The sequence below is a fragment of the Chanodichthys erythropterus genome, chromosome 3, assembly GCF_024489055.1.
Source record: "Chanodichthys erythropterus isolate Z2021 chromosome 3, ASM2448905v1, whole genome shotgun sequence".
NCBI classification, from domain to species: domain Eukaryota; kingdom Metazoa; phylum Chordata; class Actinopteri; order Cypriniformes; family Xenocyprididae; genus Chanodichthys; species Chanodichthys erythropterus.
In genome coordinates this window covers 63792-132682 of record NC_090223.1, presented here as the reverse complement: position 1 = coordinate 132682, position 68891 = coordinate 63792, and the positions used below count along the sequence as shown (strand labels likewise).

General features: G+C 36.6%; 3 protein-coding genes across 6 annotated transcripts; all 3 read left to right on the top strand.

Annotated features, from left to right (window-relative positions):
* The first annotated feature begins 17792 nt into the window (after positions 1-17792).
* LOC137007970 (uncharacterized) lies at positions 17793-23193 on the top strand. Its single transcript, XM_067369711.1, has 10 exons — positions 17793-17805; positions 17967-18185; positions 19215-19354; positions 19432-19698; positions 20588-20906; positions 21519-21729; positions 21827-21895; positions 21998-22063; positions 22193-22306; positions 22656-23193. Exons 3-10 carry the CDS (start codon positions 19305-19307, stop codon positions 23081-23083), a joined length of 1524 nt encoding a protein of 507 aa, XP_067225812.1. The 5' UTR covers positions 17793-17805; positions 17967-18185; positions 19215-19304; the 3' UTR covers positions 23084-23193.
* Positions 23194-29763: 6570 nt separating this feature from the next.
* Positions 29764-36600, top strand: LOC137007966 (GTPase IMAP family member 9-like). Its single transcript, XM_067369696.1, has 3 exons — positions 29764-29852; positions 29945-30001; positions 34569-36600. Exons 1-3 carry the CDS (start codon positions 29840-29842, stop codon positions 35396-35398), a joined length of 900 nt encoding a protein of 299 aa, XP_067225797.1. The 5' UTR covers positions 29764-29839; the 3' UTR covers positions 35399-36600.
* A 4200-nt stretch (positions 36601-40800) lies between these two features.
* LOC137014677 (uncharacterized) lies at positions 40801-62138 on the top strand. Of its 4 annotated transcripts, XM_067379129.1 has the most exons (12): positions 40801-40883; positions 41002-41716; positions 44977-45122; positions 49976-50104; positions 51046-51180; positions 51367-51391; positions 52446-52496; positions 52655-52742; positions 59120-59509; positions 60368-60400; positions 60527-60565; positions 60681-60722. In XM_067379129.1, the coding sequence occupies exons 3-9, from the start codon at positions 44997-44999 to the stop codon at positions 59133-59135; spliced, it is 570 nt and encodes a 189-aa protein (XP_067235230.1). In that variant the 5' UTR covers positions 40801-40883; positions 41002-41716; positions 44977-44996; the 3' UTR covers positions 59136-59509; positions 60368-60400; positions 60527-60565; positions 60681-60722. The 4 variants fall into 4 exon arrangements, with proteins under 4 accessions (XP_067235230.1, XP_067235237.1, XP_067235221.1 ...); XM_067379136.1 differs by lacking the exons at positions 60368-60400; positions 60527-60565; positions 60681-60722 and having other exon boundaries at positions 59120-59254; positions 59479-59509; XM_067379120.1 differs by lacking the exons at positions 59120-59509; positions 60368-60400; positions 60527-60565; positions 60681-60722 and adding an exon at positions 52943-55886.
* The last annotated feature ends 6753 nt before the right edge of the window (positions 62139-68891 follow it).

Below are 68891 nucleotides of genomic sequence, written 5' to 3'. Positions count from 1 at the left end.
CCTAAGAATAGTTGTATCACCAAGTGATCAGTTGACCTTAAATGGTTATGGTCACATAGTACTTTTATAATAAGTTTTTTTTTTTTTTTGTTATATTTTACAATGACCATTAATTTTCATGTATTGTAACTTTTTCTTGTACTGTATGTGAAGGTACACCTCCCTAAATGATAGTGAGAGACTCACCTGTGATATTACACAAATAGACCAAGTACACTGTAAGTAATGTCATGATAAACACTGCACTTGCAAAATCTCACTTCACTTAATAAATGCAGTTGGGTCATAATAGTTTGTCTCTTTTCAGACCCCAGGCGGGGTTCAGTGATGGACATGACAGCCCTACCGAATGTGCAGCCAAACAGGGCATGCTGGATGCATCCACAAAGTGACCAAATGAAGATGGTATGTTGAATTATTTTGCATTTTTATGCAAAGTGTATATATGTATATGTAACATACATACAATTGTTTGTGTTTTTCTAGATTAAAAAAAATGCTTTAAATGAAAAGGAATCGCAACAACCATTTTTGGCTCAAGTAGGAGCAACAATTCTGGACAGATCAGATTTTATTACCTTGGGACATCCAAATGATGTTGAAGGGACTGTGAGTATTATCACATGCACAATCATGCTTTTGTTTTGTGATGAGCGAATATTAAATTTGGTTTCTCTCAAATTATTACAGATTTTAAATACCTGCCTTTCAATTGTCACAGATATTGCTGACTTAAAGGTAATATTTTTCCTGTCTTCTGTGCAGAAACTTTTTTTTTTTTTGAGTGAGAAAGTGTGCATAAGTGATCCTTTATTAACTGTAATTTTAAATGGTATCTAACAGAACATAAAGGTCCATTGGTTTAGCTCATATGTGACAGTGACATCCGTTGCCACCACTGTGTGCAGACCTTTCAGCTAACTTACCTGTAAGTACGACTGTGACATTTTTAATAGAAGTTAACTAGGGTCATTTTGGGTGGCATTTAAAAATGTTTGTTGTTTGTATAAGGACCATATAGCAGAATGTGAATTCATCTTACTGCCTTCCTGGGCATCAAACCATTGGATGATATGTGTAAGTCTATTGTGTTTAAATTATCAGTTCTCCTTAACGCAAGTAACACTGAGATATTTTGACATAACTAACAGTTGTATCTTCCAAGAATCATTTAATAGAACCAGTTTTACAAATCATGAAAACAAAAAGCAGAGAGATGTGTTTGCTTGATTCACTGCACGGCACTGACTTCAGCGATTGTCGTTACATTGATCCCTACAGGTTTTTTCAGAAAAAAATATTAAGAGTTCAAAAGAAGTTCAGAATTATGGTAGTTCTGTTTTGTGCCATACATCCTTTTGCATGCATTTTGTTTTATGGCTAATTTTTCATTGATGCTTAAACTATTTAAATCTACCTAATCACTGGAATTATCTTTTATAGTTCAAAGATACAATTTTTAAACATTGATGAATGAGCCAAGAATTTGTTTGGGGTTGTTCCACCCCAGTTTGATTGCTTATTATTATTTATTATTTTTAGTCCATTTTTGTTTTAATTGTTGTTGTTGTTGTTGTTTAAATGTCAAGTCAAGTCAAGTCAAATTTATTTATATAGCGCTTTTACAATTGGTAATTGTTTCAAAGCAGCTTTACATATTAGAAGCACAGAAAAAAAGGGAAGTGGTTAAAAATAAGCTGTACAAACAAGCGTGGTAATATGTAACATATACAAGATGGTGCTACATTAAGCCAATGTCGGCTGACTTCCAGGGGTGGAAAAAACCCCCTAGGAGAAAAACCCAGCGTGCTAACACTGGGAAAAAAGTCCTAGGAGGGAAAAAACCCCTTGGAAGATATATATAATATATGTAAATGGATATGGAGATCAAAAATCTAAATTATACATTTTATTATAGAGATTAAAAATAGATTATATATAAATATATGTAAGCGGATACGGGGATTAAAAATCAGAATTATAGATGCAGCCAGAACTGGATCTTTAGGCCCATTGTCTCCTGGGCTACATTGTAGGCAGGTCCAGACACAGGTTCTCCATCTGATCTGGATACGGCCTGGATCCAGCACCCGGCAAACCTCAGGATAAGCAGAGAGACAGATATTAGCGGAGATGCCATTCTTGTTCTGATGTACAGGTATATCTAGTGTTATAGGAAATGTTCTCAGTTCCGGCCGACCTAATTATTGCAGCGTAACAATCCTTTAACGGATTTGAAAAAATGTTAATGTATTGATAGTGTGTTATGTGTATGCCAGAGCAAAGAGATGTGTTTTTAGTCTAGATTTAAACTGACAGAGTGTGTCTGCTTCCCGAACAATGCTAGGAAGATTGTTCCAGAGTTTAGGTGCTAAATAGGAAAAGGATCTGCCGCCTTCAGTTGATTTTGATATTCTGGGTATTATCAACTGGCCTGAATTCTGAGATCGCAATAGACGTGAAGGACTATAATGCATTAAGAGCTCACTTAGGTACTGGGGAGCTAAACCATTTAGAGCTTTATAAGTAAGTAGCAAGATTTTAAAATCTATACGATGTTTAATAGGGAGCCAATGTAATGTTGACAGAACTGGGCTAATATGGTCATACTTTCTGGTTCTAGTAAGAACTCTAGCTGCCGCATTTTGGACCAACTGTAGTCTGTTTAAAAGCCGAGCAGAACAACCACCCAGTAGAGCGTTACAGTAATCTAGTCTTGAGGTCATGAATGCATGAACCAACTGTTCCGCATTTGTCATTGAGAGCATATGTCGTAATTTAGATATATTTTTTAGATGGAAGAATGCTTTGTAGAATACTTGCACAGCAACTACATCCTGGGCCGTGGAAGGAGTATGGACGTGATGATCTCAATGTAAGCAGTTTTCTTGTTGCCATCACTAAATTCCATTTTAGATATTCAACCCCATTGTTTTTGATTGTATTTTTGAATAATTGTAATATGTTTATTTCAGTTTAACTCAACAGGGTGCTCCAAGGCAGGATTGTTCAAATAACTGTGGAGTGTTTGTGTTGACGGTAGGAAGAATTATTTGTTAACAATAAGAAAAGTTTATTTTCCTTGATAGCTTTGTCAGTGTCACAGTCACATGGACTTTCAGTTTGTTTGTTGTCATCTGTCACATGTTCCTTTGTTCTAGTTTCCCGCTACAATCAGTATAGAGGGTATGCACGTGACGTCACCATCGACCGTTACGACTGCGGTCACGCCCACTGAGTGGCAAAAGACTGAGCGGCAGCATTGGTTTTCAGAGTGAATGTCACGAAAAACACACAAAACCAAAGACTACAGAATTACACAAGACGTGTCACTCGTATTGTTTTGAATGGGAGAAAGTGAAACGCACAATATGGCGGAATAAGTCCCGCCTTCTAGAGCCAATCGCATCACTGCAGCGGCTGTTAGAAGCACCAGTTTCTATAGAAACAGCCAGACGCGCGCCTCAGAAATGAGGCACAGGAGACGCACATTTACGTCTGCGCATACAGTTTTTTGTCATTATTCAAGCGTTTGGAAAAAAAAAATTATGAGACAGTTGTTGTTAGATTTGATTTGTGATTACAAATATGAAATTTAATCGAAAGCTTGGCAAACAGCTTTGGAGAATTTCATGTTTCCCCATTCAAAGAGCTTCATGATGCCCAGGATGCCCGAGAGGCATTTCAAAGATGGCCGCCGAGTGAAATGACTTGTCTTAAAGGGACTTTGACCAACCCCTTACAAAACGGGAATAAGCTTTGTGATTGACTGTACAAATAGCTTTGACAAAAAACCTGAGGAATATATTTAAAAACTGCCGAAAGCTACAGAAAAAAGAAGCAAATTGATCACTGCAATTCAACTGGACTCCAGCAGAGAAACATGGATTTGCATAGGGTGACCAAACATCCTTTTTTCCCAGGACATGTCCTGTTTTCACGTCCTGTCCTGGCCGTCCTGGTTGTTTTTTATAAAGTGATGAAAATGTCCTGGTTTTCATTATTTTTCATTGGGCCATTAAATTGACCGGTGTTACGAGATTTTCGGTTTCTGAGATTTTTGGTTTCTGAAGGCGAAGCATACATTAATCGCAGACATTAGCGATTACACTTGCAACTGAGAATATTAGTTCACATTGTATCTCAGTCAGGATTATTCCATAAAGGTAACTATATTCTCAGCATCGCGGCTGACTTATGCCTAAACTACAGCTGTTTACTTCTAGGTAACAGTTTATAATGTTTTTATTAGTATGCATTATTTGTGCAGTCGTCTGTAACTCTACAATGAGTTCAGCTCGTTGTGCTCTTCCTTTGTTGCAATGTAACAGCTGATAGGCCTATATAAATTTCTTTTTAACTTTTTAACATGCCTATTTGATAAGAAACAAAAAAAATGCTGGGAAAGATCAGCTCTACAGCAAAATATAGATGGGCAAACAAGAAATATGAGGAAGAAATACAGGATGAAGAGGAAAACGAGGATGAAGAAAATCAAAGATATAGACACTTTTTGTTAGTTTTTGTAAGTTTTTGAGAGCTATTTTTGTTAAATTTGGATTGCTAATATAGCAGAGGTATTTTTTATTTATTTATTTATTTTTCTAATACAGAAGAGACATTAACTTGTCATAATAAAACATGTTGAGTAATCTCTGAGAACCCTATCTGAATTTGTGTCTTTGGTTATAGATAGTGTTTTGTAATATAACAATTTTATATCCATACAGAGGAGGCATATTTTAAATGTATTGAAATTATAAGGCATCTTTGAGTAAACTTCGAGGTATCATTTGAGTATTGCCGGGCCGAGTGTCCTGGTTTTTGGTAATTAAAATATGGTCACCCTAGATTTGCAGTTATCATTTTGTGTCAAATTGTTGGAATTTGAGGTAAAATCATAATTGTATTGTTATATATTATGTTGACAACTCATCAATTAAATATTTTCCATCTTATATTCTGCATAATTGGGTGTTAACTCGTAATCGAGAAACTCGTAATCTAGAACGCAAATGGAGACAAACTCGTTTAGAGTCTTCAGAATCGCGTTGAAAGAAAGTTTGTCTCGTTATAGAAAGACTTTAAAAGCAGCCAGAGCCGAGCATCTCCGCAAACTCATAGAAAATAACCAAAACAATCCACGGTTCTTATTTAGTACAGTAGCTAGATTAACAAATAAACAGACATCACCAGAACAAAACATTTCATTACAATTGAGTAGTGATAACTTTGTGAATTTCTTCACTGAGAAAATTGAAAGTATCAGAAATACAATTGTAAATGTACAACCTTTAACAGATTTTTATGATTCAGCCTCAATTATCGCCCCTCAAGAACAGTTGCAGTGCTTTACAACTATAGGACAGGAAGAGCTAAATAAACTTATCGCTGCGTCTAAACCAACAACATGTTTATTAGATCCAATACCCACTAAACTACTGAAAGAACTGTTACCTGTAGCAGAAGAGCCTCTTCTCAATATTATCAACTCGTCTTTATCTCTAGGTCACGTCCCACGATCGTTCAAGCTAGCAGTTATTAAGCCTCTCATTAAGAAACCACAATTAGATCCAAACGTATTAGCAAATTACAGACCCATTTCAAATCTTCCATTTATGTCTAAAATACTAGAAAAAGTGGTGTCGGCCCAACTGTGCTCCTTCTTGCAAAAAAACGCTACCTATGAAAAATTTCAGTCAGGATTCAGGACTCATCATAGCACAGAAACTGCGCTCGTTAAAATTACAAACGACTTACTTCTAGCTTCTGACCAGGGCTGTGTCTCAATACTAGTGTTACTTGATCTCAGTGCTGCGTTTGACACTATAGATCATAAAATACTCCTAGATTGACTACAAAATTACACTGGTATTCAGGGACAGGCATTACGGTGGTTTAAGTCGTACCTATCAGACCGTCACAATTTTGTTTATTTAAATGGGGAAAAATCTAAGATAATGATAGTAAATTATGGAGTGCCGCAAGGATCAGTGTTAGGCCCTCTGCTATTTTCAATCTACATGCTACCACTCGGCAATATTATAAGAAAACATGGAATTAGTTTCCACTGCTATGCCGATGATACTCAGTTATATATTTCAACACAACCAGATGAAATCTCTAAATTATCCAATCTGACAGAGTGTGTTAAAGAAGTAAAACATTGGATGACTAGTAATTTTCTTCTATTAAATTCAGATAAGACTGAAATATTACTTATTGGGCCAAAAACCTGTACACAGAATCTCTCAGACTACAATCTGCATTTGTTACTCCATCCTCAACAGTTAAAGACCTGGGTGTTATATTAAACGGCAACTTGTCCTTTGAAAATCATATTTCATATGTTACAAAAACAGCCTTCTTCCACCTCAGAAACATTGCTAAGATACGGAATATGTTATCTATTTCTGATGCGGAAAAGTTAGTTCATGCTTTCATGATGTCTCGACTAGATTACTGTAATGCATTATTAGCTGGTTGTCCTGCTTCCTCAATAAACAAGCTACAATTAGTACAAAATGCAGCTGCTAGAGTTCTTACCAGGTCAAGAAAATATGATCATATAACACCAATCTTATCATCTCTACACTGGTTACCTATTAAGTTCCGTATCGATTATAAAGTATTGCTAATGACCTATAAGGCTCTAAATGGTTTAGCTCCTGTGTACTTAACCAATCTTCTATCGCCCTACAATCCTACATGCTCTTTAAGATCACAAAACTCTGGACTTCTGGTTGTACCTAGGATATCTAAGTCCACTAAAGGAGGGAGAGTGTTTTCACATTTGGCTCCGAAACTCTGGAATAGCCTTTCTGATAATGTTAGGGGCTCAGACTCACTCACCCAGTTTAAATCTAGATTAAAGACGCATCTCTTTAGCCAAGCATTCACATAATGCATCTCATACCAGATCAACTGCACATGACTATCTTTGCTTAAAGTTATGAACAGCAGCTACGCTAATTATTCTTCATGTGATTTTCTGTTTTACCTCGGGACACCCGTCCCAAGGTGACTAGAGAGGACTTCAGTTTGGATCCAGCCTCTTAAGAAGAGCTCAGATGACCAACACCTGTGAAGAGACAACGCCAACTCCTGCAAGGACTTCAGAAGACGCAATCTGACGTTGTTTGCAGACATTGATCTGGATCAACATGCACATTACACAATTTCTATATCCTAATTATTGTTAATGTAATTCATTTTTCAGGAGCTCATTGCTTCTACGTTCAGTTAAACTGCTAACAGTGATTGTAAATTAATTGCCTAAATTATTACATTATTTGCTAACTGCATTCTTTAAATTGTAATGCTGACATGCATTCTCTGTAAAGCTGCTTTGAAATGATATGTATCATGAAAAGCGCTATACAAATAAATGTGAATTGAATTGAATTGAATTCAAATGACACAATATCTGGATCAACATGCTCCATTCAAATATGCTATACAGTCAAACCAAAATTTATTCAGACACCTTGAACATTTCATTCGTTATTACAGTTTATTCACTATAGTTAAAAAAAATTATAATAAAATATAAGATCTCCAGAAAATTTGTATTTATTTGAATAGAAATTATTTAAATAGAAAAACCATTTGTGTGAACATGTTATATGCTCTTATAATCATATGAAAACAAAACTAAACAAATTTTTAAAGTGTAAAATGTAAACTTGCCATATAGCCTTCTAGCTGCATGTAAAGGTGCTGTTGTGTTGATTAGGGAGGTAATAAACTAATTTATTAGTACCTTTTCCGTCAAGTTTACAAAAATGTCCTTCAGCCCTAAAAAACAATGCAAAGAGTAGTTCAAAATATATGGGTAAAACACCTGTGAAAATCAAAACAGAACATTTTATTAATTATGGTAATGTTTTATATTAATTTATATTAACATGTTCATATTTTATGCTCATATTTTATTCTAAAAACAAACAAAAAAATCATAATCAAAAACAACCATCCTCTACAGTCGTTGGCAAAGTAATTCTGTGTTTGGTGATGTTTTGTGTGTTCTTCTACTTCTTCTGCTGTTGTGTGTTCTTCTCTTACAAACACAATCACCTCACTTCAGAAGGCATTTATTATCTGGTTGTGTTCATCTGAAAGAAGATTTATACACCTAGAATGGCTTGAGAGAGAGTGAATCACGGGATCATTTTAATTTTCAGGTGAACTATCCCTTTAAGCAGTTGACTTGTTGCTGTCACAACCAGAAGAGGACAGACAAGGTAAGTGGTGTAAAACAGTTCTTTATTGTAGGATATGAGCAGAATGCGTGCGTGCGGAGTAACATGAATCAAGTCGGATTCATATGCCATGCTTAGTTGGCACGGACACAGGCTCGTGGAATAGATGCAGAACTGAAAGAGCAATGTGAAGACGAGCAGAAATGTTGGCAAGAAGTTCTAAAACGGGTGGTTGCGGTCATACAGTTCCTTTCAGAACACGGCCATTCCGGGGAGACGTTGAGACGATCGGGTCTCCAAACAATGGCAATTATTTAGGGATGTAATTCATATGGAAATAAGGGCAGGGGAACTGCATCTTATCTAACACAGTATGCGAGGAATTTATTGCACTGATGGGACAGAGAGTTCAAGCTGAAATAATTCTTCAAATACAGAGCTCTAAATATTTTTCCCTAATAGTTGATTCCACCCCCGACTTGGCACATGTGGACCAGCTCACCTTTGTGGTACGTTATGTTTCTACAGAATATGTCTGGTCTTTATGGGGGTTTGAGGGCTCACATTCAGGAGATGAACCCATTAGCAGACTGGATACCCTCATTCACTGAACCTTGTTGGAATGAACAGTGTTGCTTGCTGCAGTGAGACAGTTTCGTTTTTTGGATTTATACAGTCATGTTTTAATTTTTTTTCGGCATCCCCTAGGCGATGGAAAGTTTTTATGGATGGACTTGAATTAAACGAAAACCGTCGCCTGGAGACATTAAAAGGACTGTCCGACACCCGATGGGCCGCTCACGCGCAGGCCACCAAGGCCCTTTTACTGCATTATAAAAAGATAACGGATGTCTTGCTTAACTTGTCAGCAGACGACAGTCAAAACCCTGCTACTCGAAATGAAGCTCAATCTCTTGTGAAAAAAATGGGCCGTTTTGAGACTGTATTTTTATGCATATTATGGAACAAGATCCTGCAAAACTTTCAGAAAACTAGCTCAATTCTTCAAAAAGTAGACCTGGATCTAGTGACAGCTGTAGAAACGCTTCAGTCACTTGCAACTTTCGCTGAAAATTTACGCGAGCAGTTTGAGATAATGGCTAAACAAATGTCTGTCAGAACCGCAACCAGTCGCAAAATAAAAAGGAAAACAAGAGCAGATGAATCCACAACTCCCGATCATATTCTCACGGACAGTGAAAAGCTCCGTGTTTCTTGTCATTATTGACAACACAGTAAAAGGCATGCCAACTGAAGAGTTGGCATGCCTTTTACTGTGAAGATCTACAGGAGCGTTTAGATGATGAACTTGTGCAGTTTATTGCGTTTTGCTGCTCCTTGACCAATGACCTCTCGCTTATCCTCAAGCAGCTCCAGTGTGCGTTTCTGAATGCTGAAATTGCCTCAGAGCTGCGTTAGCCCAGGGCCCCGCGAAGGCTTAACGCGGCACTGTCTCCACCTGCATTCGCTGTTGTGACAAAACAATCTGCTTGGTTCCTGTTGGTCTCAGCAGGTCCAGTCCGCTGCGCAGTTGTCATTTCAGCAGTGCTGTAGCTGTAGCTGTATTTTACAGACATTTTTAAAACGTTCTTTATGATTGAACGTTCTTTTACTGACTGCTTTCACTAAGTTCATTACTTGTTTATAACTGTTTTCAAATATTTTCATTGTTATAGCAAATACATGGTTGTGCAACTGAATTATCATCATTCAATCACACTTTTACCTAACCTGATTGAAATTTAAAAAAAGACATTATCTCTTTATTTTTTTGCATTATCATTATTATTCTGTAACTCTGACTGCATGTGCTGAAAAAAATTGAGAAGTAATATTTCATAAAAACGTTTAAAAATGCCAGAGAAGTAAGGTAACACCAGTGACAAAAAAAAAAAAAAAAGCACATGCGGTCTTTGAATAAATGCACAAAAAAAAACATTAATGTATAATTTATGTGTTTCATAGGGCCTGTTTACACCTGGTCACTTCATGCGTTTTCCATTTTTGGTCTGATTTTATTTCTCCATTAGTACTGTTGGTAAATTAATGAACATTTGTATTGGATAAGAAGTGAGTAACACATCATCAACATGTGAATGTAGATTTGAGCACATAAATCTCAGAGGAAACTTGAGTCTTGTCTGATGTTACAGGGACAGATGATCACGTGAGTAATGAAGCTATCAAAGACTTTGAGTGACGATACTACAGAAATGAATACAACGTCTATTTAAACCAAATAGATTGATCAAATTGATTTTTGATGTCTGTATGTTTGCAGATCTTTTGTGGTGGAGCAGGACCTGTGAGGAAAGGTTGTAATGTATTTTGTATGATTGCACTACCCGTACCTGTGTGACGTCATCAGCAGTCGTTTTTCAGTAAAGAGACCCCGTTGCTGTAGTCATCTCGTGTCTGTGTCGTCTTATTCTAAAATATATAAAAAACATAACATGGTGTCAGAAGACGGATAAAAAAAAATAAATAATAATAAAGAAAAGAAAAGAAAAGCACAACTGAAAAGATGTCGCTACTGCAGCCACCATCAGCTTTGTCTCTTCAAGGCAACTTGGCGGAAAATTGGAAGGTATGGCTTCAGAAATTCGAGTTGTACCTCATTGCTAGTGGCGTGGCAGAGAAATCAGAGACAGTACAGTGTGCTACGTTTCTTCATATTGCGGGTGAAGAAGCCATTAAAGTGTACAACACATTCCAGTTCACGGAGCGAGAAGTTAATAAAATTGAGGAACTGAAAAAGAAATTCAAAGAATATTGTGAGCCCAGAAAGAATCTTCCATACATTCGCCACATGTTTTTTACGAGAGCGCAAGGCTCAGAAGAAACAATTGATGCATACGTCACAGATCTCAAACACAAGGCGAAAGACTGTGAATTTGGCAAGTTGACTGATTCGCTTATCAGGGACAGAATTGTATGCGGGATAAAAGACAACAGTGTTCGTGCAAGATTGTTGCGTGAGGCAGACCTCACATTGGAAAAAGCAATCGACATCTGTCGGGCCAACGAGTTGACGTCAAGTCAGATGAAAATGCTAGCTGAAGAAATAGAAGTGAACAAAATAAGTAGTGTCAAAAACAAAAAGACAAGAAAGGGCACAATAATGCAACGTGACCAAAAAAGTAAACAGCATGCAATGGAGAGTCACCACAAATCAAACGTGAAATGTTCAAGGTGTGGTTATCAGCATGAATACAAAAAGTGCCCAGCTTATGGACAAACTTGCAAAGCATGCAACAAAAGAAACCACTTTGCGAAAATGTGCAGAACGCAAGCCTCCACCAAGAAAATACAGGCAATAGAACAAGATGAACAAAGTGATGAACAAGATGATTTCTTTGTTGGAACCATGGATGTGCAGATAACACAAACAATGGAAAATATGCACACAGTCATCACTGAAACAAAAAATGAAAATGACAAATGGACTGAAAGCCTGAAAATGAACAACAAGAACATTACATTTAAATTAGACACAGGGGCTGCATGTAATGTAATACCAAACAATTTGTTTAAATCGTTGGAAACCCAAAGAAAACTCAAAAAATCTACCTGTCACTTAATTACAAATTCTGGCCACAAGATGTCGCCTGTGGGACAAGTTCAGCTCACCTTCACCTACAAAAACCAAAACCACAATATTCAATTCTAAGTGGTTGACGGCAACGTACCTGCAATTCTTGGCCGCACAACTTGTGAAAAATTAGGGATGGTGAGAAGAATATATGAAATAAAGACTAAAGATGACATCTTCAAAGACTTTGATGACCTCTTGTCTGGCCTTGGTTGCTTGCCAATTGAGCATCACATCAAAACAGACCCCGATGTATCACCAGTGATCCATTCACCAAGAAAGGTTCCTGTAGCACTCAAGGACAAAATAGTTGAAGAGCTACGCAAGATGGAAAGCATGGGTGTAATCATAAAGCAACAAACAAACAAACAAGCACTTATGAGATTCATGGGTATGGTGCAATACCTATCCAAATTCATTCCAAACTTATCGGATGTCAGTGCTCCTCTCCGAAAGCTGCTAGAAGATGATATTCAGTGGCACTGGGAGGAAGAGCAACAAGAAAGCTTCACAAAAATGAAGACTTTGCTGACGAATGCTCCAACATTGAAGTTATTTGATGTACAGAAACCACTAACACTCTCAGTTGATGCCAGCTCAGAAGGCATCGGGGCAGTCATTCTGCAAGATAAAAAACCATTTGCTTATGGATCACGTGCCTTAACTGATGCTCAAAAAAGATATGCACAGATTGAAAAAGAATTACTTGCAATAGTCTATGGATGCGAGAAATTTCATCAATACATCTATGGCAAGGAAGTGGAAGTTGAAAGTGATCACAAACCACTGGAAAGTATTTTCAAGAAATCACTGCACCAAGCTCCACCCAGATTACAGCGCATGCTTCTCAGACTTCAAAGATACAACCTAAAGGTAACCTACAAACCAGGTAAAGAGATGCATATTGCTGATGCACTAAGTCGTGCATATCTGAATGAGCATACAGAAGACTTACTTGGTCAAGAGTTAGAGCTGTGCTGGATAACGACATATTTGCCTGTGTCTAAAGAAAAGCTGTGTGTTTTCCGCAGTGCAACAGCTGCTGATCAAGAACTGCAACTACTGTGCAAAATGACTATGGATGGATGGCCTAAAGAGAGAGGTGAAGTTCCAGAACTGATTCAAGCATACTGGACATTCAAGGAAGAAATAAGCTTCACATCAGGACTTCTTTTCAAATCTGCAAAGCTCATTGTTCCAAGCAAGTTGAGACAAGAGATGCTGAAGAAAATTCATGAATCACATCTTGGAGTTGTAAAATGCAAAGAAAGAGCCAGGGATGTTCTATATTGGCCGAACATGTCAACTCAAATTGAAGAGTTTGTCTCCCAATGTTCAGTTTGCAACGCACACAAGAACAGTAATCCAAGAGAACCATTGATATCACATCAAATACCAGGAAGACCTTGGTCAAAAATTGGCACAGATCTATTCCGCAATGGTTCTGATTACTTACTGTCTGTTGATTACTACTCTAAATTCCCAGAAATCAGCAAACTGTCTGACACAACTGCTCAGAGTGTAATCGTGGCAATGAAATCTATGTTCGCGAGGCATGGCATACCAGATACTGTTGTCTCGGACAATGGTCCACAGTATGCCAGCGCAGAGTTCAGTAACTTTGCAAAAGTGTGGGAATTTGAACATGTGACATCCAGCCCAGGACACGCACAGTCGAATGGACAAGCTGAACGGGCAGTTCAAACCATAAAAAGCTTGTTAAAGAAAGCTCACAGTGCCAAGAGTGACCCCTACATTGCTTTGTTGGAATACCGAAATACGCCATTGGATGGTATTGGGTACTCACCAGTACAGTTACTAATGGGACGTCGGTTGAAATCCAAAATACCTACCTCAGTCACCTTATTGTCACCCGAGAGCAAGATACAAATCCAAGACAGCCTGAAACAAAGACAAGACAAGCAAAAGTCCTACTTTGACAGACAAACAAGGTTGCTTCCAGATGTTCACATTGGAGAAAGAGTGAGAGTGCGACGAGGAGATGTCTGGCAACCTGCAGTGATCATAAAAAAACATGAGCAACCAAGATCCTTCATCATACAAACTTCAGATGGAAAAACATACAGGAGGAACAGAAAACATCTTCTCAAGACTGGAGAAAAAAGTCTCACAACAACAGCAGACAACACAGTAAATGACACCAATAGTGAGATGGACTCGCATGTCACTGACACCCAATCATCTACAACTAACAAGGACACACAAAACACTGAATTACCTGAGTCTCAAACACAGGGATACATTACCAGGTCAGGTAGAGAAGTGAAAATGCCTTCAAGGTACAAGGACTGAACAGTGGTATACACTAAATGTGTATTCAGTGGTAACCTAAGTTTGTTTTGCATAATTTGTGCAGTTAAAAAAAAAAAAAAAAAAAAAAAAAAAAGTTCAATGTTCAATGTTCATAAGATTGCTCATAAATTTATAACTGTTTAATCAAAATATGTTATAAAGAGTTTATATTTACAAGTGTTTACTAAATCACCTTTTGAGACTGACTTTAAATAGATAAGACTGTTTTGCAGATTGGTGTCAAGATACATTAGTTAAGCAATAATGATTAAAAGTTGGACAGTTGAACTTAAGAAGGGGGATGTAATGTATTTTGTATGATTGCACCAGAGCCATAGAGAGACAGAGTTGCGACAACGGAAGTTCAAAACGCTTGATCGTCACGTGATTCGTGTAGCTTTCAGATAGTTCCAGGAAGTGCTTCGGCGGCAATTCAAAATGATAGGGTTTGAGAGACATAAAAACCTGCTAATATTTGAGGATTAGTGTTGTCAACCAGCGTTGCCTGCCTTGTTAACATATTTCTGGCTAACATTACCTTGTTTAAAGATTGCGTTGCAGTTGTTTTGAATTATTTTAATGTTTTTAAACTTGTATGTTAGTTAAGGGCAATCATGTCATGTTCACTATGGTTTTAGAGGGACAGGAGACCTGCAGGTGACAGGTGATTGCCTTAAAAAAAACCATTGCAAATAAGTGAAATGTAAAATTGAATTAAGTGAAATTTAATTAATCTTAATGTTAACAATTCTAACGCCTGTTTCACACTGCAAGCGTGAGCGTCGCGTGAGCAGCGCGTGAACGTAACTACACCGTCACTGCAGCTGCAGAGACGCGCGAGTATTCACACTGGAAGCGTTTGTACAGCGTCACAGCAGCGGCTCGAAGATGCATATAAAGTGAGCATTTCTTTATCAAGACAGCTATAAATTTGTTTTTATAAGTTGTTCATTTATGAACTTGAGAGTCTTGAAAGTTTAACATGGGGAGGTGTACAACATTCTCATATAAACGTAATGAATAAATAAAAAAAATAAATACAAATAAAAGCCTCGTGTTATCCATTGCTGCACACGAATGAGGTAAGCTTTGTGTTTAACATCATCTGCCGCGTGCACATATTTACAATACAGCAAACTCGGCGAAAAAAGCCAGCAGTCTGTGTAATAACTAAAATAATGTTTATATATCATATTTTCTGGCTAGTTTACTTTAGTTTTTCATAATACACCATACTTTAACCCAAACTGAACAATTAAAAACAAGTTTAAATAGGTAAATCTTGTATAATTATTTTTGATTCTTAATTTTTTTTTTCCTGTCATACTCAAATTCTTGTTAAAACACATTAGACATGCTTATTCTGTGCATTTTGAACACTTTTTGTGTGAAATCATATTTATTTTGTCCATCAAAAGTGTGCTTTCACTTTAATTGAGCGTCAGCAGCGCAGCAAAAATAGACTCTGTGTCGAAACGATCGCAGCACTGCTGCTTACGCGATGCTCCTGCTGCATGTGTGAATGCATCCGTTGGTTAACATGGGCGCCGAAAAAAATACGCGCTGCTCACGCGCTGCTTACGCTTGCAGTGTGAAACAGGCGTAATGCACCCCATTCACTTATTACTATATACATTCATACACAATATATTCAACTCTAAAATAAAACATGATTATACACATTGACTTTTGCACTGATTTAGTGCAATGGATTTATACATTTATAATAAACTGCATGTCAAGTATTTCGTCTGTCCTTTCCTACATGTTCTTGTAGTCTCCGCTATGGTTTGCAGTGCTGCATGAGGATGATCCAGTCACTTAGAGAAAGCAGTATGAATGCATGGTTTCCCCACTGACACGGAAAGGAGAAAGTTATGTTCTAGTGAGCAGGAGCAATCTAAATAGAACTAAAGATTGTGCGCCAAGTTGTGTGTTAATCATATAAAGGTGTATCTGCCTTTTTTCACAAAAACTAACACTGGGAACTTTTATGTTTATTAAAGGTTTATTAAAAATAAGGAGCAAGGAAAAGCTTGCAAAATCCAAGGAGCAGAGACTGGTGGTGACAGCATCATTGCATGGAGTCTTCAGGATCTGAATCCCCTTTGTGCTTGTATTGAAAGCAAGATAAAAGGAAACAAAATGGGAGAAATTAAATACAGTAGTGTATAATATACAGTTTTGGTATTTAGTATGGTTTCCCATTTAGCCTAGTGTGTGTATATATATGTGTGTGTGTGTGTGTGTATATATATATACATATATATATATATATATATATATATATATATATATATATATATATATATATTTATTTATATATAATTTTTTTTTGCTGCTGCTTTTAAGCAGTTTTTTTTAATCTCACTTATAAACTTCCCTCTCCCCATCAATCCAAAAATCAGCTGAGCTGACACATAATAGACAGTCAACAGAATCACAATACATTCTCTAATATAACTTCTAAAATAAGGATTTTTTTTCTTTATTCCCAGGTGAAAAAAAATACTATAGTAATTTATAGTAAATACCATAGTGTTTTTGAACCATACTATAGTAAAGTACTTGAATTAATTTGTTGTGGTAATTCTATAGTTGCTGTGATAATAAAACAACTATAGTAATATAAACAAATTACGTTACCCAATACTGTACTAAGTTTTCTACAACTTTAGGGTATATTATACTACAATATACAGTATACTGTAGTAAAAAACTAAAGTATACTACAGTATTTATTACAACGTGTTGTAAATACTATAATATAGTGTACTACAATTTACTATAATATGGTTCAAAAACACAATACTATTTACTATAGTATTTTTTCACCTGGGTTGTACATTTAATAAGGAATAAGGATATTCTCATTTTACCACTTTCACCAACCACAAGCCCCAAAGTTATATTTAACCCCGTTTAGAATCCCTTTTCTCTAATTACACAACGATGAATAAATTGTTTTAATCTATTATCTAATCTACTATCCCCTGGAACTATTTATTTAGTGAACAATATCCACTAGCATGCTTTAATACACAAGTTAATTTGATTCAGATGTACTGATACTATAAAATATTATAATTTAAACCGCTTACCTTCTAAAAGTGCATCACAAACGGTCTGTTCTGCTGTAACTCTACGGCGCAGCTGCTACTTCCGGGAACTATTGAGAGGCTCCACGAGCCGCCATTGCTGTAAAAAACCATTCCATTGGAGTCTATGGAGTTGTCGCAACTCTCTCTCTATATGGCTCTGGATTGCGCACTACCCGTACCTGTGTGACGTCATCAGCAGTCGTTTTTCAGTAAAGAGACCCCGTTGCTGTAGTCAGCGTGATTTTTTTCCCCAAACCAGTTAAGCGCAAACCACGCCCCTTTACGTTAAAACCCCACCCCGCAGCCTTGACTCACGTCTCTAGCTCGATTTCATTGGTCAACACTGTTACATTGTCACCTGAGGCGATAATGAGGCCGTTGATGGATCCGTCGCTGACAAACGGTAAGATAAGCCTGCCAATTGTTTTTAATTGCATTTTATTATCATAAGTAACGTTATTTGTAGGTTTCAATGTGAGTTTTTTGTATTATTATTATAATTTTCATTTTTACTCTTATCTTTATTTCGATCAATCTGACGCCCTCAGGGGAGTACGCCTGTTCTGGCTGTGATGAAGAGCAAGCCGTACATCTTAAGGTTAAAAATTTAAATTAAATTAATTTGATGCATCACTTTTCTGATAATGATTTATGTTAAAACTTCGTGTGTCTAAACGCTAGGCCATCTCAGTTAAAATGCTTATGGGCAAACTCTCAGCGTTAAGTAGCAGGGTGACTAATTTCTTTTTACTTTTACAGAGCTGGTTACCTCCTGGGTATAACTATCACTTCTGCGCCTATCGTTCATGCACTACACAATCAAAGTTGGACCACACAAGCTTTGATGCGTCGCTCAGAATTGCACTAACAGAAAGTTGTGAAGTAAAGGAATGGGTGAAAAAGCTTAGTGAGTCATCAGGAGTGAGTTGGAGAGTGGCAGTGACGAAACCAAGAAAGGGACAACGTGTGCTTTATAAGGTAATGTAAAATCAGTTCATTCATCTTTACACTTAATTAGTGTAGGACAATTTGTTACACTGAAAATGTCTTTACAGTAGTCTAAATGGTGTTAACACACAGTACTGTATTGTGCAAAAGGCACATTAGATTCTTCACCTAAATCTTAAGACAATTATATATTTCACTAGTGTGCCAGTAAGAAATATCAGTTAACATTTTCAAACTTTCCTTTTACCATTAATTGTACTAGTTCAGTGAGATTTTTATCCCTGTGATGGACTGGACATCTGTAGGCTCCAGTATTTACACAACCCTAGGACAAGTGGATTTTCGTATGCACAGCGAGTCCAGAATGGTATGGTTCGGACATAGATAATGTAGTCCATAATGTAGTCCATCTGGGATTGCATAAAGAGAAAAAAAAAAACTGTGGCAACATCTCTAATACACTTGGAGAAATCTACCTGCAAATCTAAAAACAATAAAATCTAAAACGATAATAAAACATTTATTTATGAATTTTTTTTAAAACATCCTCAATTTACAGCATTTTTATCAAATGCATACACATTTTTACATTTTTCGGCTTTGCAGGTAGATGAGTATTAGAGATGTTGCCACAGGATTTAATCAGTCTCAGTTTTTTGTCTCTTCATGTAATCCCAGTCGGACTTGATGATGATGGTGAGATCAGAACTCTGTGTGGGACATGCTGTTTGTTGTTGGACTCCTTGTGAATACAAAAATCTCATTGGCTTATTTGTTGTTGCTGTCATTGTCAGCCAGGACTGTCTGGAAGAAGAGATGCATCACAATTTTATGTTTTCCTAGATAAATAAATTGGTGGTAGTAGTAGTAATAATAATAATAATAATAATAATAACAATTAATGGCAAAATGAAAGTTTAGAAATGTAAACATTTTTTTTTCTTTTACTGGCACACTAATACAACAGATATAAATGACTAAATAAAATCTAACATGCCAAAGATTTGTGCACAGTTCTGTATATTTAAACATTCATATTTGATCTATATCTATCTGTAGGCTCATTATAGGTGCCAGCACAATGTTTGTGTTCGATCAGGCACGGCTAATCAAAGACGGTTGTCAAAAAATACATGCTGTGAGGCAAAAATGGTTTGCACTCTGGTGAAGGCTGTAGACAAAAGGGGAGGATCTAGTAGGTGAGTTAGAAATATGAAGATGAGATAAAATAAGTGTTTTTGCAAGCTGCTTTGTGAGATTTGTTTTTATTTTTCAGGAGCAATGATCCCCATATACCCACCTACCCAACTTCTGTGCATTTGTATAATGTACATAATCATAACATCTTTGTTGCGGAGGCACTGAGACACAGGGATGTAGGGGCCAAGGCAATAGAGTCCCTGACGCAGTTGTTTGAGATCGGGCACAGCCCAACATCAGCTCTGGCTGTACTTAAAAGTGACCTGCTGGCTGAGCATGGCAACAACTATGTATATGCCTCAGCCAACCGTGCCCTTTGCCCAGACCTTCAGTTTTGCTACAGGTATGTGAAATTGTACTAGGTCTACAAAGTAAAATCAGTAGCTTTGACAGACCTATGTAGTTCAAAAAAATAATTTCATTTGCAGACTGTATCAGAAGGTTAATAAGCAGGAGTTTGGAGAGCAGAGTGGGGAGGGAATGCTAGCAGCTTTGGAAAGGCAGGTAGAATCCTACAATGCAGCATGTGATGACAGCTGTGCAAAGCTTGGAATGTCTTCAGCAGGAACACCACTTGTAGCCATTTGTTCACCTTTGATGAAACGAACACACAGTCTTTCCAATAGTGGAGAGATGTGTTTTATGGATTCTTCTGGTAACATGGACCGGGAGAACTGCAGGGTGTTTCTCCTTCTCACACACACCTGTGCAGGTGGTCTTCCTCTTGGGATAGTAATAACCCAGTCGGAAGATGAGAGGACAATTAGTGAGGGATTGACGCTATTTAAGTCCTTATTGACAAAAGATGCCTTTGGAGGGAGAGGTGAGGCAGGCCCTTGTGTGTTTCTTACGGATGACTCAAAGGCAGAAAAGGGAGCTATAGCCCAGGTCTTTCCTGAAGCCACACAGCTGCTCTGCATATTTCATCTTTTGCAAGCTGTGTGGAGGTGGTTGTGGAACAAAGAACACAAAGTTGAGATGAAGGAAAGACAGACACTGTTCAGCATAGTAAAAGACATGCTTTATGCCAGGGAGATGAGTAAAGTTGAATTACTCTACCAGCAAGCCCTGAACAACCCTTTGACCACCAGGTAGAGAAAATAGTAGACGGGTAGAGGTAGCTTGAATATTTTCTTATTATTTCTGGTGTGTTTACCCTGAGAGGCCTATTTAGAGGCTTTTATTGTACTGTATTTATTCTTTACAGTTTTTTTTTTTGTAACTAATTACAGATACAAGAAGTTCCTAACCTACCTACAGAGTCTTTACAGTCGACGTGAGAGTTGGGCTCTCAGCTATAGAAGGGACTTGCCAACACGTGGCAACCAAACAAATAACTATGTGGAAGCTGCTATGCGTGTCTTGAAAGACAAAATACTTCAGAGGACAAAAGCATTCAACCTCCCTCAATTATTCAACCTTTTCGTCACCCGACTAGAGATGTACTACGAAGCACGTGTGACAGACGTTGCACTTGGCCACTGGGAGGCATTCCACCGATCAAGATTCCTTGCTACAGAAAGTAATATTAAAACATCTGATATTTCTCAGGTGAGATGATTTTTAAATATAAATCGTTATAAAATTGACGATTCTTTTCTCATTATATGTTTTTAAGCCATCTTGCAGCCTTGTGTTTTCGTCCTGTCATCATCAACTGTCAATGTTCAATTCCAATAAGAACGCAAGTACAAAGGAGGCATGAAAGTACCCCTATGTAAAAAGTAAACATTTGTCATTTTGTTTTACAGAAATTACACAGAAATTAAGTGATAGAGACTTGGAGAGAGCCTGCAGTATGTTTTATTGGCATATTAAAAAGAATCTTAACATTGACAAAGCGCTAGTAACATTAAATATGCATATTTGTTTTTGTGAAAACATGCAGTAAAATAAAAAATATATAAATAATATAACCTATTGAAACATTATTTATAACATCTGTAAAATGTAAATTTAAAATGTAAAGGTAAAATGTTATTTATTGTGCATTGGGTGTGAACTAACCCTTTAAGTACCACGGTGGTACTTAAAGGGTTAGTTCACCCAAAAATGAAAATTCTGTCATTTATTACTCACTCTCATGTCGTTCTACACCCATAAGACCTTTGCTCATCTCCAGAAAACAAAACAACAAAATAACGACTATTCAACAATATCTAGGTTGGAGAGAAGAAGTTTCAGGTGAAATCCTCCACATCAGGGCACACCTATACAGTGGACATGGAGTTGGAGCTCTGCACATGTCCTGTTGGTCATAGTGGAGCACCATGCAAACACCAGGCAGCAATAGTGCAAAATTACAACATCACCTCCATCAACTTTCTTCCCACAACAGCTGAAATGAGGGCTGATCTGCTGAAAATAACAAAAGGTAATTTTCTTTCTTTGCAGCATAGGTTCTCACACATAGACTGACACTACCTTCTTTAGATATTTTAACAAATATGTCCTGTTTATCATCTTCACAGCCTCAGTTTCTCTTGACTTCCTGAAACCTTTACGGCAAAATATGCCTAAGCCAAGCACGTTAGCTGTAGGTAAGAAAGTTCAAGTGGGACATAAAACCTTCATTATATATACTTAATTCTTAATAAAAACAACTTGTACAGCAGTGTGACATTAGTATACAATTGTTATAGACATGCCTCCGAGGCAAGAAACCTGCAATACTGATCATCAGTACCATCTCAGTGCTCAAGATGACGGTCAGTATAAAGGGAGAGATGGTGCTGTTTTTTTTTTTCCAATGTATTCCTTTTTCTTTTTTTTTTTCTAATGGTGGCATATCTCATGCTACATTTCATTTTGTCTCTGTGTTTGTTATGAACCCTTAGACTTGCATCAGCTGGGCCCGTCTTCCCTCAGCTCTGCACAACTGCACCAAACATCACCTACTCTAGAGGACTCATACTCCAAACAACACTGTGTGCCGGGTAACTCGGAGGAAGGTGAGTCCATGAAGCTTAATTACATTAAAAATTCTGTCTAATTGTTATTAGAGCCAAAGAAGTTTGCTACCAAAATCATCATTCTGATTCAGTATCATACCATTCTGAAAAAGTAAACGGATGTAAAAAATTAAAACATACAACTAACAACAAAGATTACTAGGGAGTTAAATGCATGTGCCATGCAGTGCTTGGGCTTGCAGTGTTTGCAGCTATATTCAGATGTTTGTGTGGAAAGACATTACTGTTACATAATTTAGTTTTGACTAAATTGACAACCCTCAGTTTTGTTTACTGGTCAAAGTGTTTGTTGTTGTTTAATTGTTTTTATTGTTTTCTTATTAAACAGCATCTATACCTCACTCTCCTGTGAGACGGATGCTGGGACTGCTCAGTGAACTGGCTGAAAACTCTGACTACAGTGATGCCATTACTACAATGGCCAAGCAGCTTGAAAAGATGCAGCACAACCCGACCCAACTGATCTCTGCATTTTACTGTTTTGGTAAAGGGATGTCGGTGTCAAAACGTGCAGCAGCATTAAGACGAGCTGCTAGAAGACCAGGTCCTATTATTGGCTGTCAGCCAACAGCAGTGGCCCGAAGAACAAATAAGACCGGTTCTAGGCGGCGTTTGACAGCTGGACGGCCCAGAAAAAGTAGTTCCGGTCCAGAGCATGACTACAGCAGATATACAGGAAAAGGGGGGAAAAGGGCTGTCAGGGTTCACCACAAATTGTCAGAATCTGTGGCAATGAACTACTCGCATCAAACTTAAAATGGTACCAATGTTTGTATAGTGTGAGTGGGTTGGGTGTTTTTAATTTGTTTGTCCTGAATGTTTCAAAATATCAATTAGTAGACAAGTTTAAGGGTTAGTTCACCCAAAAATGAAAATTCTGTCATTAATTACTCACCCTCATGTTTTTCCACACCTGTAAGACCTTTGTTCATCTTCAGAACACAAATTAAGATTTTTGATGAAACCCAAGTGGTATGACTTGTCCATAGACGGCAATATAATCAACACTTTCAAGGTCCAGAAAGGTACTAAAGATATAATTAAAACAGTCATGTGACTGCAGTGGTTCAACCTTAATTTTATTAATGATGAGAAATACTTTTTGTGTGCAAAAACAAAACAAAAATTACAACTTTATTCAACAATCTCTTCTCTTCTGTGTCATTCTCATAATTGTTTATGTCCAGCGCTTCCAGGTTCTACATCAGAACGCCGACTCATTATTGGCCGGCTCCTGCGTCAGCATCACACGCATGCATCATGCTGATCACATGATCAGCTTTAGCCAATACTGAGCCGGCATTCTGACGTAGAACCTGGAAGCGCTGAACGTAAACAATTATGAGAATGACACAGAAGAGAAGAGATTGTTGAATAAAGTTGTAATTTTTGTGCGCTAAAAAAAAAGGGTTGAACCACTGCAGTCATATGACTGTTTTAACAATGTCTTTAGTACCTTTCTGGACCTTGAAAGTGTTGATTTATATATCTCTGTCTATGGACGAATCATATACCCCTCAGATTTCATCAAAAATATCTTAATTTGTGTTCTGAAGATGAACGAAGGTCTTACGGGTGTGGAACGACATGAGGGAGAGTAATTAATGACAGAATTTTCATTTTTGGGTGAACTAACCCTATACTGCAAACAAAGTATTATTTATGAATTCTAGGTTAGGACTGCAGGTTATGAAGTTATATTAAAAATCATATTCATAAACTTGTTTACACTAGGACCTGCACAGACAATTTAATTTCATGCATCCTTTTAAAGTTCTTGATAGCATTGTGAATTGTATGTAATATTGTTTTTGTGTACTATGGCATTTTTGCATTTTATCTGTTTAACCACACAGTGCTGTGGTATTTTTTCTTAATCAGCTCTGTGATCATTTGTAATCATTAAATTATTTCAAAGAAAGGTGTGCTTTCAAATCAGTCTCTGGGTACTTTGATGTCATACTCCGATTGGTCTGCGCAGCTTCAGGTAGCCTTAGACTGCAGGGTAATGAGGTCATATTGTTTACTAAAGAATGAAGAATAAGCTAAAGAATAAAAAAAGGTGTTTTTTTTTTTTAAACCCTTTTGTTTGTGGGTGTTTTATAGCCTATATGTGTGTAGTTTTATGCACTTTTTATTCACTTTATGCATCCTTTATTTTTTTAAGTTGTAAATTGTGTGTGCAACGTTTCACTTTGTATACACACTCGTGTATCTCTTTTGTATATTGGGTATTGTATTAAAATTAGTTTCCCACTTGAAAAATATTATAGTAAATAATAGTAATTACTATAGTGTTTTGAACCATACTATAGTAAAGTACTTTAGAATTTACCACCACAAATTTAATTTTAGTTGTAGTGGTAATATAAAAAACTATAGTAATATAAACAAATTACCCAATACTGTAAGTATTCTACAACTATAGGGTGTCTTATACTACAATACACTGTAGTATACTTTAGTTTTTACTAGAGTAAACTATACTGTTCATTACAGTTTATCAGTTCACTATAGTTAATGCTACAGTATTCTGTAGCATTCATAAAGTGTTGTAAATACTAAAATATATACTGTATACTACAATTTACTATAGTGCGGTTTACAAACACTATCGTACTTAATATAAATTACTATAGTATTTTTTCATGTGGGGCGGTGTGGCAAATCAGCGCTGTGATTTAGTTGACCAATGAAATCGAGCTAGAGACGTGAGTCAAGGCTGCGGGGTGGGGTTTTAACGCAAAGGGGCGTGGTTTGCGCTTAACTGGTTTGGGAAAAAAAATCACGCGTGCTCTGTGTGTATTTCTGTTTCCCTCTCTCCGCTTTTCCATGTCACTTTCGCTTTCTTAGACGCCGCTCATTGGTTCAGCCACCTGTCACTCATCATCCGCTGACGTCATCCGCCCATCCTTTCACCAATCGCAAAAGACCACGGCTAATGAAAGTGCATTTTGGTGTGTGGGTCTACAAAGGAAAGAAATAAAGATATTAACAAATGTCTTGAGTATTATTACACAACATTACCTCAATTAACAGTCACAAATCTCTCAAATGAATTAGTTCAAGTTAAATCTAGAATGAAATAAAGAAATCAACATACAAACAATAAATTATTATACAACACTGCCATCCAGTGGTCAAAAACGGCAAAACACTCAAAACGAAACTAATCGTGAAGTTATTTAAACGAGCGGCATGTAATCAGAAACATTGCCTATAAACTAAAAATAGCAGATATATCAGTGACAAATGTGAAAATAATACATCCATAAATAGCCTACATATCAAACAAGACCGCATGCAACCTACTGTATGCATCCATATGCGCGCTGCATGAAATGGACGCTGACAGACTTGGGCTGCGTTCCAGTTCGGTTTTTAAATGCCCTTCCCTCGCTAACTTCACTCGGTCTCGTTGACTCGGATGTACGTCATTGCTTACGTTGCATGAGTGCCCGCTTCTGGCGGAACCTTTGTAATGGGCTGAACTGGAACATCCTAAGCCCTTGATCACTTGGAATCCGCAATGGAGCTGATTTATTATTTATTTTTTCCCCTTACAAAATTGTTTAATACAGCATTCTATATGTATATATGTGTGTTTTAAATGTTTAAAAAATAATTAATATATCATAGAGTTGTTTGTGGTGGGGTAAATTAAGCGCGATATGCGATGACGTCATAATCGTCATGCATTGTGGTTATGGAGCTGCCTGAAGTGTACATATGAAGTAGACTCGCTCCCTCGGTCAAAATCGAGGGAGCGAGGGTCTGTCCATATAAACTTCCCTCGTCCACTTCACGAAGTGGAACGCACTTCAAAATGGCGGCAGGGATTCCCCCGAGGGGAAGTGTTTAGGGAAGTTCGCGAGTGCGTGTCTAAAACCGAACTGGAACGCAGCCTTGGCCGCAAAAGATGTGGTATTTTGATTGGATGTCATGTGGCATTGTGCCTGTTAGAAAATACATGATTGGTTTTAATGTTATTTTAAGGTAGGGAAGAATTAAATGAACGGCAAAATTCGGCATTTTGTTCGCTTACGAGTCAAACGGGTGCATTTGGGTCCGCAATGTTTGATCAGATAGGCTACATCAGAGCCATAGAGAGACAGAGTTGCGACAACGGAAGTTCAAAACGCTTGATCGTCACGTGATTCGTGTAGACTTCAGATAGTTCCAGGAAGTTCTTCGGCGGCAATTCAAAATGATAGGGTTAAAGAGACAGAACCGTGATTTTTGGTAATTTGTAGTCAATAAATGCATCGGTTTACAATATTTATGTAATACACCGACATGTGAATGTAGCATGTGTTTGTAGTTACAGCAATGTTGTTTTTAAAAGATAAAAACCTGCTAATATTTGAGGATTAGTGTTGTCAACCAGCGTTGCCTGCCTTGTTAACATAATTCTGGCTAACATTACCTTGTTTAAAGATCGCGTTGCAGTTCTTTTGAAGTATTTTTATGTTTTTAAACTTGTATGTTAGTTAAGGGCAATCATGTCATGTTCACTATGGTTTTACAGGGACAGGTGACAGATGATTGATTGTCTTAAAAAACCCATTGCAAATAAGTAAAATGTAAAATTTAATTAAGTGAAATTTAATTAATCTTAATGTTAACAATTCTTATGCACCCCATTCACTTATTATATATACATTCATACACAATATATTCAATTCTAAAATAAAACATGATTATACACATTGACTTTTGCACTGATTTAGTGCAATGGATTTATACATTTATAATAAACTGCATGTCAAGCATTTCATCTGTCCTTTCCTACATGTTCTTGTAGTCTCCCCGCTATGGTTTGCAGTGTTGCATGAGGATGATCCAGTCACTCAGAGAAAGCAGTATGAATGCATGGTTTCCCCACTGACACGGAAAGGAGAAAGTTATGTTCTAGTCAGCAGGAGCAATCTAAATAGAACTAAAGATTGTGCGCCAAGTTGTGTGTTAACTTTTATGTTTATTAAAGGTTTATTAAAAATAAGGAGCAAGGAAAAGCTTGCACAATCCAAGGAGCAGAGACTGGCGGTGACAGCATCATTGCATGGAGTCTTCAGGATCTGAATCCCCTTTGTGCTTGTATTGAAAGCAAGATAAAAGGAAACAAAATGGGAGAAATTAAATACAGTAGTAGTATATAATATACAGTTTTGGTATTTAGTATGATTTCCCATTTAGCCTAGTGTGTATATTATATATATATTTATTTATTTATTTTATTTTATTTTTTGCTGCTTTTAAGCAATTTTTTTTTTTTTTTTTTTTTTTTTTATCTCACTTATAAACTTCCCTCTCCCCATCAATCCAAAAATCAGCTGAGCTGACACATAATAGACAGACAACAGAATCACAATACATTCTCAAATATAAATTCTAAAATAAGGATTTTTTTCTTTATTCCCAGGTGAAAAAAATACTATAGTAATTTATAGTAAATACCATAGTGTTTTTGAACCATACTATAGTAAAGTACTTGAATTAATTTGTTGTGGTAATTATATAGTTGCTGTGATAATATAACAACTATAGTAATATAAACAAATTACGTTACCCAATACTGTACTAAGTTTTCTACAACTTTAGGGTATATTATAGGCCTACTACAATATACACTACAGTATACTGTAGTAAAAAACTAAAGTATACTACAGTATTTATTACAGTTTATCAGTTCACTATATTGCAGTATGCTGTAGCATTCATTAACAACGTGTTGTAAATACTATAATATAGTATACTACAATTTACTATAGTATGGTTCAAAAACACTATACTATTTACTATAGTATTTTTCACCTGGGTTATACATTTAATAAGGAATAAGGATATTCTCATTTTACCACTTTCACCCACCACAAGCCCCAAAGTTATATTTAACTACGTTTAGAAGCCTTTTTCTCTAATTACACAACAATGAATAAAGCTGTTTTAAACTATTATCTAATCTACTATCTGATAACATCCCTTGAAACTATTTATTTAGTGACCAATATCAGCTAGCATGTTTTAATACACAAGTTAATTTGATTCAGATGTACTGATAATATAAAATCTTACCATTTAAACGGCTTACCTTTTAAAAGTACATCAGAAGCGGTCTGCTCTGCTGTAACTCTACGGCGCGGCTGCTACTTCCAGGAACTATTGAGAGGCTCCACGAGCCGCCATTGCTGTAAAAAAACGTTCCATTGGAGTCTATGGAGTTGTCGCAACTCTCTCTCTATATGGCTCTGCATACCCCCAACTGCTCAATGGCTGCCCACTGCTCTGGGTGTGTGTTCACTGCTGTGTGTGTGTGTGCTCTTGGATGGGTTAAATGCAGAGCACAAATTCCGAGTATGGGTCACCATACTTGGCCACATGTCACTTCACTTTCACTTTCAACTGTCCCCAATGACGACATTAATGTAAAAGCTTGTCATAACCAGTATTGTGTAAGTTACTCGAAAAAGTAACTTCTAATTACATCTTTTAATAGCCAAGTATCTCCCTTTTTTAAGTAAATACTGTCAGTCTAGGCCACAATGTAGCTTTTGATATGTTCTGTTTTCTGTTCACTCAGACACACACACACACACACACACACACACACACAGTTAATTTAACTTAGTGAAGACTCTCACAAGACTCTCTACAAATACTTTGAAAAAAAAATTGCAAAATGATGTTAAAGAATGATTTTAATAAAATTTTAATGAATGTTGCAACCGTCCCCTCTTATGGGGTCAGGTGAAGAAATCGAAGGAAATGCAAAAAGTGTTGCAACCATCCCCACTCTCCCCTACTTTTAAATTTCCGCTGCTGTTCAATAAATCTTTCTTTTTGCCATTACCACAAACATGCCGCGTAGCTGCTTGAATCTGAGCGTGACACTCGTAGAGTTGCAAACAGCGCTTAACACGCACTATGGCCGGTACAACCTGAAATAGGCTGTCCTATTATTATAAACTTTTCATCAACTTAGGTAAGCCCTACAACAAAGGAAATGCTGATCTCTAGTAATGTTTATTTGATCGTTTGTTGGTAAAGGGTGAGGCCTGGTGAGCCACATGATTTTTGTCAAAGAGCCAGGAGTGGCTCGCGAGCCATAGGTTCCCGACCACTGGCCTAGAGGACGGAACAAAACCTCGCCAGAGACATGACGCGCCGCAGAAAATGGCATTTTCTATATACAAGGACCTATATATATATATATATATATATATATATATAAATTGCCACATGCACTGTATTAGTTTTAGTATACCAGTTGGGTTTGTGTACAAAAGGGAAGTACACATACACAGTTTCAGTTCAATCATGATTGGTTTATTCTTACCATATCTCCTTTTATGGACATTAGGGGAGTTTCTACTAAAGCAAGAAACTCCACCCTCCACTCTGCTCCACCCTGTTGTTATAAAGTTGACTTTCAACAGTAAGATAGGGCAGATCATTTACAGTGAAGCTTATACACAACATTCACAACTAAGAGATATCCAAAATAATTCAGAAATGACTGATACGGGTAAGTAATTTATTGACAGTATTTTTTTTAAGTGCAATTACATGCAATAAGTATTAACTTTAATCAAGATGTTTTGTTTTGTTTTTCCACAGAGCCATTACTGTCAAGTGACAATTCCAATGTGTTCTATAACTCACATATCGCATTGAGTAAGTGACTTAATTTCCCCCTATTTATTGATTTATTTATTTATTCTGAAAGTGATACTAACAAGTGTAATGATTCTAAGAGGTTTCAGAGTTGTCAGGTTTTCATTGTACAATATTATTTACAACAAGAAATATGTAGACTCTGTATAACACTTTATGAATTTCATTGAAAGGTGGTATTTGATTCCTAGGCTGGTTATCAGTCAGAAGTTTACTGACAGTTCAATTTAAAATGGAAATATTTTCAATATTGCGACGTGGCATTTTTTCTTTATCACCAATTGCTCACAAAATGATGGACACTGATTCACATATCATCCGCGTAATCCTGTGATAATAAAATTAAGTCAATTATTAAATAAATGCAAAAATAAACGAGTAACAAGCAAACTTTACCCTCTACTGCACACATGTTGATGGCACATGAAAATATATATATATATATATATAGTCCACATCATTTTTTGGTTCATTTGGGAAATAAAACAATTGCCCCTCCCCCCACATCAAAATATTTTTTCGTTGCCTCAGGGCAATGTTGTGCAACAATGGTACAGAATTATAGTGAAAATTATCACAAGAAAATGCTCAGAGAGCAATGCAAAATCTTTTTGGCTTTTTTTTTTTTTTTTTTTTAAATGTGGAGAAATCATTAAGTAAAAAGGGAAAAACACTTGAAAGACATTGATATATTGAATTTGTTACATGCATAAGTCTGTATCATGTAGTGTGTAATGTCATATAATCGACTTCATATTATAAGATTTCACTCTGTACGAAAGTTCAAAACTTCAAAAAGCAGTTCTTCTCTGCTGTGAAATAGTGGTGTATGTTACTTTTTTTTTTTCACTTTGGGTGTTGCACACCCAGGAAACCTGCAACTTCCCTTCTTAACACATTATTGCCAATGTAAGATATTGTCCAAAACATCATTGAAAAGTACCCCTTATCGCACAAAGTTGCCCTGAGGTGACAAAAAGAAAAACTGAATTTCTTTATAAAACCTGACAAAAGGCTTCTCTACACCTTCATACACACACATATTTTTAATGTACAGTTCATGTCATTTTAAATAAGATTACTAAAGCAAATATTCTTTCCTTCTTCTTACACCATGTGCTCCTGTGACCATGTGTCAGAACAGGATGTCCCACCTTTAAATGGTGCTTGATAGTGAGTCCCACACCTTACTGGACTGTTCTTTGGTACTTTCTCGACCTTTCTAATTGGTTGTAATCATTTAAAAAAAACAAAAAAAACAAACAAACAAACAAAAAAACACAAGGCTTAAGAAACTTTCCGTTAAGTGAAAAGGAAATATATTTAAATTGTGATTTTTTTAGACACACTTAATGTATTAAAATTATACTATACTAAGTGCATATTAAATGTATTATTTAAAAAAAAAAACTTTAAGGTCCAGTTCCACAGACAGGGCTTAGACTAAGCCAGGATTAGGCTTTTAAAACGTGCTTAAGCCTTGTCTGTGACAAAGTGTATTTCAAGATGTACTTAAATTCATTTTTAAGCTATTTGCAATATATTACATGAATTGAAACTGTGTTAAAATTGAACCACTTTAAGTACATTTAGTGTAGTTTAAGTGTATTTCTTTAAATACATTTAAAATTACAGTTAGATTATATTTGAAGCATAATTTTTATGTGATAAAGCAGCATTTAATCTTTTGACCAAAATTCATTAAAAAATAACATTTCAGTTATACCTGTATTACTGAAAAGTACAGAATTCAATGAATAAATAAGAATTACAATGCAATTTTTTGAAAAAAAGTCACTGAAAAACAAAGTTCAGAAGTGAATATTAGCTTACGTTTTTTTTTTTTTTTTTTTTACAAATGTTTAAAAAGAAAAAGAAAAAAAAGAAACAGAAGAGTATAAATGTCACATCTTCATTTTTCGTAGAGTTTAATAGAAATGCTACCTGTCTGATATGCAACGAAAAAGTCGCCGTTCTAAGGGGCAATTCACATTTCACGTCACATAAGCTTTCTCCTTCTTGCCCTCCCGTGGCATCTGTCATTGCTAAGCAACCATGAGCTGCGCTCTAATAACAAGATGTTTTCATCTCGCCGCGGCATAGGCGCGCCTGGAAAAACGAGCTTCTGTTATGAGGGCGCTTGCTTAAATTACAGTAAAGCCTCGATTACAGTAAAGAGCGGGAGTTTACACAGGGTGATTATTTTGACTTTATTTTGTATTTGAGCTGCGCGTCTTGGACGCGGCATATGTCAAAAATAGGCTTGGCGCCTATCTTTAGCGAAGCGGCGCAGGGAGCCGTCGAAGAAGAGTGTGTAAAGAACGATTCAAAAATAAGACGAGTAAACTCAAAAGCATACTTTCTCTATCGTTTTGTTGATACCTGTTCTTGGTGTATCTAATGAACTATGTTGCAATGGTGGATGCACTATTTTTCTTCTCCGATCCTGCCCAGCGAGTGTCCCGTTGATGACACGATGTCTGGTCAAAGTATAGAAAAAATTGTACTGCGCATGTGTCGAACTCGGTCATCTGCGCGCATCCGTGGTTTAGTATACTTTGAAAGATGCGCGTACGCGACTGCACTGGAGGGCACGGAAAGTGAAGTATACCCGGGGCTTAAGCCTCGTTTACACTGCACACTTGTGCGGTGCGGTGCGTTACGGCTCCGGCAAGGTTTTGTTCCGTCCTCTATACACTTCAGACGTGTGCAGTGTAAACAAGGCTTAAAAGCACTCGTGCAACCAATAAACGTTACTGATGCTCAAACGGCATCTTGGGCAAATGTGGCTCAGGTGTGTGAGCAGAAGTGCTGCAGGTGTCTGGAAAGAAAATAGAATACTGTACAAATGTATTCAGGGATTGCATTTGTTCAGTACAGTGTTGTTCAGTGCAAGATTTTGATGTTTAAGCTAAAATAAAGTATGGGAAAATATTTGCACTAACTGTTAAAAACTAATACTGTATGTAACAATGATAGAGACACTGCTGTTTACATTTTTTGTTAAGTATGGCAAAAAAATATTTTAGAAATGAAATTTGAAGTAAATGAGAAATAATGCAAAGGAAAGTAGTTTTTCAGAAATTTTGCGGGTTTTTTTGTGCTTGAATGTTAAAATGGCCCTCCTATGAGGTGTTAATCACAGCAACGGCCCCCAGCCAATTTGAGTTTGAGACCCCTGATTTAAATCATAAAAGAACATTAAACACTAACAGATCTCTCAAGATCTCAGCAGAGGAGGATTAAACAACACAAACAGCATTACAGCTTCAATTATTACTAACCAGATTGATTTTATTTCTGTCAGATATCTACAGAAGTTCTTATTGAGAATTAACAGAAGTTGGGATGTTGATTATTTATTGAAAATAATAATAGCAACCATTATGATGATCAGTGTTTGCTTTAGTTGAGTTCTTAACCCTTGACTTCTTAGCTTTAGATCTCTATTATAGATGCCATCAATGCTTTTACCTTTCTAGATGTAATTACCGAAATCAAAACAGTCTATAAACTATAAATCCTCACGAAAATTTCAGTCAAGCCAGCTCTTGTGTCAACATGAGAAATCAGCCTCCTTACCTAAAAGTGTCAGATTTCTCAGTTTATGAATGGACGGTTTGGCTTGATTGATTTATATACCATCAACCTGTCCCAAAATGTTAGCACGCTTTGATCGATTGTTTGGAGATTGCGTGTTTCTCCATTCGAGAGTGCATTTCCTCTTCTTCACATCTGCGACAAAACAGTTGATTATTTACGAACGAAAGCTCACAGGGACCCCTGCTGACCCCCCTGTCCCCCGTGTGAACGGCGCCTGTCAGTGAGGTAACAACGCTTCATTTCCGCAGGTCATGTGACAGCCTCATTTCAAGCAATGCTCCAGAAGACTGTTTCAGAGCACTAGTGTGTCGAAAACTTGAGATGTGTGTCGACACTGAGTGTCAAACTACCCATCCATAATTACAGGCACTTATAATAAAATATTGAAAATGCATTCAATGAACTAACACACTTTTGATCAGTGAAAAACCTTGAGATGAGAACACTTCAAATGCCATTTTTCCATAACAAATGTATTTTACAAACACAGTAGCATCAGTCAGACATAAACTAAAGCTAAAAGGTCAAGGGTCAAGAGCTCAACTAAAGCAAACATTGATCTCCATAACGGTAACTATTATTTTTAGTAGTTAACATATTAATATATACCATTTAATATATTGATCATAAATATATGGAAATATATTGTTGTTCCTCAAGGGACATAAGTTGATACTCTTCAGAAATAGCTGTTTTTGTTTTTATTATTGTTTTAGTATTATGAGAAATTGCTTTTCTTGTTTGTAAGAAATATATGGTAAACGCAATTATTTAGATCCTACATTCTATTTAAAAACAGTCTACATTTTAAAGCACTGTATTGTTTTTTTTTTTTTTTATGCATATTGGTTATTTACCAAATTATCCAATTAAGACCTAACTTACCCAAACACCATTGTGAACTCTCCACATGCTACTTGGAACAAATCCAATTTGAAATTTAATGATAGTTGTTGATTTGCAGCATCTGAGGTCAGGATGATTCTGGTGGGAAAGATTGGAACAGGAAAGAGTGCGACAGGAAACACCATCCTGGGACAGGAAGTGTTTTATTCAGAAATTTCACCTAAAGAGGTCACAATAGAGTGCAGTAAACAATGTGCACCACAAGGAGGAAGAATCATCTCTGTAATTGACATGCCAGGGTTTTGTGGATCAATGACTAAAGAAGACATGAAGGAAAAGATAAAGCAGTGTGTTGATCTGTCAGTTCCTGGTCCTCATGTGTTTCTGCTGGTGATCAATCTGGGTGTGAGATATACAGCAGAGGAGGTGAACACGGTCAAACTGATTCAGGAGAACTTTGGAGGAGATGCTGTGCGCTACACCATCGTTCTGTTCACTCACGCCGATCAGCTGAAACGTAAAACTTTGCAACAGTATGTAGGAGAATGTCAGCCTCTAAAGAGTCTTACTGACAGGTGCGGGGGCAGATATCACGCATTCAACAATGAAGACATGATGAATCGCACTCAGGTCGCTGAACTGATGGAGAAGATTGACAGAATGATAGAAGAAAATGGAGGAAACCATTACACTAATGAAATGTTTAAAGAAGCTCAGAAAAAGATTAAAAGAAAAGAGATGAAAAAAAAGGCAATTGATGTTGCACTGGGTGTTGGATCAGCTGTAGGAACAGGAGCAGCAATAGCAGGTGGTGTCGTCTTGGGAGTAACAGAGGCTGTGGCTGTACCTGCCGTTTTAATTGCAGCTGGTGCTGCAACTGGAGTGGGAATGGGTGTGAAACTTGTTGTGGACAAGGTCAAGGACCACAGAGAGAAAAAGAACAATTAGGCTAAAAATAGCAACCTCTTTTCAACATGTACCCACTACCCAGCCAACATTTCCATGTAGGCCCCATGTGGATCTTTGATGGGCTGTCACTTGGTCCCTGCATGGCCAACCCAAATGGGGCTCATATAAATTTGTCCATTGGCTCTACATGGGCCCCATGTATGTTAGTCCATAGGTGCACATGATGATCACACTGGACCCACAAATGGCCTCAATATGGTTTTATTGTGGGATCACAAATTGGGCCCCATTTATTAATTTATTCAAGGACCCTTCAGTGGGTCAAGTAAAAAAAAAAAGTTAAAAACCAACTGTCTTAAATTGGCTAAGTGCCATTTAAGCTTATAAACTAATATTGATAATATGAGCATGTTAAATTTGAGCCCACTAGAAATTATTTATTGAAGTAAAATCAACTGAATTAAAATCATTAAAATTAGAAACACCAAGTGAACTTAAATCTCTTGCAGATAGCTGCTAGCTAACAACAGCACACATGCATGTGCGATTGGAATGAGCTAAGAGATTTTCACTGGATCAGCAACTACACAGTTACTGCCATTCAAATGAAGCATTGTGTTGTATAACGTCAGTGTTTTTTTCAATGGTGACCCACAAAACTCAGACAACAGAAACCCTTTAAATCCCAACAGGACATTAAACGCTAACAGATCTCTACTATACCATTATGTGCAAAAACACATAAAATAACACTTCAGTTCAGCATTTACTCTCCTTTTATTAAATTCACAAACCTTTTTTTTGCTACTAAATGAAATGAACTTTAACCCTTTTAACCACACAGGAACATATTGTAGTGTCCACACAACAAAGAGTAAAAATAACATTGACATAGTATTACAAGTGAGATAAATAAGTAAATATGTAAGTGATGATCATTAGTGATGAACACCTGCTGTTAACAAGCAGAATCACTGAAGAAAAGAGGAACATTTTTTTTTTTAGACATTGATGTTTGCTTTAGTTGGGCTCTCGACCCTCAACGTTGTTCTGCTAAAAACCCCTAGACACTCGTAGGACGTGAAAATATACATTGAGCCCATTAAAGTGCCCACTCTGATCCCATGCCCAGATGACGCCCAGATAAAACTCACGTGGGGCCCACATGGACATGCTGGTTGGAGAAATACCCAGATCTACATTACTTCAGCTATTGTTAAAGATTTGTTTTTGTTGCTTAAACGGGGGCTTTGTTTTATGTAAAAAAAAAAAAAAAAAACACTTCTGTAAAAAAGGGAATCATTTATTACAGTTATCCCATTATTATACATTATCTGCAACATAAATGTAGATATATTTCCAGCTATTGTATTATTTAACTTCTTTTCATTTTGAATTGTTATGAGCATTACTTTCCTGTTTGTTTGTTTGGTTTTTTTTTTTTGTAATTGATAAATAGGCATTTAAACTCTGAATTTGTACATGTCTTGTTGATGTGAGCCACACCCTGCTTCATTAGGAAATGCAACTTTTCTATTCTACTTGTATCTCTTCTGCTTATAAAGAATAATAATGACAACACAACTGAGATTTGAAGATAAAGAAAAAAGAGATGTTTGACTGTAGAGAAGAAAAGTGATAGCTTTAGACATATTGAGAGGAAGAGACATGCTTGATAACTTGTTTGTGTGTAAACAGCGAAAAAGAGTTATGAGAGATAACTATTTATGAAAAGCAACTAAAAGAGATACATTGGAGAAAAATTCATGTTTGATAACACTGAAAAATGCATTTGTATATGATAACTATTTATTGAGGAAAACAAGATAAATGGGTTTTTATAAAAGTGTTTAATAAGATAATAGCTTATTAAAGAAGACAAGACAACTGGTATTGTAAAAGTACTTTAATAAGAATGTAGTTTATAAAGAAAAGAGACAAAACACAATTGTTGTAAAGCTTTATTAAGAATATGTTTATAAAGAAAGACACTACAACTGATGTTTTAAGATTTCAATAAAGCATGTTAGTAGAATAGTAAGGAAATAACATGTATTAGAAGGAAAGGCAGTCTTACCGTTGAAGGATGTCTTGATCAGAAGAGCAGGACGCAGCAGAGGAGAAGAGTCCAGAACAAAGAGACGAGCCTCTATATATAGATATATGAGGGAAATTCCCAAGAAGATGACATCAAGTGGTCAGACAGTCTATAAAAGGCTGGAACATGCATTTTCCGTTTGCATTTTCATTCGGCATAGTATTTACACGCCAAAGTCACATTTGGCATTCACATGGTGCGCAAAACCCTCCCGTTAAACTTCCATTGATGGAAAATGTGTATATTGCACACAGAAATGTATTATAGTAAACGTCGTCATCATCGTCCCGCCCCTTCAATCAAACGAAGATGTGCAGAAATATTCATTTAGATTAGGCCTACTTATTTAGATTTCTTTTTTCATAAACTCATTGAATATGACTTAGGCTACTCATTATCTCTAGTGGGGACGAATGTCGCTACATCTTTTACGCACTGAGGATCAATAATAGGTGATTGTTTTTACAGTTTAACTCTAAACAATCCCTGATGGGGAAAGAAAAATGCTTGCAGAAGCTTACTTAATTCAATGTGAATAATTAATGCTAGTTATAATAATTATATATCTGTCTGATTTATTTAATCTGCTCTCTGCTTTTGTTTTTTGGCTTGTGTTTAATCTTACACGCTTTTTTGTTTGTTTGTTTGTTTGTTTGTGATTTTATGTGTAATAGTAAAAGTACTACTACTACTGCTAATAATAATAATAAATGAACGAATGAATAAATAAAAAGTGCATTTACTCCTTCACTGCTTCAGGAACCACCCACTCCCGCTTGGAAATCAATCAAATGTTTAAAAATCCCAGGATGTCTTTCGAAAACAGTAGGGGTGTAACCCCGACATCCTGGCCACATTTGCCCATTGGCCTCTGTCCATCATGGCCTCCTAATCATCCCCATATTCTGACTGGCTTCATCACTCCTTCTCCTCTCCACCAATCAGCTGCTGTGTGAAGGGCGTTCTGGCTCAATATGGCTGCCGTCACATCATCCAGGTGATGCTGCACATTGGTGGTGGTTGAGGAGATTCCCCTTCAACATGTAAAGTGTTTTGAGTGTTCAGAAAAGTGCTATATAAATGTAACAAATTATTATTATTATTATTACTATTAACATTAGGAGTCATGCAAACATTACTGTAAGTGCTGAATGAATAATGTGTGGTCAGGTTTCACCTTTCATTTGTCACTCTCACTATGAAACTCACTGGATCTTTTATCAGCTCATTTCTGCCCCCAGGAGCACAGTGATGGAAACTACAAACAACAACATCAAAACATTACTATTATTAACTATTATTATTCACATTTCTGTGTTTTTATCATAAACATAGAATAAGCTGTTTTCACAATATGAGGGATTGAGGTACAGATTATGAGTTAATTACAATTTTAGGGTGGCTGTAGGCTAAAAAAGGCCTTGCAATTAATATGATTATTGCCAAGCAAATTCATAATGTGCATAGGCTACTACATTTAGTGTTTTAATTTACATTTATGTTTTTTGCTGTTCTGAACTGCATGTATATGCATACTATGTATGAGTATTATGAAATTAAAATTGTCATAAGAAATTGTGTTTCAACTTTAGAGAACTAGAGAGTTACAGACATGAGTGTGTCATTTTGGCAGGAGTGTGTTTTAGCAGCACAGCAGTGATGCCTGATTGGGTGGTTTTGATTGTGCAGGTCAAAATCTGAACTGCTCTACTGGAAGTGGTTTGTGTGCAGATTCCAGAAAGATCTGGAAAAATACTACAATAAAACATTTGAGGGAAGCGGCAAGATCCCATATGGATGGAGAAGATACTCAAAACAGGACACTATTGAGAGTTTGGATCAATACATGTAATGGAGCAGATGAAGAATGAGACTCTTGCGTCTCCTCTCAGATTCAGATCACAGTCAGAAATGAGTTTCTCTGACATTCATCAGTGAATCTGAGCTCATCTACACCTCAGAAGATCAGAGCTTCATCAAATACACCAGAAGAGATTCAGTTCCTCATACAAGTGTCTGTCAGATGATCAAAACAACATATTTCTGAACATATGCCTCATTGATAAAGCTCAAAATGATTGATGTATCTTATAGTTTATTACTAATCTAAACAGCTTAATCTCTATCATGCACTGAAAAAGATCTTTGATAAGGACATTAATGACAGACTGTTGATGAAATATGATTGAAGTGTGTGTTTGTTAAAGCTCAGTGCTGGAATCAGACGATGGAGGAAAGTGTGAGAAATAAACAGATGTGTGAATCAAATCTCTCAGACCTGTCAATCTGATTCATATTGATTCATATTCATATGATTCACTCCACACAAATACTATCAACATCATGAATTTATTGACCTTGTCAAGTGTCCTTTCACACTTGATTAATATTTACTCGTATTATGAGAAACTTTGATTTGACTTTAGAAACCTGAAGATCTCTATAGCAGATTTTCATTCTCTGACAGTATTTCAGTCTTTAATAATAATAATTTCTGACTGACACTGAGACACACAGATCTCTGTGAAGCTGCTTTGAGATATGAAGCAGTCGATCAAGTTCCCATTATTGAGTAAATGGATTTCCACGGACACATCTGCTCCTCCTTCAGCGTCTCCTCATAACCTCTTCCAGCGCTGGTTTTCAGCAGGCGTTTCGTTCCTCCTGCTGCTGTTACTGTGTCTCCACACAGAAGAACAAATATAATCAAGGTCAGGACATTCATTTATCTGTCTTGCTGCTTCCTCCGACTGTTAAATTGTTGACTGTGGTGACGGGACAGTGTTACAGCCCTGCCCCTTTTTCCTTTGATTTTTTTTCTGTTGTGAGATTGCAGGGACAGAGGCTCCTCCTTGATGGGCGGGACTCCAGTGCTGATCATGGGCTGCACCTGTGGCACTCCTATTTAAGAGGCTCATGGATTTGAGCTCACTCTCTCATTTTTGTTTTTGTGTCTTTGTTTGAAGAGTGGGTTGATACTTTAGTGTTCTCATTTGTTTCCTCAACTCCACAAACCCCATTCCCAACAGTTATTTGATTTGTTGTTTCTTTTATTATTCTTTAACATTTTGACCCTAGACATTATTTGATTAACTTGAAATAAACTTATTTTTTCTTTATTGAAACCTATTTTGTTAAGTGTCCTCTTTATGTTGTGACTTTGAGCCGGGTCATAACAGACAGTCTTCCTGAAAATGTCAGACTCTGACTGCAGAGGAACCTCTCTTCTGGTGGATTGATTTGGGGATTTACACAGATATCCTCAGTCAAGTTTCTCCAGTTTCTCAGTCCTGGTGTGTGTTGATGTTGTTTTCTGAGTGTCCAGCAGGAGGCGCCAGATATCATTATATTGAGATTTTTAGTGTCAGTGATTCGATCACGTGGAACCGAAAGTGAAAGTACATCTGAACAGCAGCTCCACTCCTGGTGAGATCATATTTCCTCTGTTTTATGCACTTACGTTTCTTTTTAGATCAAATAAATCATTAAGTAGAGGCTTGGTTTAGTTTTTATGTTCTGAATGTGTTTGTTTTCATCTTTATAGGCTCGTCGTGGTCAGATTCAGTGAAAATGGCCGTGAGATGTGAAACACTTATGCGATCCGCTCCAGTCCAGATGATCCAGCGATCCGGATTCTTCTGATGGACAGAAACGCTCATCTGCAAACACTGTACTGGGAGAAAATGGATTTATTATGATGAACAATCGTGAAGCTGGCGTATCTTAGGACTGATTCTGATCTAATGTACTCGACTCCGGAACCGATGCTTGTGGATCGAGTCACTGATGAAGATGAAAGAAAACTGCACCTCACACTTTGAAACTCCTGATCTTCAATGGGATTGAGTAGCAGAGGAACAGAAGGACCAGAACTTTCACAGTAATCGGTTCGACACCTTACACTGAATGTAACGGGACTGGAATATAGTGGACTGGACCGAGGAGGCGCTCGATCTCTGCTTGTGTTCATTATACAGGATCATGTCAGACACACACCTGGAGAACATCTGGAAGTTGCCGTGGCGAGCTGAAATGGCATATTTCATTATGAACCTGCGAACTGGTAGACAACAATGGCCTCCGCGTGCGCGTGATCGTGAGGCATTCTGCTTTCAGAAGTGTGCGTCCTCGATGCGCGCGTCCGCGGAACCTGAAGCGGGATGAAAGCGGCGTTACGTCACACGTCTGGGATAAATGGCTCGTGCAAAAACAGACAGACAGGATTCCTGCACTTACTTTGAGGGAGGACCCGATTTAAGGTATGAAATATATATTTTTTTTAAATACATTTAATTACGGTTGACCGTGAACCGTTTTTTGTAAGTTTTTTATGATTAGCATGGTTATAGTTATTAATTTGAATCAATTTTTTTTATTATTATTATTATCTGGGGAGGATTTAGGCTGATGAATGAGGAATTTCAGAAAGGACAAACATAACAGAAATAGAAACTTCACTTGTCAGTTTAATCTAATGAAAGTATAACTAAAAAAAATGTTTTTATCGTTGCTGTTTGAATGACGATTCAACTTCAGACACATAACTGTAAAAATACGATCACAATAAGCGATGAAATAGAAAAAAAATGAACTAACATTTAAGAAACAGAGCTAACATAGACAGAATTACAGTAAAATATGTCGAGTTTAAATCTTGAAGAAGTATGATTAGTTTAAGACCCCAAAACAACGAGTGTATGAGTGAATTTATTAGTCAAGAGTGCGTTTTTATTTTGATGAAAATCGCCGCCTCCCTTTGCGCGCTCCCGCTACTACGACTCTCTTCTGCTGCTATCTTTCTATAAAGGCAGGAACACACCAAGCCGATGGTCGGCCGTCGGGCAGTTTTTCTTCGTCGGCCGACTAAGTTTTCTCAGTGTGTTCCGCACCGTCGGCTGAAGTTGGTCCTCGTCGGCTTTTTTTCGGCCGATTCGACATGTTGAATCGGCGTTGGAGCTCGTCGGTCCGTCGGGCCATCTGATCATTCTGATTGGCTGTTCAGCTACTGTTCGGAAAGGCGTTTCATCTCACGCAGGCGCAGAACTGACGTGCTGCTTGGCCGTCGGCTGTTTAGCGTCGGTTTGGTGTGTCAGGGCAACTTTGGACACTTTAGTCCACTGAGACACTCTTGGGCCATGATAGACCTCAAGAAGGGTTTTTACTTATTACAACACAGAGAAATATGAGAATGGAATGCCTAAAATAGTCTAACAGACAACAAAGGCAACAAAATAAAGGCTGCATATTGCAATTTATTTAGATTTTAACCAGCAAGCTAGTTAATCCAATTAACATACTTCATTTCCATTTTGTGCATACAGTGGAAAATGGCATACTTAAATTATTTTAATTCATGAATGCTAGATTATAGTCCTAGTCATGGTCTCTTTCAAAAGACATTTAGGGCACTTTTTGGTGAATTAAAAGCAAGCAGTGATGTACCTGACATTAAAACAACATTACAGAAACTTACATTTATTTTGAAGAAAATAAAGTCAAATTAAATAAGCAGTTAACTCAAGCAAAATCGTTCACAGTGTCAGTGTTTCAATTTAAGATCTTTAAAAAAAAAAAAAACTATTTTTAAAATACTGTATAAACATCACTGGCAATTTTATTTTATTCTAACATTTTAATCAGTTCGATAATCGATCAGTACTAAAATTTTTAATTGTCAGTATTTGCTTAATATATGAGTGTAGGAGCACACGATAGTCACAAGAGGGCGAGAAAAAATAAACTTGTGTGGCGCACCCCAGTCTTTTTTGACCCTAGTCATTTTGTGCCCTAATAGGCAACTGCCTATGTCGCCTATGCCACAGGCCGGTGTGGTGCCGAATTCCTACCCTGAATTCCCTACTTCCTCAATTTATTACCCCCCTAGTATTGGTAGGTTTAGGATTAGCTGTGGGGAGGGGTTAGGAATAGGGGTGGGGTTAGGATGAGGCAATCAGATAGCGACTTAAACGAGGGAGGTAATAATTTGGCAGGGAGTCAAAATTCGGCACAACACCTGCCCTAAGCAGCTTTACAGAAAAAAACATTGCAGAACTAATGTCTTATTTTTCATGAGGTCCTCCTTGATCAGTTATTTCAAGATTTATTGAAGAATAAGAGCCTGGTTTCTGCAAAGATGTTCTTTCTCTTCTTATATTTTTCACTAAATGTTAAAGATAAAGGTATTGATAAAGTTGATTTTGTAAAGCGCTTTATTCAATCCTGCCAGACATCTATCAGTTCATCCAGCAGTGTGTTGTTCCCCGATAACAACCGCTGAAAACAGATAACACAGGCTCATCCGGGTAACTGAAGTCAGCAGTGCTATATGCCTGATAGGTGTTCTTCATCAAAGTTCTGTGTTAGGTGAGCTAATAAAATATTAAAACTCTGTCAAATCCATATTTTGTGTTCAGTTTTTTAATTATGTCATCCAGTAGTGTCGTGGATCTCTCTCTCTCGTTTCATACAAAAGCAGCTGCTGACATTTTGCACTATTGTTTTGTACACTGTTGGATTATAAGAAAACAAACAGGTTCGATTTCAGGTATGATTTTTAAAATGTTTAATCTCAGATCAATATCTCTTATCCCCATAACTATTCATGTGGTGAAATGTTGTTTAATAAGTGGTGTGACTGTACCGTCTCCGTTAAATGTCCATCTAATTTGAACTTGCCGCACTAGCAACTGCTCTCTCCGCGGAAGCTTTGCGTTTAAAGAGCTAATAAAATATTTAGACTCAGATCAGAATTTCGTGTCTAATTATTTACTCATGTGGCAAGTAGCCGTGTAATTATTGGGATAATGTACATCCAGCCGGTTGTTATTGCAGAATAAACCCCCTTCAGGCTGATGCAAGTCCTGATCCCCCTGAGGAGTTTATTCTGAGATAACAATTGGCTGGATGTACATTATCCCTTACTGCTACAGTCTTCTTGATGTAGTTAATCCACTTAAAGGTTTAGTTCACTTGAAAATTAATGAAAATTAGCCCAAGCTTTACTCGCCCTCAAGCCATCCTAGGTGTATATGACTTTTTTGATGAACAGAATCTGAGATATATTAATAAATATCCTGACGCATCCAAGCTTTATAATGGCAGTGAGTGTGACCAACGAGTATGAGCTGAAGAAAGTGTCTCCATCCACATTCATACATCATAAATGTGCTCCACACGGCTCCGGGGGTTAATAAAGGACTTCTGAAGCGAAGCGATGAGTTTGTGTAAAAAAATATTATGAAGTAAAATATCTAGCGTCTGCTAGACCGCCTTCAAGATGAGTTTTCTGCTCGTATAGCATACTGTGTCTGTGTCCACTGAAAATTGGATCAGCTTGGACAAAGAATTTTTGCACATTGCAGTCGATGCCCCAAATGTCAATGTAATGATAAATTATAGAAGGTGATTCTCTTAACATTTTCACTGTTAAATTACCCTTTCCAGAAATGTTTATTCCGAGAAAACCCTTGTAATGCAATAGAAATATAATGTAGTAATTTGTTCTGTTATTTTAAAACAGGTTCTTCATTGAGTTCAAAGATGCACAACATCAACATGACGTGTGGAGAGATTCAGTCCTCAGTGGGGTTTGTGTTCGTGATTCTGCCTGTGATTCTGAATCAAACAGTCAATGATCCTGACTGTGAGCAGAGCTGGTATACAGAGGTGACTGTTACACACACACACACACACACACACACACCAACACCAGGCCCAGCACCGAGGGAGGGATGGATCGAGGTTGTTCTTTAACTTCCTTTTCTAAGTGCATTTCACACAAACTCTAAGCGTGTGCAAAAGCGGGGATATATAGCAGCAAATCAAACTTAATTGGACCCACTTTATATTAAGTGACCTTAACTACTGTGTACTTACATTAAAATTAATCATTTGATACAATGCACTTATTATGTACATACATGTTTTTACATTGTACTTATATTTTAAAACACCTGCATGTAATTACATCTGTAATTAATTTCTGTAATTACATTTATAATTACACTGTTGACCCATCCCTTAACCCTTACTCCTACCCTTAAACCTAGCCATACCACCAAACCTGTCCCTAACCTTACCCGTACCCCACCTCAATAGCAGCAAAAGTGTTTTGCAATTGAATATGAACCCAATAAGTACATTGTACTTATTTTTGATGTAAGTACATAGTAGTTAAGGCCACTTAATTAATGAAACAGAAGATCAGAGGGCCAGGCCAACAACTCCAGCAGGGCAGAGAGAGCGAGTCAGTCCAGGCAGAGTTCGCTATATCGGAGTCAGTCAGAACAGCAAACAGTCCAAAGGTGAGAGCAGGTGCGGAGAGAGAGAGAGAGAGACCGAGAGATCAATGAGCAATCCAGGACCATAGACAGTGCAGAGAGAGTCAAACCAAGAAGAAATCCATATATGCCGAAAGGAGATGCGTGAAAGTTTAAGGCAGTAATTTGGCAAGCACAGCACAAGACACTGATATATGTGAAAAATCAAAACAAGACTTTATTGAACTACTCTAATACACACAAACTAATCTAACGAGTTGATCGAGTCAATGAAGTTCAGTGAAGGTTCTTGCAGGGAAGTTGATGGGTTTTAGTGAGCTCTTGAAGAGGTCTCATGTGCAGGCAGGATGATGGTCGGTCCGCACAAGTCAAGGCAATGCTAAAATGCATGACATTTGTTTTTAAACAGGTCTGTTAGCTCCACCCTTCCGAGTGTTTTAACCAATCAGATATGGTTTGGTAAGAACTTTGGTGGTCTGAGTGTGACTGGTTAAACGTGGTTTCAAATGTGAATCTACGTCACCGTTGATTTAGTGACTGTCACTCTTAATGTGTATTATTGAGGACAACATTCTCCAAAACTATGATTTAATAGACATTATCAAGGACTTTCACAGTCAATGTTGATGCTGGGAAATCTGAGGATAGTATTTTTCTGAAGAACAGTGAGCAGTTTAACTCACTCATGAACACTCATAACAAAACAGTTTGTCACAATAACAACATCAGTTTACGTCATTCACAGATATCACTTCCCTTTCCTGCAGCTCTGCGAATGTGTGTGTTCAATAAAGACAATATGATTATGATTGTGTGACTTTGATCAGATGACATTTCCTGACAATTAATGCAGAAAACCAGTGAATTCCAAAGATCATCACAATATTAAGCATAACTCTCAGTTTTTATGGGTATAAATAGCAACACCTATAATAGCAGACAGAGCACAATACCTTGCTAACCGTTTAGCCCTTTTTTGGGCATCCCAAGCTGTTGAAGCCCCTTTACTACCAGCCTGTGTGTATGTCCTAAGCTGCCAAATATGAAAACAAGAAATCAAGCCCGATAACCTATCTCTGAAATGATGTTTAAAAGTGGTTGGTATTCAACAGCTTTACTCATAAAGGCTTCCTCCATACTGGAGTCAAAAGTGCAAGCAACCTCCGAAATGAACACTTCTCTAGACTCCTCATTAACCACAACAACATCAGGTGTATTAGCCGACAGATGTGAGAAAGTTTCAAAGTTACTATTGCAATACTGAAACATATATAGTTTGTTCATCCTTCGCTAACTATCAGTAGAGCTGGTGAATGATGGTGTAAAGCCCAAGTATACTTTACAAATGCTGATACTATACAAAGTATAAGCCCAATTTTTGAGACCGCAAGTGACTCGAGCGCTTGAAAATCCACTAGACAGCGCTCACGTTTAATATAAAGGCTACTTTGTTAGGCTCGCGCGCCCAACTGTGCGCGAGATGGAGCGGAATTATTTTTACACATCTGTCCTGATACAGCTTTGTTTAATTTGATCTTCTTGATTAAAAACTCCAGCACATGGTGGAGTTGACCAATGACGTTCTTTAAAGTTGCTTCTGATAAAATAAATTGAGAAATAATGTGTCGGACGTGTCGGATTCTGCAGTCGAGCGCAGTTGCTCTCCACCGACTGCGCTGACCAAAAGCACGATGGGAAACAACTTGATGACGACACAGCTTAAAGCTTATTGGTTTAAACAACCGTGATGTATTGATCTGATTTAAAATGTTTAATTTTAAAACTCTAATATCATGTTTTTATGTGTAAAAATAATGTGTGAATATTCCCAAACTCTCTGACACAGTGATCTCTCTATGGGTTATGCGAACGTTGTCATTTATAAAAATATATATATAAAAACATGTCTATAATTAAAGTAAAAATGATTGATACACACATATTTCGAATGGAAATAAATAACAAGTACTTTGGGTGTATTGTTCATTATGTTTATTTTCATATAAAAGCAACAGAACTTAAATTACATCCAGTTTATCAGCAACACAGCGCACGAGTGTGAATCCCGCGATATCCGCCTTTGATCTCGCAGGTGTCTGATGCACTACGAGAACGGAGAATTGTCCGTCTTGCCTGCACTTTTTTCACTCCTCCCCTAACTGCAGCCGCCTACTCTCGGCTGAACTTCAGGCGAGGCCAGGCGCATCTCAAACAAGCCTAGTGTAAAGTGAAAGCACAACACGATCACAGTCACACACAGCGCTCCTCTCTTCTCATTGGCTATCAGTTTATTACGTTGTTTCTCGTGTGTCTCTTCTCATTGGCTATCAGCTTATTACGCAATGTTTCTCGTGTGTTTGGGTTCCCCTCTCTTTGCCCATATTGGCTCATATACCAAACAAGCGGTGCAAGAGGAATTTCTTTCTGCTCTTATCAACTTTGTCCCAGCAGTTCGCTTAAGGTATGACACATGTTCAGTAGCTGATATCCGTTTTAATAGGCAACAGTTTCATTGTCAACTGTTTTATGACTTGTTATATTGTCAAATGATTATATTCCTGAAGTTCACGTGTAAAATGTTTTCGTGTGCCTTCTTTGACTCGATGCGGCTCTGATTATGCGCAATATTTAACTCCTCTGTCAGAAAATCATGGTTTTTATTAGAGTAGCCTAATATATGTGTCAGTATTTTTGTCTGCTGTAAACCAGGATCTGTAGATCTGTCCTTAAAATAATGACTTTAAATTTTTTAAAGCGCGAAGGACGTAAAAGTCTAAAATATCTTAAATGGTTCAAAACGTTTGTAATTTCCGTCTCCTCTCAAACAATTCATAATCTCGTGGTTTCGTGCAAATAAAATTGTATTATTTACATCAACGTCTGGGCACAATATGCTTTACATTAAACGAAACGTATACACACTTTTATGCAAAAATGTTTTTTAAGTAGCCTAAGTTTTTTTTTTTATTGTGATTTTTTTTTTTTTTAAATTGGGATCGGCAGATAGCCTACCCGTGCCAACACTGTGAAAGGGTTAACTCTCAGCGCTTTACCCGTGTGTGTGTGTGTGTGTGTGTGTGTGTGTGTGCAGCGTAAACTTTCGATTTACTTCAACCAATCACAGTGAAGTGTGTTCGCAGATTGTGTTTATGCGTTTCATTTCAAGCAGACGTCATAGAGCATATCATTTCCAGAAATGCTACGTAATTGTTGGACTTGATCCAGCGCTGCACATACTGATCGGTGTATGACATCAAAGTACCGCGAGAGCAAAAGCATATGGAGCGTCTGTTCTGTAATCACTCTCGCGGTACTTTGATGTCATACTACGATCGGTCTGTGCAGCGGCGCTTTAGGTCTCCCCTGTGCCAAAATGAAAACACGAGCTGAAGTCCAGCGTGTTTCCGGAAGAAAATATTTCAGTTTTCTGCTTTCATCACTTATTTTGACTAAGGATCCATCGATTCAGTCTATTCAAATGGTGATACGATAGTCATGAAGTTATAAAGTTTTAGTAAAGTTATAACTTTAATATAAGTTTTTGCACTTTTATGCTCAGCATTAGTTTTTCACACTTTGATAGTTTTGCGCCATAAAGGATAGGATATTACAAGACTTAAAAATGGTTTAAATGGATTATGATATTTGGAAGTTAGTATGTAAATATTGTAATAACGGTGTGAATAAATAAATCGAGTTTCAGTCAGTCTGAGATCTGAGCTGATTTACTCACACATTGTTTTTCTGAAACATTTTACATTTTAACATCCTCGTTTCCTCCCAAACTAATTTTTATACTTTTTCAATTTTTTTTTTTTTTTTTTTTTTTTTTGCTGACTATTATGAAGGTTCTGTTTAGAATAATTAAGGTTTACTCATTTGTAGCACAAATGGATTTGTATTTTTATTGTTTGTTTGTTGTTGTTGTTGTTAAAGTTGTCCAGATTTTGCAGTAGAGATCTATACTTTCACTTTCATTATTTCATAGTTACAGCGCCCTCTTGTGTCAAACATATAAACGTACTTTAATCTAAAATGTGATGCTTTGTAAGGAAAAGATTAAAATTGAGGTTATTTGTTGAAAACATCATATTTTAAGAGTTATTTTCACTGGTTTAAATGGACATCACTACAGCTTTTCCACATTTGTGTAAATGTTTGTTCTTCAACACGTCATTCAATGTTAATATACTGCAGTCATTTGGTTCTTTGTTTAAAACATTTATCTTCTGTTTTCAGCACTGGAACATGAACACAATCAATAAAACATGTGGAGAGATTCAGACTGAAGAAGGGTTTGAATACAGACTTCTGTCTAATATACTGAATCAAACCAGTGATGACTGTGAGCAGAGCTGGTATTCAAAGGTGAGTGTGTGTTTCTGTCCTCAAACTACACCATGACACACACATATACTTGTATATGTGGTTTACAGGGACTCTCCATAGGCGTAATGGTTTTTATACTGTAAAAACTGTACATTATATCTCCCTACACAACCCCTAAACCTATCCATCACAGGAAAATGTATGCGTTTTTGAATTTCAAAACACTCTTTAGTATGTTTTTTGATACAGGAACTGTCCTCATAAACCATGTTTACGTGCTGACGTGAATCACAGAGTGCTGATATTTGATATTGTGATACAACATTTTTTTTTAGTGTGTTATCACTGTATTCTGTGTAGAGCATTATGACAGAGAGATCACCTGAGCGAGAATTTCCTGCATCTGATAAAAAAATCCTGCTTCAAGTCAATATCCATAATATCCATTACAAAAATCAGTTGGAAATCCGCAAAAGAATTTATCTTTGTCCTTTTAACAGTTAAGGGGATTTCACACAGCGCTAAAACAACTTCCTTGTTTAGTGTTATGACATTCGGTAATGGTGCTGGATTCGTTGGTTTTGCTATAACCACGTGATCTGCCTAAAAAATACTCTTAAAACTACATTCGTTATTTGCAAAAATATGGTGGATTTGCTCGACCGCCATGAGAGTCGCTGCAAGCGGAGTGACACAAACGCTGAAACGGTTCCAGTGCTAATAATAAAGTATTGTACAGCTGGAGACGGCTCTCAGCCAATCAGATTCAATGAGTGGGTTTATGGATAGTGTAGTGAAGGAGCATAGTATATCGAGTCATCATTTAGTCTCATATAAAACATCTTGTTTTTGTGCGGCCTAACTAATTTTACTATCTTTGTAAGGACATTCATTTCTAACCAAAACATTTCTGTCCTTAGACTACACCATCATACTCACTCAGATACATTACTTGATCCTCTTGTGTTTGATTTCTCCAGGACGGGCGTCTGTTAGCAGATCCATCAGATCCACACAAACTGATGTATCCTGTGACGTCTGTAAAATCTGATCGACTCGTCACATCTTACTGTGTGGATGAACTTCATCATGAGATTCAGTGTCATTTTAAAAGAGTAAATCAACTCAATCTCTCTCAACATTCATCTGTTTTCATATTTAAACACAGAAATGATGATCATGTTCTTTTGATTTAATTATGAATCATTAGAGCTGCAGTTCAACATGAACACAAACTCACACAGTAATGAATCCTTCATGAACACTAAACACTGCTCTGATGATTCTTTCTTTCATTTCAGATCACACATGAGACCGTGTTCAGAGGTGAGAGAGACCAAGAGAATCTTACTGTTTTTGGTCCATTAAAATTAAAGTCTTAAGAGGTTTGGAGTGACATGAAGGAGAGGAAATGATGACTGATATTCACTTCTGATACACTTCAAACACATTCATTACTGTGAGAATCTGCCTTGACATTATTACAGACATTCATTAAAGAGACACACATATATGTCCTGATTCAGATCAGACTCTGTGTTGAAGTGAATCTGTCCTGATTCAGATCAAACTCAGTTGAAGTGAATCTGTCCTGATTCAGATCAAACTCTGTGTTGAAATAAATCTGTCCTGATTCAGATCAGACTCTGTGTTGAAGTGAATCTGTCCTGATTCAGATCAAACGCTGTGTTGAAGTGAATCTGTCCTGATTCAGATCAGACTCTGTGTTGAAGTGAATCTGTCCTGATTCAGATCAAACGCTGTGTTGAAGAGAATCTGTCCTGATTCAGATCAGACTCTGTGTTGAAGTGAATCTGTCCTGATTCAGATCAAACTCTGTGTTGAAGTGAATCTGTCCTGATTCAGATCAAACTCTGTGTTGAAGTGAATCTGTCCTGATTCAGATCAGACTCTGTGTTGAAGTGAATCTGACCTGATTCAGATCAAACTCTGTGTTGAAGAGAATCTGTCCTGATTCAGATCAGACTCTGTGTTGAAGTGAATCTGTCCTGATTCAGATCAAACTCTGTGTTGAAGTGAATCTGTCCTGATTCAGATCAAACTCTGTGTTGAAATAAATCTGTCCTGATTCAGATCAAACTCAGTTGAAGTGAATCTGTCCTGATTCAGATCAAACGCTGTGTTGAAGTGAATCCTGATTCAGATCAGACTCTGTGTTGAAGTGAATCTGTCCTGATTCAGATCAAACTCAGTTGAAGTGAATTTGTCCTGATTCAGATCAAACTCTGTGTTGAAATAAATCTGTCCTGATTCAGATCAGACTCTGTGTTGAAGTGAATCTGTCCTGATTCAGATCAGACTCTGTGTTGAAGTGAATCTTCTGTAAGTGAATCATGATGATTATGAATGTGTTTTTCAGTGTTTAATGACACAGACTCCAGCAGCGGATCGACGCAAACTCCAGATTCACGTGAGTTCAGATGATGAAAGATCACATATAAGAAACACCAAAGTTTAGAGAAAGAGAAGAATTTTTTTTTTTAATATATAGTTGATTCATTCAGATGATTGTATTGTGTTGTTGATTGTCTAGATCAGATCTGATTTTATTTTGTATGGCTTGTTTAGATCAGTTCTGGTGGATTTCTGCTCTTTTCTTCATCATGATTGTTCTTCTGCTCTTGATCTGTTTCATGCTGCGTAAAAGGATCTTCAGGTGAGTCACGAGTGATTCATTGTGTTTTGAAATAGTCATGGAAACTAGATTATGAGTCTGACTTTATAAGTGAAAATATTATTTATCATTTTACTTTATCAAACCATGGAATATCTGACATGAAGTCATATTTAATGAAGAAATCAGTGTAGAAAATATTTGAATATAACAGTATATAATCAGATTCAATCTGTTTTCAGCTGTGTTTCGAGAGCAGTGACACGAATCATTTACAGTCAATCACATTTAAACCACTTTTTCACTCATTCTCATTTACCCATTTATACTATTTATATATTTTGTATTGTTACATTTCTTGCTCTTGTAATGCTTTGTAAGTTGTCTAACTGTAACGAAGGCGGGACTCAGAGTAAGATCCACATGCAAAGCTTTATTAAATGTTGAGCGTGGTCGTACAGGCATGGTCAGACGGGGCGAACAGGAACATCAGAGACAGGCAGAATCGTAGTCAGAGAACAGGCAGAGGTCAAAAGGCAGGCAGCTAACAATCACAGAACTGTAGAACCAGACAGGGATCAGCAACAGGAACCGGAACCGGAACAGACAGGGAAACAGAAACAACGCTTGGAGATGTCACACAGGGAAAACAAGACCTAGCAGTGAGGTGATGTGTGTAAGAGTCTTTTATAGTCCTGGTAATGAGCTGCAGCTGGGTGTGGTGATTAGTGATTAGTGTTAAGTGTGTGCAGGTGAGTGGCAGAGAGGATGATGGGAGATGTAGTCTGGGAACTGACAGGAACAGACGGTGATCATGACACTAACCTTGTGATTTTCCTTGTCTTCGTGAATGAGATGAAGGAGATCGTCTCCCTCTTTAGGATTTTATAAGATGAACCGTTATGAATTTTGTAATCATTCTTGCTGTACATTATGCTGATCAGATGAAGTCTGAGCAATAAACTATGCTCATTTTTATCATCTCGTCGTCTCCTGCTTCCTATGTGAATTACAAGTCCGACTCTCTAACCATTGGGCTACAACTGACCCTTAGAGCGAACAGAAAGCGACCTGAGATGAGACGAGAGGAGGTTTTGGTTACCAGACTATTACTAACAGATATTTTAGAATTAGATCTAAAAAAAACAACTCATTTTTTAATGGCACTTTTGTTGCTACTTGGGTACATGCAGATTAAAATAATGTTTTTGTTTGCGTTCCTGAAATTATTTCACTTTCATATTTTGACTTTGAACAGTCATCGTTCAATGCATTCTGATCACTTGGTGAAACAAACACTGGTTTCTCTCCACAGTGAAATTGAGTGAAATATTGAAAAATGCAGAGTCTGTAACCTACGGCACACGCACCAATGTTAGTCAAAGAGAGCGTTAGTTATGAGTCTGATTATTCACACAGTAAACCACAGTGACGCAAACACACACACACACACACACACACACACACTGAGGATACAATAGGGTCAATCTCTGAATCTGTTATTCAGAGTCTGATTAAAACCTGAAAATACCCTGAAAACCTCAAAAACTGTTTTCCAGATTTTAAGATTCTGCACTGATTGTGTTTCTAAAATAAGCATCTTTGTGATTGATCATGTGCTGCTGTGGAAAAGCATGCAAGTGCTTTGTGTGTGAAAAATAAATGAATTGCTGAAGGTGACTTGTGGCTGCTTTCTTCAGGAAAGAGGAGAATTTGGTCAGCTACAGCAATATTTGTCCAAAAACAATATTGAATCCGTTCCAATCTGCATTCCGATCCGGACACCGCACAGACACTGACAAATGACCTTCTTACTTCTGCTGATACGAGTGTTTGGAACATTTAAGTCCTGCTAGACATCAGTGCTGCTTTTGACACCATATGTCCCATCATCCTCCTTGATAGGTTGTGTGCTTTGTCAGTCATCTCTGGGTTGTGTTTAAATGGTTTAAATATTATCTCTCTGATCGTTTTCAGCATGTTTGCCTGGGAAAAAACAAATGAGTTCAGCAGGGCGTCCCACAGGGGTCAGTACTCGGACCCATTTTGTTTTGCATCTATATGTTGCCTCTTGGTGACATCATTAGAAAGTATGGTCTGGGGTTTCACTGTTACGCTGATAATGAAACGCACGTGAAGTTCACAAAATAAATAACAGAATAGCATCCAAATACATCGCCAATATGGAAACGTTTGGATTCGTGCCGAATAAATTCACTTTAATTGCTTTAGCCTAAATTAATTCATTTAGGCTTGGTTGTACTTACATTTTTAAAATTCTTGTTCTGCTCTGAAAACCGTTAAATTAAAAACAGATTTTTTTGTGGAGAAAAAGGGTAAGTAAAATAGCTGTTTTTAGTGTTTATGTTTGCACATTGTAACATTTTGCTTCATTCACCGGTATTATTTCTGAATTTAATCAAATGTGACACATACATGACTGACTCATATGTTTGTTTGTTTGTTTGTTTGCTCACATGTGTAGCTTTTTTACCATGTAGCAAACTATAGTAGGTTATTTATAAGTTAAAATACTTACTGTTGGTTAATGGTTAACCAGTTACAGTACAGTACACCATACAAAAATCTGTCTTAAAAATAACCCAACCTGCTGGGTTGTTTTATTTAACTCAACTATTGTTTAAAAATTACTGTATTACTTGCTTAAAATGAATCCAAAATAGGTTGGAAATAAACATTTAATAATAAATTGAATAAATAATAGACCATTTGTTATATTGCTTATTAAAAGTAAATATGTGTGGTTTTTAATTTCCACACTTTTTTGGATGCATTTTAAGCCAGCCATATAGTAATATTTTAAATAAATCAGTCTGATTCTGAGTAAAATAAGAGTGAATAAATACATTTATTAAGCATTTCTAATATGTGAGCTTTGAAAAAAAATCCCACCACCATGTCCCTTCAAGAGCTCTGTAATATTTCATGTTAGTTAAAAAAATATATAAATAAAAAAAAGGGAAACGGGGCGGAGGGTCGGGCTGGGTAAATGTTGCTGTGCAGCCACATTTCTAGCTCTTCCTGTGGTCTCGTATGGAAGGCCATTTCAGCATAAAAACGTTCCAGCGTTACTCGTCGTAATTATATTTTTACTAGTAACAATTAAATTAAAGAGCTCTATAATTTAATTTGTACTAGTAACAATTACAATTATAGAGCTCTATAATTCATTTTTTTCTAGTAACAATTATGATTATAGAGCTCTATAATTCATTTTTTACTAACAATTATGATTATAGAGCTCTCTAATTGAATTGTTACTAGTAACAATTACAATTAGAGAGCTCTACAATTCATTTATTACTAGTCATATGTCTCCATTGACTTCCATTCATTTTTAATTATAGAGCTCTCTAATTCAATTCTTACTAGTAACAATTACAATTATAGAGCTCTCTAATTGAATTACAGAGCTCTCTAATTGAATTGTTACTAGTAAGAATTAAGTTACAGAGCTCCATAATTCAGTTCTTACTAGTAACAATTAGAATTAGAGAGCTCTGTATTCGGCGACATATCATTATGCTAATCGTGCCTTATGCATATTCAACTGGGGTCATTGGCGTAACTTTGTTTTACAAAGTGGGTGGGACAAGAATGTGTATGGGGGGGGGGGGGTATGTTGTATTATTATTACAATAATAATAATAATATGATATTAAAATTATAAATGTGTTCAAATATTATAGTTTTCCTACATCTGCTATAATACAATGTCGTTAGTCTCGAGAGTATGTACATTAGTTAATAAATATGACGATCCGCCTCTGATAATTCAATGTCCTGATGGACTAGTGGCAGTTTCTCTGTTTAGGGTGCAAAAGGTTCCCAGTTCTAATCCAACCATGTGTAATAAAAATTTTCTCATTAAAACCAAAGATTTTCATCAGTGATTGTATATCAAGAGCAGGGACACGTTTATATGTATTTTATTTTTTGTGATTTCAACGTATCGAATAGAGAGTCTCCGCAACAGCGATAGATTGAAGTGCTAATCCGTGTGCACGAGCGCTGTGAACCCTGTTGCACGCGCCTCTGATAACAGTGACAACGAGCACTCAACAACATAATTTCAAAAACAACACATCCCAGCGCCAAATCGCCTATTATTAACACAAATTGATAATCAACTAGAGGTGTTTATTTTGTATTAGATATCCGCGATAATCATTCTATTATTGCATAACAATACTAAACACTGTAAATATTTAAAATGAATTTATACTCCTTAATATCAAGTTTGTCAAAACACTTTGGGTGGCTTAGGGCATTTCACCCTATATTATGTCCAGTGACATGGAGTGTTCTTGGCTCTTAGCTTTACCAATATACAAAGGTGAATGAATACAACGACTAAATATAGGCTTTCATCTCAGGCATCATCTTAATTTTGCTTTAATGTGAACATGATTAATATGTTACCCAAGTCTGTAAAATATTTCAGGATACTTTAGAACCACAGGGCTTTTATTTTGAAACGCACTTTTGTAGGCGGGATATCTGCAATCTGTTTTGCATCTCATGAATAGGAGTTTTTACTAGTAATAATACAATTATAGAGCTCTGTAATTAGAATTGTTACTAGTAAGAATTTAATTAAAGAGCTCTCTAATTCAGATTTTTATAGTAACAATTACAATTAGAGAGCTCTATAATTCAGTTTTTACTAGTAACAATTGAATTAGAGAGCTCTCTAGTGGAATTGTAGAGCTCTGCAATTGGATTATTACTAGTAACAATTGAATTACAGAGCTCTGCAATTGAATTCTTACTAGTAATAAATGAATTGTAGAGCTCTCTAATTGGAATTGTTACTAGTAAAAACTGAATTATAGAGCTCTACAATTCAGTTGTTACTAGTAAGAATACAATTGCAGAGCTCTATAATTCAATTAGAGAGCTCTACAATCATAATTGTTACTAGTAAAAATTGAATTATAGAGCTCTATAATTGTAATTGTTACTAGTACAAATTAAATTATAGAGCTCTTTAATTTAATTGTTACTAGTAAAAATATAATTACGACGAGTAACGCTGGAACGTTTTTATGCTGAAACGGCCTTCCATAGTCTCGTGAATCCCCTACCGTGGTTCTCAAATTTTTTCCCAGTGGGCCGCACAATGGTCCAAGTGCAAGTCTCAAGGTCCGCAAATAATTTACATATGACGTCACCAATGCAAACCAATCAGATTTAATGTTATGGTATTAGCAGATAATACTATTATACCAAGATGTTGCACACAATAAATAACAAATTAAAACTAACTTACTGACATTAGCTTTACAATAATTATCAGTAATGCTCAATGAACACACAAACTGTATCACTTTAACTTGCTATTTAACTCATTATGACTCTCTTCAACAGCATCGCAATAGTCACCAAACAATCACATGAATGCCTTAATAAGCAAATGTTACTCAGCTCTTTTTACAAACAACACTGAGCGCACTGTAGGCTAACAATCTCTGACGATATCAAGCATTCTGTCACGTCGCAATCCCTCGCACAGCATCGGATCCGCGAGCGCGCGCAGAGTTGGGCTCATCCAGCCGCGGGTGCGCTGATGCGGTTATTTTTACTGATTTAAAATACATCAAACAAACACATCGAATTCACAGTTCAGTCTTTTGAAATTGTAGGTTTTGCTTGTCAAGTACTTTACTACAGAGCAAACAGGAAGGCCCATCTCTGATTCTTCCATTCTTCTTACCTTTACTGCTGATACTGCGACTCATCTTGTTTGCATGTGTTCCTTCATTTTATCTTCCACATTTAGCTTTTCTCCTTTAATAACAAATTTGACCATTTTGAGGCTTAAATTTACAAAATCAATGGCTACTGTTTGAATTCTTCCTAAGCGCGCACTTGTGTTTGTTTCTTTAACTGAGTGATTGCGTAATTAGCCTACATTGCCTGATATCTGAAAATAATAAATGCTCACCAAAATTATTTTATATGACAGATAAAGCATTATAGCTCATTTCTATTTATTTAATTTACTTTAATTTAAATTTTAAAACAAAAATAAATTGTATGCTATTTATTATTATTATTATTATTATTATTATTATTATTATTATTGTGGTCGGCATAGTGTCACGCCCCTACCGTGTTTCACGCATATGTTTTCACGCCCCTACCGTGTTTCACGCCCCTTAACCTTTCCACCAATCACCGACACCGTTAGTCTGCTCAGACTTCTGCCTTGCCACAGTCTGATCTTGGGACTCCCAACCAACGATGTATGTGAACTCAGGTTTATATTACCCCACGATGTAATATAAACAAGTACACACCATCACACACACACACACACACACACACACACACACACACACACACACACATAAACACACAGATATACATTATTTAATCCTCTTAATTTGGAGCAGGATTGGCGTCTGTTAGCAGATCCATCGAATCCACACAAACTGATGTATCCTGTGACGTCTGTATCATCTGATCGACTCGTCACTTCTCGCTGTGTGAATCTGATTCATGAGATCATCTGTGATTCTGCTGATGGAGTAACTTATCTTGATTTGTCTCTCAACACATTTATATTCTCATATTTAAACCAAACAGAAATTATGATGTTCTTACCTGTACAGATGCATCAGAAACATAAACACAATAAACTTTTACAGCATTAGTCAGTTAAGAAACACACAATAAACTCTTACACCATTAATTGATTAATTCCTAATGAACTTTATTAATTAATCTCTAAGTATTTTTTCTTTCATTACAGACTCATTTCAGTTGTGAGAGCATCTTCAGAGGTGAGTAAAAACATCAGTCTGTCCTGATTCAGATCAAACTCTGTGTTGAAGTGAATCTGTCCTGATTCAGATCAAACTCTGTGTTGAAGTGAATCTGTCCTGATTCAGATCAGACTCTGTGTTGAAGTGAATCTGTCCTGATTCAGATCAAACTCTGTGTTGAAGTGAATCTGTCCTGATTCAGATCAAACTCTGTGTTGGAGTGAATCTGTCCTGCTTCAGATCAAACTCTGTGTTGAAGTGAATCTGTCCTGATTCAGATCAAACTCTGTGTTGGAGTGAATCTGTCCTGCTTCAGATCAAACTCTGTGTTGAAGTGAATCTGTCCTGATTCAGATCAAACTCTGTGTTGGAGTGAATCTGTCCTGCTTCAGATCAAACTCTGTGTTGGAGTGAATCTGACCTGATTCAGATCAAACTCTGTGTTGAAGTGAATCTGTCCTGATTCAGATCAAACTCTGTGTCGAAGTGAATCTGTCCTGCTTCAGATCAAACTCTGTGTTGAAGTGAATCTGTTCTGATTCAGATCAAACTCTGTGTTGAAGTGAATCTGTCCTGATTCAGATCAAACTCTGTGTTGAAGTGAATCTGTCCTGATTCAGATCAAACTCTGTGTTGAAGTGAATCTGTCCTGATTCAGATCAAACTCTGTGTTGAAGTGAATCTGTCCTGATTCAGATCAAACTCTGTGTTGAAGTGAATCTGTCCTGATTCAGATCAAGCTCTGTGTTGAAGTGAATCTGTCCTGCTTCAGATCAAACTCTGTGTTGAAGTGAATCTGTCCTGATTCAGATCAAACTCTGTGTTGAAGTGAATCTTCTGTAAGTGAATCATGATGATTATGAATGTGTTTTTCAGTGAGGAATGAAACTGAAGCGACTCTAAACTCAGGTGAGTTTCAGCTGATAAACAAATTCACTAATAAAGCACTGATTCAGATCTGATTCAGACTCAATCCAGTTTGAATGTGAACAGGCCTTTGTTGTCTGATGTTTGTGATCATTGTGTGTTTTAAAGATGTTCTCGATGAAGTGACTCCGTCTCTCCAGTGCTCAGGTAAAACATCAAGAGCTTTAAACCCTTTAAAATCTAATATTGATTCATCATTGTTATGAATATAATTTCACTGGTTTATGTATTTATGTATTTATTGTCTATATGGCTTGTATAGATCAGTTGTGGTGGATTTCTGTTCTCTTGATATTCCTTCTTCTGGCATTTTTCTGTTTCACGCTGAGGAAAAGGATCTTCAGGTGAGTCCAGAAGCTTTAACTGTGTCAGACAGACTTCAAAATAGATTTTAAAAAGCTCAATTATGATTGATAGAAACCATGACTAACAATGAGTGAAATGATCATTTTATCAGTAGTCATATTTAATGATTATTAAAGATTTTAAGGCAGTGGCTTAAAATCTTAAAAATCTTCCTGAATAAGTACTTTGGTGAATATAATAATATTTAATAATAAGTGTCAATCTGTTCTCAGATGTTTTTCAAAGGCAGTGCCGTCCGTCTGCAATGATTTAGACAAGAGGTGAGTGAATCAAACTGAGAGAAAGACTGAGACTTTTACTGAATCCCACAGACGGATGATGATTTATTCTGATGTGCTTATGATTATGTGTTTCTATCAGGGATCCTGAATCTGACGGGACTCTGATGAAGATCAAATCTGATTCACTGAATCACTCTGAATCTGATGGGACTCTGATGAAGGTCAGGTCTGATTCACTGAATCACTCTGAATCTGCAGGACTCTGATGAAGATCAGGTCTGATTCACTGAATCACTCTGAATCTGACGGAACTCTGATGAAGGTCAAATCTGATTCACTGAATCAATCTGAATCTGACGGGACTCTGATGAAGGTCAAGTCTGATTCACTGAATCACTCTGAATCTGCAGGACTCTGATGAAGATCAGGTCTGATTCACTGAATCACTCTGAATCTGACGGAACTCTGATGAAGGTCAAATCTGATTCACTGAATCAATCTGAATCTGACGGGACTCTGATGAAGGTCAAGTCTGATTCATTGAATCACTCTGAATCTGATGGGACTTTGATGAAGGTCAGGTCTGATTCACTGAATCACTCTGAATCTGATGGGACTCTGATGAAGGTCAGGTCTGATTCACTGAATCACTCTGAATCTGACGGAACTCTGATGAAGGTCAAATCTGATTCACCGAATCAATCTGAATCTGACGGGACTCTGATGAAGGTCAAGTCTGATTCATTGAATCACTCTGAATCTGATGGGACTTTGATGAAGGTCAGGTCTGATTCACTGAATCACTCTGAATCTGATGGGACTCTGATGAAGGTCAGGTCTGATTCACTGAATCACTCTGAATCTGACGGGACTCTGATGAAGGTCAAATCTGATTCACTGAATCAATCTGAATCTGACGGGACTCTGATGAAGGTCAAATCTGATTCACTGAATCACTCTGAATCTGGTTCCTGGCTTTGAATATTTTGTCAAATGTTGCTGAAGTAATTTTTTAGTGATTATTGTTGAAAAATCATGAAATTGTTATTTCTGATCACGCATTGCTAAACAAGCATTCGGTTTTCAATGAATTTATACTCCCCAAAAATGTATACTCCTGGAGATAAAAGACAAAAATAAAAGACTTTAAAAAAACCTCATGAAACAGTATTATTTGTGTCCTAAGAAGATGGAAAATAGCAATAAATTAATTTTCTGACTGCCCTCTTTTTAAGGCATCTGTTTACAAAAAAAAAGTAGGCAGAATATTTTTTACCATTTTTCAGTGTGTTCCAAATTCTATTACTCAATAGCAGTAAGAGTCACAGTGATTCTGACTGCTTATGAACAAACCTCAGAGTGTCCCCTTTCAAAAGATACCAAAACCATGCATATACTGCAAATGGTTCAAGAACAGTAAGCAATTTATTTTGGGTATGCCTTTTTTCAGGCGTTTTAGACAAATTTGACTGGAATGCTAAGGGGTTAACTGACCCACACTGAACTGTGGAAAATCACAATAGTGAAGGATTTCAGGAAGAGTCACCTGATCAAAAATGTACCCTAAAAGATTTCACAAATCAGAAAAGTTATGTTAAGGATGTAGGTAAGGGTTCACTGATAATAAATGTACTATATATGAAAAATGGAAAAAAATAAGAGACCACTTAACATTGATTTCTGAACTTGGAGTGGTCTCTTAATTTTTTCCATAGCTGTATATATACATACAGGGGTTAAATTGGGCCAGGGCTGAGCCCCGGAACATAGGCTTGTGGATTTTTTTGGTTTGAAAGAGAATTTTACTTTCCTGACCAGATAAGTAGCTTGATTAAAATGTCAATAACAACCAAAACACGACAATGATTCATTTAGCTTAAGTGGCGATTGATAGTGGATAGTAATATATCCTAATGTATATTGGTGGTGATAGCCTATTGCGCTGTTGAGGCGCACATAAACTCTTGAGGAGAATTCAAAACAAATGAGCTCGGCTCACACAAAGAAACTCAGTTATCATGTTGCAATAGAAATTGTGGGGGTTTTATAGCTTGCTATTTACGACATATGACAAAGTTAAGCAGCACACGACCGAAAGTGCTGAATTCCTGAATATCACCTCGATATTGACACTAATTTCATAGAACAGTTCAATAAACAAGTTAACATTAGTCACTTATGTTTTAGGTGCAATATTGCCTGTTTTCTGTTCTATTGTAGCAGTGAAAATAGTTCAAAACAAAGCAGAACCAGCGCATCTCGCAGCTACACTCAGCCGTTTCGAATGATTCAGTGTTTTGAGCGAATCGGTTGAGTGAAGATTCAATGGCCCAATCATAAACAACTGCTTCATTCTTGAATGATTCAGCCTTTTGAATGATTCGTTTGAATAAATGACTCAGTGGCTCACTCATGAAGACGGTCACTTGCCGCCATCTACTGGCGGTTTAATTTCATGTTAAAAAGTATAAATTTCCCACCAAAATTTCTTATTTGTTTATTCAAAAATATTTAAAGAATCTCATAACAATATTGAATGCAGTTGTACTTTTTCAGTGTAAATTATTTAATTTGGTAACAGCCCTATAGTGTCTTACTATTTTAATTTATCAAATGTAAGAATTTGAAATAAACGATAAACTTAAATGTAATTAGACTGGGGGAGGGGAAAATGCCCTTTATAAAGGTTAATTATTATTATTATTAATTAAAGAATTATTATTATTATTATTTTTATGTAAGAAATATTAATACAATACCCCCAGGATAAATAACAAAAATATGCAGATTTAAGTTTATCACTGAAGATAAAACACTGATGAGAATGTTGCTTGTTTCAGAATAAATTATATATTTTTTCCAGGCAAGTTAGTTTTTTACTCTGACAAGTCAATGACCAATTTAGTTGTCCAAAGGACAAGCACAAAACAAGGCTTGATGTCAAACTCTGTATTTTGTGTTTATATTCTCTCCTTTAATGGTAGCATCACTCTTATATTTGATACTGACACAAAGGAGAAGGCACAGGCCTACAGAACGATGTTATTGTCATCAGATGTAGCTTTTACACTACCAGCATCTATAGTATGATTTTGATCAGCATTTTAGTGTTCATAGCAGAGGGTTCTCTTAACTATATATATTTATATATATATATATATATATATATATATATATATATATATATATATATATATATATATATATATATATATATATAGCTATGGAAAAAATTAAGAGACCACTCCAAGTTCAGAAATCAATGTTAAGTGGTCTCTTATTTTTTTCCATAGCTGTATATATAGCCATACCCAAATGTAATATATGTACATATATGAAATATCAATATTCTGTATGTAATATATGCTCATATAAAGTAAAAACATATCAAACCTATTAGAAATTGGAATGATTTCATATGTTGACATAAATATATCCCATATAACATATATGTATGTGGCAATGTTTCTTGTAAAGAGCAATTTCTGATTGTAGACTGGCAGACTTATACGTGCTGAACTACCACTGAAACTCACATGAAATCTACTTTGTTCAAAAACATATAAAACCACATGAAGGGGGATCATTTCACCTTTGTCTTCATGTAATCATTATGGTTGTCATTTCCGATCACACTCAAACCACTGCTAGGTGTGCAAGCTGGGTGAGCCCCATTTCCTGAAGACTTGCCGGCTGTGAGAAATTAGGTCAGTGCGCTCAGAAAGACTCAACAGGAAAGAGTAAAGGATGGGGGAAGAGAGAAAAGGGATACCAATGAGAGGGATCAGCAGAAAACTTGGGTCAATGATTATCAAAAAACACATATTTAGTCTACTTGATGTGGTGTTTGCATGATCCATTTTCATAATAGAGCTTAAGAAATCTCACTGTGCTCACTGCACTGATAACTGTGTAATATGAAGAATTATGCTGTTCTCTTATCTCCATCATGGGCCACGGCGTGCAAGGCGAGTTTCATTTCTACAGCTCGCCTAAAACTAAAGTTTCACAGGAAATCAGATGCCAGACAAAGACAGAGAAAACAGACTGTGAACAACCACAACAACAGGTTTCACCTCTTTCAGTCTAGCTAATCCCCAGATGATTTGTGTGCAGACAGTCGATATATACACTGTAGCTGAAAGCAGTAAACAAAAGTGTTCAGCGCTGAATACTGAAAGGCATGTGCTTTATGGTACAAACCACTAAAGCCACACTTGTAGGTTTGGGTTGACCATAATTTCTGCATGTAAATGTTCATTAAGCATTATTTGAAGCTGTATTTCCACACTCAGTTCTGATGTCCTGTAGACTCTGTGTCCTGCCGGATGAGCAGCAGATGCCTCTGATTTCCTGTAGTATATATACCTTCATCCAGCTTATCCTGATATTTGTACTCTGACTAACAGAAGTAAAATACTGATGATTCTACAAGATGATAATGATACCCAGTGAGCCACAAACACCACACCATCCCTACTGTCGGGAATCTGCTGACTCATTTCTAACAATGAGGGAAATAATCAATGGTTGAGTACAACTTCCCTATGAGTCTCTTACATTAAAATGATGTATGAAATCATTCACGAAACAATATTGCTTTTTCTACAATTTCTCAGACTGGCAAAAATAAAAATGGACTGTAAAGCAAAAGCAAAGGAATGTACCCATTAAATAAAGAGCATTTGTGGCATTCGACCTCACTAATAAACCTGTAGAGTTTGTATCATAGAAGGAATATTACTAACAGCAGGCGATTTGAATTCTGATAGACATTGTCTTTAAATGTATTATTAAATTATCAGTAAATTTACATGCAAACATCATCCAGCAGACTTTTGAAGTTTTGTATTCCCGACCAGTCAGATTGACAGAGGGTCAAAAGTGCATTATGGGTGTTGATATTTTTGGCAAAAGGAAACACCACAGACAATTTTCTCGGCTTTCCCTAGTACTGTAGCAAATAAAAAATATAAAAACACGTTTCAACTGCACAGAAAGCAGTTTTATTATATAAAACGCCTTTACCCTTCAAGACCTGAAGGCTTTTTTAGAGATTTTTTCTTTCTGAGCGACACAAAAGTAAAGACTCATAACTCTTTTAACATCAAGCACGTCCCGCTCTTTATATTCTCATTCATGCATTTCATCACTCTGAAGTGTCAATAGTGCCATACATTTATATATCGATATATGATATAGCAAAGTCTCTAATGATAGACATTTTATTTTGTGGTAACAGTATATATCGTCATATCGTCCAGCACTATAAATCAACCACTTTAATGCAATATAGTACAACACTGTCAAAGAGAAAGACTCAAACTGTGTACGGTTTTACTGTCTTGTGATTTAAAGTCAAAATAAAAATGAGTTGTCTGACCACGGTCGTGTTTGTTCGGTGTGATTTATTTAAGGTCAGATTGTTTAATTCATTAAGATGTTCTTCTGCTTCAAAGCCTAGAGAGCTGCCTTCATAAATGACCAGAGAAAACTCTCATCAATGTCCAATTTCAAACAAAAAAGCTGATAAATATCAAAATAGTTTATTGGCATGACTGTTTACTTTCTATATTTCCCACGCAGCAATAACACAGAATAAAAACAGAGGAACAATGTGACGGTAATTATATGCATGCTAATAAGCAACTAGTTGAAGACCCTAAAATAAAGTGTTTCCACTGTGACACATTATACCCAAAACTTCTTCATACAGTAAAACTGATCTTTGAGCAAGTTTTAAAATGAGTAACACACACACACACACACACATGCATTAGTCATCATAAGGCATTGGACTGGTGGTTACAGTGTTTTGAAATGAGTCATTTCGATTTCCTCTTTTGGTGTTCATGTACACACACACACACACACACACAGTGAGTTTGTCATGATGTCACGATCAACAACAAAACTGCAAGTGAGTTTGATGTAGACTCTGCAGGGCTGGATCTGAGGAACATGCGTCAGTCGATCTTCTCTCTATTCTGTAGAGTTTTCCTCATCACTACTGCAGGAATGTAACGAAATGAAGTGAATCTGTTCTGAGTTCAGTCCTACAGAGTTAATCAAGTTAAACACGCATAAACCAACTGATATAGTGATGGGTCAATCGTGAACGATTCGTTCGTTTTAAACAAATCATATATGAAAACAGGACGTTTCAAATTTCCCCTGTAGATAGTTGTTGAGTGCCTCAAAATAAATCTTATCAAGCTCAGTGAATGGAACTCAGTATCTTTTATTATTCACTCACATCTCATACACTGCTACTTCACTTCTCTATTTCGTCCTCCTCGCTCTCTCCCAAGACCTCCCTCTTGTGGCTTAAACAAGAACACCACAATAGTTTACCACTTGAATGGTGTGTGAGGTCTAACAGAGGTTTCCTCACACAAATACTGCGTGGAAACCCCCAAACCAAAGGATAAGCTCCTCCTCCTACTTGCTCTGTCCTATAAATACTGCAGCAGTCAATCATAGCAAGAGACTGCAGGAGAAGAATCAGCTCCTTCACTTCCACAGACTTACAGGTATGAATTTAGTATTTGATTATGGGATGTTTCACAAACAACAAAAACAAGAATAAGACAAAAGAGGGCATGTATATTTAATATTACATATTTGCACTGCAGAAAAATATAGATGTGAAGGTACATAGGTTGTGCAGCACTGAATTGTTTCATTGTAAATTAACTGTTCAATTTCCATTTTATTACATGAGAAAGTTAGATTGATTTGACATGATTTTGATAACTAAAATGTAATTAATCCATTTAATGTAATTATATAATATGTATATAATTATATAATTATATAATAATGTAAATATATATATATATATATATATATATATATATATATATATATATATATATATATATATATATATATATAAATAAATATATATTACAATTGAACTTCAGAAAGAAAAATCGAATTTGGTGTTAACAAATTATCTTACTTTCTATATATATACAGTCAAACCAAAATTTATTCAGACACCTTGAACATTTCATTCATTAATACAGTTTATTTGCTATAGTTTAAAAAATTAGTTTAAAAGATCTCAAAGTTAAACTGTGTCAGAAAAAAAAAAAATCTTAATTATGTCAGATAACACTTAAACAAAACATGGTCAGGTCAAAGGTCAATTTTACTGTATGAAGAAGCTTTGGTCCCACTTTATATTAAGTGGCCTTAACTACTATGTACTTACATCAAAAATAAGTACAATGTACTTATTGGGTTCATATTGAATTGCAAAACACTTTTGCTGCTATTGAGGTGGATACGAGTAAGTTTAGGGACAGGTTTGGTGGTATGGGTAGGTTTAAGGGTAGGGGTAAGGTGTAAGGGATGGGTCAACAGTGTAATTATAAATGTAATTACAGAAATTAATTACAGATGTAATTACATGCAGGTGTTTTAAAATATAAGTACAATGTAAAAACATGTATGTACACAATAAGTGCATTGTATCAAATGATTAATTTGTAGTAGTTGAGGCCACTTAATATAAAGTGGGACCGAAGCTTTTAACTAGTTGCTTATTAACATGCATATTACTAGAATATTAGCTTTTTATTGGCACTTATTAAGCAAACTTATTAATGCCTTATTCTACATTCTTAAAGGTGATTCTTCATTTTTGGGTGAACTATCCCTTTAATCCTACCTAATACCTAAACTTAACAAGCTTAGGATTAGGAGTTTATTGAGGGAAAAATCACACTTAATAGTTTATATTCCCTATACTAAAGTGTTACCACTTCTGTTGGAAAATTGTATGTTTCTAAACAATTCCTTCAGAGAAATGTATCAAAATTGAGTGAGATTAATGCTTTACTCAAGCAAAAACACCTGCCACTCAGTTATGAAAATAA

Excerpts from the sequence above, each read along its gene's own strand:
- LOC137014677 (XM_067379120.1), top strand. The coding sequence starts at position 44,997 with ATGCACAACATCAACATGACGTGTGGAGAGATTCAGTCCTCAGTGGGG. Across the intron at positions 45,123-49,975 it reads AGCAGAGCTGGTATACAGAG|CACTGGAACATGAACACAAT; the intron begins GTGACTGTTACA and ends TTCTGTTTTCAG. Across the intron at positions 52,497-52,654 it reads GACGCAAACTCCAGATTCAC|ATCAGTTCTGGTGGATTTCT; the intron begins GTGAGTTCAGAT and ends TGGCTTGTTTAG.
- LOC137007966 (XM_067369696.1), top strand. Across the intron at positions 30,002-34,568 it reads TAACTCACATATCGCATTGA|CATCTGAGGTCAGGATGATT; the intron begins GTAAGTGACTTA and ends GTTGATTTGCAG.
- LOC137007970 (XM_067369711.1), top strand. The coding sequence starts at position 19,305 with ATGGTTTGCACTCTGGTGAAGGCTGTAGACAAAAGGGGAGGATCTAGT. Across the intron at positions 20,907-21,518 it reads AAACATCTGATATTTCTCAG|GTTGGAGAGAAGAAGTTTCA; the intron begins GTGAGATGATTT and ends AACAATATCTAG. Across the intron at positions 22,064-22,192 it reads TCTCAGTGCTCAAGATGACG|ACTTGCATCAGCTGGGCCCG; the intron begins GTCAGTATAAAG and ends ATGAACCCTTAG.